Below are 72,089 nucleotides of genomic sequence, written 5' to 3' on the forward strand. Positions count from 1 at the left end.
CTCTGCATACTGTATCTGCTAATTTGGCCTATGGAAAAGTGCTTCTGAAAGTACTACATGATTTATATATGTGTATACGGTCAAACCGGTTTCGACCTTCATATGATTAGTCAAGATTAAAACATAGTGGACTGAGGAGCGTCTTTGTAATATCATGATGAGATCTGAAGCCAGGTCGTCACCGAGCTCATGTTTTAGGAACCAATCGAATTCCGAGCTCGAAGCCATTGTCGAGCTCGAGCCAATATCGAGCTACGATGTGAAGTGGAGTTATCGAGCTTAAGAGCCAGAGACTGACCAATACCGAGTCCAAGTCAATACCGGGCCCCGAGTCAATATCGAGCTCAAGACAATATCGAGTCCGATCAAGATCGAGTTGACAAGAGCCGTTACAGCCGCACTAAGGGAGAGAATCTCGGCGGGAATCAGGGAAAAGCTAATCTATCATGGGTTCCCCACTATGTATTTTTTGTTATATCCAAAGTAGGATCACTCCGCTATAAGAAGGATGCTATTATTTCTGTAAAGAGATTATCAAGGCATTCATACAACATAACTCAGATACTATTGAGACACTCTCATTTTGGGAAATTATCTTTTTGCGCTTTATACATTGATTCATCTAGCTTATCCATAAATCATTCTCCATTCAACTTGGTTTGTATTTCATTCTTTACAGTCAATATTCGATATTTCTACTTACTTTTATGATTCATGTCAATTTATACCACGTACCTTTAGAACTACGTACAAATTCAACTCTATCCGTTTTTCGGGTTAACAGTTTGGCGCCCACCGTGGGGCTAAGGATAACAGTGGTTGTTTGGTACGAATCTCTACAAAACACACAATTTTACGCTTGCTCTTGAAAGTATCTTTGATTTCAGATTGAAAACGACGAATTCTCAATTAATGGTCCTACCTATCGACAACGAAGCTGGCCTTCAAGATAAGAACAACAACTTAACCCCCGGGCGTGGAAGGCCACTCGTCGATCCCGTTGGAGCTCGGGTCGAAGAGCCAATAAACGTCAATTCACATGCGTCCATCGAGGCAAACCAACGTTCCGACCCTGAAAATAACATTCATGGTGGAACTCGGTCTGCAGCTCGAAATACCCAATATGCTGAGGAAAACGGTATCAGCTTGCGTATAATCTTCGAGATGTTGCAAGCTCAACAAGTAGCAATAGCCCAGTTACAGAGCCAAACTCAGGCACCGACCAGACTCGAGCCCAGTCCACCCTAAGAAGTCACCCACAAAACGGAGGCCAGCTATAGTAAGGTCAAATGAGCAAGAATCGGGGACTAATCCCGAGATATTCAAAGAATTGACAAAATGAATAGAGTCAGGAGAAAGGAGGATCGAGGAAAACGATAAAAAAGTGGAAGCATATAACTCCAGGGTTGATCAGATCCCCGGGGCACCACCGATATTGAAGGGCTTAGATTCTAAAACATTCATACAAAAGCCTTTCCCTATGAGCGCGGCTCCTAAACCGATCCCAAAAAAGTTTCGCATGCCCGAGATTCCTAAATATAACAGAACGACCAAGCCCAACGAACATGTCACCTCTTACACATGTGCCATCAAAGTGAATGATCTAGAGGACGATGAGATCGAATCTGTATTACTGAAAAAATTCGGCGAAACCCTGTCCAAGGGAGCAATGATATGGTATCATAATTTACCATCTAACTCTATCGATTCTTTTGCTATGCTTGCAGATTCTTTCGTAAAAGCACATGCTGGGGCTATAAAGGTCGAAACCAGGAAGTCGGACCTATTCAAGGTAAGACAAAAGGATAACGAGATGCTAGAGAATTCGTATCTCGTTTCCAAATGGAACGAATGGATCTACCACCAGTCACAGATGATTGGGCTGTTCAAGCTTTCACTCAAGGTCTAAACGAACGAAGCTCGATGGCTTCATGGCGGCTGAAGCATAACTTGATCGAGTACCCAGCTATTACTTGGGCCGATGTGCACAATCGGTATCAATCCAAAATAAGAGTCGAAGACGACTAGTTGGGTTCTGGATCCGATACTAAAAGGGATATCAACCGAGAACCAAGGGCAAACAAGGATCGATATCGGCCATATAACAGAGATTATAGGGGTAGCGAACCTTCATACAACCCCGTACAAGGTGAAAAGAGAAATGATCGAGGCCAAGGTTCTCGGGGGCTGATGAACAAGAATGGGCTCGACAGGCATACCGGACCCAGGGAAGCACCTCGATTATCGGAGTAGAACTTCAGCACCGATGCATCCGCTATCGTGTCAGATATCGGACGTATCAAAGATACTAAATGGCCTTGACCTATGCAGACTGATCCTGCCCAGAGGAATCCCAATCAAATGTGCGAATATCATGACACTCATAGCCACAGAACGGAAGATTGCAGGCAATTAAGAGAGGGGGTAGCTCGGTTATTCAATAAAGGGCATCTTCAAGAATATTTAAGTGACAAGGCCAAAAATCATTTCAAAAACAGGGATTTCAATAGACGGAACGAACAAGAAGAGCTACAACACATCATCCATATGATCATCGGTGGTATCGATACCCCTCAGGGGCCGGTGCTTAAACGCACTAAGATATCGGTAATAAGAGAAAAACGATATCGAGCTCAAGATTACGCACCCATAGGAACCCTGTCCTTTAATGATGAAGATGCAGAAGGAGTCATGCAACCTCACAACGATGCGCTGGTAATATCTGTACTTATGAATAAAACTAAAGTTAAACGTGTGTTAATTGATCTAGGTAGCTCGGCCAACATTATTAGATTGAAGGTCGTAGAGCAACTCGGCCTGCAGGACCAGGTCGTACCCGTAACCCTAGTTCTAAACGGATTCAATATGGCATGTGAAACTACTAAAGGCGAGATAATTCTGCCAATAAACGTGGCCGGAACCATCCAATAAATGAAGTTTCACGTAATTGAAGACGATATGAGGTACAACGCCCTTGTTGGAAGGCCGTGGATCCACAATATGAGAGTTGTACCTTCGACCCTCCACCAGGTTCTGAAATTCCCAACATCGGAGGGAGTCAAAATAGTTTACAGAGAACAACCGACCGCAAGAAAAATGTTTGCCATCGAAGAAGCAACTCTGATATCTTCACTATCATCGGCGAAAGGATCGGGTTCGAAGGAAGAACGAAATACCAAATAGCAATCACAAACATCAGCTCCGACCCAATTAGAGAATCGGAAGACTGACGAAGATGATGAACATAGGATCCCTCGATCCTTCGTGGTCCTCGATAATTCCGACGCTACTCAATCTATGGTCGAAGAACTGGAGCAAGTCATACTAATCGAATATCTGCCCTAACGAAAGGTATACCTGGGCACGAGGTTAGGTCCCGAGCTCAGGAAAAAGCTTATTCAATTTCTTATAACTAACATAGACTGTTTCGCTTGGTCCCATCTTGACATGATAGGGATCCCACCGGGAATCACCACTCATAAGCTAAGCTTGGACCCAAGGTTCCACCCGGTAAAACAAAAAAGAAGGCCCTAGTACGAGGTCAAACATGCCTTCATCAAAGATGAGGCAACCAAACTTCTTAAAATAGGGTCCATTCGGGAAGTAAAGTACCCCGAATGGCTGGCAAATGTGGTGGTAGTCCCTAAAAAGGGGAACAAGCTTAGAATGTGTATAGATTATAAAGACCTGAATAAAGCATGCCCTAAGAATTCTTTTCCTTTGCCTAATATCGATCGTATGATCGATGCCACAGCTAGCCACAAGAATCTCATCTTTCTCGATGCCTATTCCGGGTATAACCAAATACAGATGAACCCGAAGGATCAGGAAAAGACCTCGTTTATCACTAAGTATGGGACTTACTATTATAACGTAATGCTATTCGGCCTAAAACGCTAGTGTAACCTATCAACGCCTAGTAAACAGAATGTTCAAAAAACAAATAGGAAAAATAATGGAGGTTTATATTGATGATATATTAGTTAAATCACTGTGAGCGGAGGACCATTTAAAGCATTTGCAGGAAATTTTCGACATACTAAGGGAGTACAATATGACGCTCAATCCCGAAAAATGTGCTTTCGGGGTTGGCTCGGGCAAGTTTCTTGGCTTCATGGTATCCAATCGAGGAATCGAGATTAACCCCGATAAAATTAAAGCAATCGAGGACATCACAGTGGTAGATAATGTAAAGGTCGTGCAAAGGCTAACCGGGCGGATAGCCGCCCTGGGATGATTCATTTCGAGATCCTCGGATAGGAGCCACCGATTTTTCTCTCTTCTTAAAAAGAAAAGCAATTTTGCATGGACTCCGGAATGTCAGCAGGCTTTGGAAGAGCTAAAACGGTATTTATTGAGCCCTCCATTGCTTCATACCCCGAATGCAGACGAACAGCTCTACCTGTATCTAGCTGTTTCGGAGATAGCGGTAAGTGGAGTCCTAGTTCGAGAAGAACGAGGTACGCAATTCCCTATTTATTATATCAGTCGAACTTTAGGTGAGGCCGAAACTAGATATCCAAACTTAAAAAAATTAGCGCTTGCTTTAATAAGTGCCTCTAGGAAACTAAAACCATATTTCCAGTGCCATCCGATACATGTTGTGACAACTTATCCTCTACAAAATATTTTACACAAGCCTGAGCTTTTAGGTCGATTGGCCAAATGGGCCATAGAGATCGGCGGGTATGACATCGAGTATCGACCTCGAACCGCTATCAAATCTCAGATCTTAGCGGACTTCGTGGCTGACTTTACGCCGGCCTTGGTACCCAAAATTGAAAAGGAATTTTTGATAAAATCGGATATCTCTTCGGGAATCTGGACCCTCTTTACGGACGGAGCCTCGAACGCAAAGGGGTCCGGACTGGGCATCGTACTAAAATTGCCCATAGGTAATGTAGTTAGACAGTCTATTAAAACTACAAAATTGACTAATAATGAGGCCGAGTATGAGGCCGTGATTGCAGGTCTCGAACTAGCTAAAAGCTTGGGAGCCAAGGTCGTGGAGGCTAAATATGATTCCTTCCTCGTGGTAAATCAAGTCAACAGGACTTTCGAAGTCCGAGAAGATCGAATGCAGAGGTACTTGGATAAATTACAAGTGACTCTACATCGATTTAAGGAATAGACTTTGCAGCATGTGCTTCGAGAACAGAACAGTTAGGCCAACGCTCTTGCGAACTTAGGTTCTTTGGTCGACGATGACGAACTCAACTCGGGGACTGTCGTACAACTCATGAAATCGGTAATCGAAGAAGGTCATGCCGAGATAAACGCCACGAGTCTAACCTGGGATTGGAGAAACAAGTATATTGAATACTTCAAGAACGGGAAACTTCCATCGGATCCAAAGGAATCGAGAGCTCTACGCACAAAAGCTGCACGGTTCACCTTATCCAATAATGTAACGCTGTTCAGAAGGATGTTCGATGGTCCACTAGCAATATGTTTGGAACCGGGAGATACTGACTACATCTTACGTGAGATTCACAAGGGCACTTGTGGGAATCATTCCGGTGCCGATTCATTAGTCCACAAAATAATCAGAGCAGGATATTATTGGATCGATATGGACAAAGATGCCAGGGAGTTCGTTTAAAAATGCGACAAATGCCAAAGACATGCACCCATGATTCATCAACCTGGGGAACTTCTCCACTCGGTCCTATCTCCTTGGCCTTTCATGAAATGGGGAATGGACATCGTCGGCCTCCTCCCATCGGCCCCAGGTAAGGCTCAGTTCTTTTTGTTTATGACTGATTATTTGTCTAAATGGGTTGAAGCACATGCTTTTGAGAAAGTCAGAGAAAAGGAGGTGATAGACTTCATTTGGGACCACATCATATGTCGGTTCGGGATGCCATCCGAGATTGCATGTGATAATGGAAAACAATTCATCGGAAGCAAAGTAACAAAAGGATCCTATCGACACCTTATCATCCCAGCGGGAATGGACAAGCCGAATCGACCAACAAAACCATCATCCGAAATCTTAAGAAAAGATTAACCAACGCTAAAGGAAAATGGAGAGAAATAATACCCGATGTCCTATGGGCATACCACAAAATATCAAAATCAAGTACCGCAGCGACACCATTCTCGTTAGTTTATGGCGCCGAAGCTCTTATCCCGGTTGAGGTCAAAGAACCCAGCATCAGTCTTCGATATGCAACAAATGAATCAAATAGCGAGACGATGAAGACGAACCTAGAATTATTGGACAAAAAATGAGAAACATCTCTCGTCCGATTAGCCGCCCAAAAACAGCGGATTGAAAGGTATTATGATCGAAGAACCAATCTTCGATATTTTAAAATCGGGGATTTAGTGCTAAGGAAAGTCACCCTCAACACCCGAAATTCAATTGAAGGAAAACTGGGTCCGAACTGGTAAGGACCGTATCAGGTTCTCGAAATAATCAGAAAAGGAACCTACAAGCTCGGTGTAATAAACGGCAAACAACTACCAAGCAATTGGAACGTGTCGCACCTAAAATGATACTACTGTTAAGGTACGACCCTCCTATGTTCATTTATATTTTGAAATTAACTCTTGCAGGCGTTTGATCAGAAACAGGGATGGATCACTCAACTCGGAGCCTTTAGGCCTGAAAACACGTGTTGCACTCTTTTTCTCTTAGACCGGTTTTGTCCCAAATGGGTTTTTCGGCAAGGTTTTTAATGAGGCAACCATTGATCGTGCTAACTTAGAACAATTCAACAGTATCCGAGGCCTCTTTACAATCAACCTCGAATACTGGGGGACATTACCCTCAAATATATCAAGTTCGATTATTAAGTTCAAGGCAAGGAAATTACTTCACAATAACAGGGTTTCGATAGGAACAATTGTAAGAGCCAAATGGTCAAAACGAACCATGCTCGTATAGTTTGCTCGACCCCTGGTACAAAACATAAACACATGTATAATGACATAAAGAGAAATTTCTTCTTTGCCGATATCTTATATTTCAGAATCCATCCTCTATTTTGTGATCTATCGCAAACACACTTAAGGGCCGACCATCACCTCATAAATCGGGGATTGCCAACCAAAAAATCAACGAGATCAAGCCCCACATAAGCTTACGGGCTACATTACTTCGAGTTCGAGCAATCACTCACTCGACTACTAAGCCTACAGGCTACGATGCTTCGAGTTCGAGCAAGCACTCACTCGACCTTAAAGCCTACGGGCTACATTACTTCGAGTTCGAGCAATCACTCACTCGACTACTAAGCCTAAGAGCTACTCCTACTTTGAGTTCGAACAAGCACTCACTCGACCATAAAGCCTACGTGCAACATTATTTCGAGTTCGAGCAATCACTCACTCGACTACTAAGCCTACGGGCTACATTACTTCGAGTTCGAGAAAGCACTCACTCGACTATAAAGCCTACAGACTACATTACTTCGAGTTCGAACAATTACTTGCTCGACTACTAAGCATACATGCTACAATGCTTCGAGTTTGAGTAAGCACTCACTCGACCATAAAACCTACGGGCTACATTACTTCGAGTTTGAGCAATCACTCACTCGACTACTAAGCCTACGGGCTACAATTCTTTGAGTTCGAGCAAGCGCTCACTCGACCATAAAGCCTACGGGCTATATTACTTCGAGTTAGAGCAATCATTCACTCGACTATTAAGCCTAAGGGCTACTCCTACTTCGAGTTCGAGCAAGCACTCACTCGACCATAAAGCCTACGGGCTACATTACTTCGAGTCCGAGCAATCACTCGATTATTAAGCCTAAGGGCTCCTCCTACTTCGAGTTCAAGCAAGCACTCACTCAACCATAAAGTCTACGGGCTACATTACTTCAAGTTTGAGCAATCACTCACTCGACTACTAAGCCTACGGGCTACAATGCTTCGAGTTCGATCAAGCACTCACTCGACCATAAAGCCTACGGGCTACATTACTTTGAGTTCGAGCAATCACTCACTCGACTATTAAGCCTAAGGGCTACCCCTACTCCGAGTTCGAGCAAGCACTCACTCGACTATTAAGCCCAAGGGCTACTCCTAATTCGAGTTCGAGCAAGCACTCACTCGACTATTAAGCCTAAGGGCTACTCCTACTTCGAGTTCGAGCAAGCACTCACTTAATCATAAAGCCTACGGGCTACATTACTTCGAGTGCGAGCAATCACTCACTTGACTACTAAGCCTAAGGGCTACTCATTATTTCGAGTTCAAACAAACATTCATTCGACCATTTACGCCTGAAGGCTACCTCAATTTGTACCCAATAAACGAAAGGGACTACCCACAAAGCCCGAAGGTAACAATAATTCAAAGTTCAAATTATTTAGCTTAAAAGGCTATGTTGCTGCAAAGAAAGAAAGTTTTATATATATGCAAATCTTGTACAATGGAAACTCAGAAGTTCTTTGCAAAAAACCTAAAACAGCCTCGGAGGCAACAACTACCTAAGGTCCTAAATGACTTGATCCTCCTCAGAGGCCGTATCCTCGGCATCTTCCTCACCTTCAGACTCACTCGAGTTATCGGGGTCTTCTTTAGGAAAGTCCAGCCTTCGAGCCTTGTTTTCTTCCACCCTGGCAACTTCAATCTCGGCCCCAACATCGAAGCCCTAAGCACTGACCTCCTCGAGAGCTTCTCTCCGAGCTTGCCATTTAGCATGTTCGACCATACTCTTGGCTTTGTCTTGATTAACTTTAACATCGATCCTGAATTGAGCCACTTTAGCATCGACTCTTTTATTGGCCTCGATCACCTCAGATCTGGCCACTTCAAGTTCATTAGCCAAGCCTGCTTTATCAGAAATGGACAAATCCAACTGATGCTGAAGCTCATTCATCTTCTCGATCAGCCCCGAAGCATTTTCTTTCGCAGATCGAAGTTGGGTATCACATAACTCTAACTAAGCTTGAACGGCTTCCTTTTTCGAGGCAAGTATATCCATACTCTTTTTAAATTCTTCTGCCTCGGCCAGTAGCCCATCTACCTGTGAGTTAAGCCGTCCGATCTTCTCGATCCTCTGCCGAACCTGTAGAATCGAATCGTTAGTGGTTATCTCTTTTTCATCTTCACTATCATGGAAAATTCGGAATACCTGCTCAGCCATCTCCTCGTGCTCTTCCCGAGCTGCGGTCAAATCTGCTCAAAGTTTTAAACTAAGGAGCTTGTAAGAGTCACTCTTCTCAGTGAGGCTCCAAACCTCAGCATCGTGCTCCTCTCGAATTCGGAGGAAGGCCTCATGATGCAACACCGAAGCCTACAAATAGAAGGAAAAACGTTAGAATTACCTATAATTCTAAGTATAAAAGAAACAACAAAGATGCCATCATAGTTACCCGATTCAAAGCATGTTGGGCCTCGTTGAAAAGATAAACGAGCCCTACCGCATTCATCACTGATTGATCCTCTTCGGTCACCAAGGACCGAAGGTAATTGGCTATCCCCACAGGGGGGAGAAAGAATTCGGGTATCCTCAGGCACGGAGAGCACTATCTTCCGCCTACGGTCAGGATCGACACTCGAGGCTGGGAATCGATCCACTAGTTTGTGAACCGATAAAGGCTTGGGAGGACCCGACCATGATGCTTTCTTTGGTATCGGCATTCCACCAAAATCGGTAACCTCCTCCGAGGCAGCTGACTCGAGCCCATCCAGAAAACCGTAGATATCGGCTGATTCCTGAATACCCTCGTAGGACCGACCTTCCAATATGCTGGCCTCTTGGATCATGGCATCCGAAATCTGAGGGGATCCACTAATATCAACTATCCCGAGCTCATCCCTCAAAATATCTTCTACTGCCCGAGAAGTCCTACCCTCGGTCTCCCCTTCAATCATCTTAGCTCGAGAAGGGATAATCTCGGCTTCTTCTTGTTCTAGGATTATGGACAGGATTTCTTGATTTGCCTCCGCCAATTCGGAAGAATGTTGAATCACAACATTAGCCTGTACACAGGCTAAATCCTCTTCTCCTCCTTCGGACTCGTCCCTTAATCGGCGGACCACTTCCAAAGGCATGACACCGGAGCCCCCCTTTGGCTTGCGAGATCTCTTAGCCGGTTTTTTCTTTTCCAAGCTCGAGGAGCTCGGTACATCTTTTCTCTTCCTTTCTTTAATCTGCTTTGGGGCAGGAACCTCTTCATCACCAGATGGGGGCCTCATGGCTACATCCTCTCCATATCCTACAAAAAAGGGAATAAGCAAATAAAGAAGAACAAATAATAGACAAATCGAGAAAGAGACTTACCATGACTATGGGCCTCCCATTGACCATTTGATAATTCGACCCAAGCACGCTCGGAGTACGGTCTCTGTAGCACCAAACCTTCAACCCATTGTTTAAGATTTGGAATTGGTTCCGGCATCCGAGATATGGCTGTAACAAGAAAATAAAAATGGATCAACAAAATGAAAGGCAGTCACAAAATTAAAACGAACAAAGTGAAATGTTTACTCACGGTTCGAGTTCCATTTCTCAGGAAACGGCAAGTCATCGGCAGGGATCAAGTCCGAAGTTTTGATTCGGACAAAACGGCCCATCCAACACCGATCGCGAGTCTCATCAATACTCGAGAATGGCGCTTTGGATGCTCAACGAGCAAGCTTGATTAATCCTCCTCGATAAAGTCGGGGACTATAAAGGCACATAAGGTGATCGAGGGTGAAGATACGCCCCTCGATCTTACTAGAGAAAAATTAGAGAAGAATCACTATCCTCCAAAATGAAGGATGGATCTGGCCAAGGGTCACATCGTACCTCTTGCAAAAGGCATTGATGACGGGGTCTAGAGGACCCAACGTGAAAGGATAAGTATAAACACTTAAAAACCCTTTCACGTGAGTAGTAATGGATTCGTCAGGCGATGGGATTACTACGAGCTTATTATCCCAATTGCATTCTTGTATGAATTTCTCGAGAACTTTCTCGGTAGAACACTGGTACCTCGACATCGGCTCACATCGGCCCGGTACCGGAGAAGGCTTTTCAATTTTAAAATCACCTACATTTGAACACCCCACCGGAATAAATTCCTCAGGGCGAAGCTCCTCCACATCTTCGCCACCGACGGGTCGAGATGAAGAAGCGGCCTCTTTTTGCGGAACGGTTTTAGACGTTTTTGCCATCTATAATTCTGTGGATGAAGATCGGAAGTATTTGATGTTTAGAGAAGGAATTTGCGGTGAAAATCACAAATTTGCAGACGAAAAACTCAGAAGATGCGAAAAGGAACTTAGAAGATTTGAAGATCTAAAAGTGAAAAATAGTGAAGAGAGGAGCTACTTATAGATTGGGCAATGACGGTTCAATATCAGTAGTGGCTGACCGTCGTCTGATATGCATTTAATGCTTTGGTAACTGAATTGACGGGACATCTATCACGTATGTCATGGTCGGGCTCGATGCAAACGTTAGTGTATATCTAGTCAAGCCGTTGAAAAATCATGTCGTTTCTCGCCACATCCTTCCCGAGAAACGAAGGGACTATCTGTATATGGTCAAACCAGTTTTGACCTTCGTATGATTAGTCAAGATCGGAACATAGTGGACCGAGTAGCGTCTTCATAATATCATGATGAGATTTGAAGCCAGGTCACCGAACTCATGTTTTAGGAAACAATCGAATTCCAAGCTCGAAGCCATTGTCGAGCTCGAGCCAATATCGAGCTACGATGTGAAGAGGAGTTATCAAGCTTAAGAGCCAGAGACCAACCAATCCGAGCCCAAGTCAATACCGGGCCCTGAGTCAATATCGAGTCCGATCAAGATCGAGCCAAGGGACAAGAACCGTTACAGCCGCATTAATAGAGAGAATCTCGGCGGAAATCATGGAAAAGCTAATCTATCATGGGTTCCCCACTATGTATTTTTAATTATATTCAAAGTAGGATCCCTCCACTATAAAAAGGATGCTATTATTTCTGTAAAGAGAAATCATCAAGGCATTCATACAACATAACTCAGATACTATTGAGATACTCTCATTTTGGAAAATTATCTTTTTGAGCTTTATATATTGATTCATCTAGCTTATCCATAAATCATTCTCTATTCAAGTTGGTTTGTATTTCATTCTTTACCGTCAATATTAGATATTTCTACTTACTTTTACGATTTATATCAATTTATACCACGTACCCTTAGAACTATGTACAAATTCAACTCTATCCATTTTTCGGGTAAATAATATGGGTTTTGGATTGCTTGGCTGGTTGAAAAGTTATATTAACCATTCCTTTTTCGGGATGAAGTCATTAGAAAGGCTAGTTTAGAATGATGCTTTTTTTGTTTCGTGATTTATACTGTGTTTGTTGTTGATACTAACAGAAAAGAAAAATACATTACTGACGAGGAGTTGGATACAACAGAAATGGAGCAGTGTATGTGCATTTACACGTCTTGAACAGTTAGCAGCAATAAAACTTTATACTACAACTATCTCGTACTCTGGTTTGACATGACGTTAGGTGGTCCTCTTGAACAACATTGTCATTTAGATGTTTTCAACATCACCACTTAAGTTCCAACTGTGGGAGAGGTTGGGACTTTAAAATTAACTCTGTATATGTTGACAAAGTTTGAGTAGTTGGAATTGGGAGGTCATATGGTTGCATTAAATTGGCAGTTGGTTGGGGCTTTAAATTAACTAATGTAACTGTATGTCCAACAAGTTTGAGTACTGGAATTGGAGAAATCATGTGGTAGATGATGCTACATTAAATAGGCAGTTTGGTATGTTGCTTTACTTATGCCGGCCAAATATACGAGAACACCAACACTTGGGTCACTTAATTTCAGATTACGTGACAACTTAATAGATTCACCAAAAATATTTGGTCCGTATTTTAATTATGTAATAAAAAGATTTATCATGTGGAAATCGAATCGGGGTCTGTACTGTGACAGGATACTATTCTACCACTAGACCATTGGTATATTTTATTTTTAAGACTATCTTTTATTTGATTTATACTCTTTAATTGTATTTTCGCACGAAAATAACCGACCAAAGTTGGTCGGTTTTATTAAAAAGTAAAATTACTGACCAAAGTTGGTCGGTTTTTTTAAATGACCGGACGAATTAACCGGCCAATTTTGGTCGATTTTTTTAATATTAATTTTTATTTATTTTAATTGAAAAACCGACCAAAGTTTATCGGTTTCTTGAAAAATAAATTTCGCGGGACTCAAAAATAGTTTCCCGTATTTTTGCGCCAAAGAAAACCGACCAAAGTTGGTCGGTTTCGTAAAAAAAAAATTTAAAAATTAAATATTTTGAAAAACAGACCAAACTTTGGTCGGTTATTTGACCGACCAAAGTTGGTCGGTCGACCTTGGTCGGTTTTTACCGAATTTCTAGTAGTGATAGTAACCAAATATTCTTTAAACAAAAAAGAAAACATATATTATAGTTATACAATGGGTAGTAGTAATTTTTAATACAACAAACGAGATATTCAATAAAAATTAATCCCTCATGCATTACTATGCATAACTAGTCCAAACCAAATGATCTGTTTCTATAGGCAAATTTAAAATTTCTAGTACAATATGGGTGCACTACTAAAAAAAAAGGAGAAAAAAATATATTAAGTGAAAATTGATCCCTTTTCCTCTTCGTCAATAATTCAACCTTCAACCAAGTGTATCATTCAACCTTCTTGGAGTATGGACGCTAACAGTTAATATTATAGTACCAATGTTAGAAAAGATGTACATAAAACATCCAATTTTGCGGAAAAATCATGGCTTCACGTTTTCCATAATTTTTCCTATAAATCGCCCCCCTCTGTTTCATTACGGTTAATATTATATCAATTTTAGAAACTATGTACATAAAATATCTAATTTTACAAAAAGAATATGCTCACGTGCTCCATAATTTCTCCTATAAATCCACCCTGAGTTTCCATACCGGCGACTATACTTTCCAGAAAGAGAAAGAGTAGGGGGGAAAAGGGAGCTGTCTTCCTCATATTTATGGTACACATTACATACATCAACCTTGAGCTCATTATCTTACTACCTTCTAAAGAGCATCCTAAAATCTTTCGTTATTTTCTTCAAGAAAATTTCAATGGCAAGTTGGGTTGTAAGATCAAGAAGCTGCTTAAATCATTTTCTACCAAGCTCAAGGAGGACTAGCTGCAGTGGCATTATAAGAAAGCTGCCGGTGGCTTTTTCCGGCGAGTCTGCCGCCGTTCTTGTATCAAGACGTTTCGAGTCCATTGAAGCTGGACAGAAACTGGATCCATGCAGTTATGAAGAGGATTATCATAATGACACTGCTCACGAAAATCAGGCAACTTTTGAACTCTCTGTTTCTTCGTACTATCGTCATTTTTATTCTGGTCTAGTTGACTTTACTAACTTGGATCATTTAACATATACTATACGCCTAGCTATACAATGTAATTTTTTTGGGAAAGAATGTCATTGACACTTTGAAAGCCCTCAAACATAGGTGGCTCTGCCACTGAGAGTGTAATATTTCCGTTAAAAATGACAATATTGTTATTAAGTTCTATAAAGAGATATAATCTGAAATTACTCACTATCGGAAATAATGTTAAAATGAAACCTAGAACTTCATTAAATCAATATAGTTAGCATTATTATGTCAGAAAAAGAAAGTAAGATTAACTACTCCTATGTTTCTGGAGAGAATTAGAGTAGAACCCAGGTGGTGCGCATAGTTCAGTTCGAGACTGAGATCAGAGTCTATAACCGTGATCTGCTGTTAGAACTTACAAGAATACTTCCTTAGACCCAATTTGTTTGATGAAGTTGGAATATAGAAAGTCAAACTTCTTAAGTTTGACAACAAATTCAAACATAAATTTTTAAAATTTTTAGACATAATTTTCATATATTTGAAAATGTTGAGAGCATAGCACGTTGATGTGTAATGGTTAGTTAGTAAGCTAATGAGTCAGTTATTTATGTTAGGAGTCAGCTTAGTCGGTTAGAGATGTAGTTAGCTGGTATGTGTATATATATGAGGTACGCCTCATTACTGTAGTATGCAGAAAGTTTTCTTCAGCTCCTCTTCTCTCTATTACTCTATCGATTTCATTCTCGTTCATTGGTTAATTTGACATGGTATCAGATCCTGTCGCTCGAATCTAAATCTCTCAATTGTGTGTTTGATTAGTTCGAGTTCAATTGCTTAGCTCTGTATCTGCAGGTAAAGCTCAACAATGGCAGAAATCGATAATGAAGTTCCTGAGAAGCTAAGTCGTAATCATCCTCTGTTCCTGAATTCAAATGATAATTCTGGAGCAATTTTGATCTTACTACAACTACAAGGTCCGGAGAATTACTCGGTGTGGAGTCGTGCAATGAGAATCGCCATTTTAGGGCGAAATAAGCTAGGGTTTATAGACGGTACATGCAAGCGAGAAAACTATGGTCCAAATCTAGTGGATCTATGAGAGAGATGTAATGCAATAGTGCTATCGTGAATAATGAACTGTGTATCGCCAAAATTACTTAGTGGATTTGTTTACTCCTCAAATGCGAGTGTTGTGTGGAATGATATAAAAGAGAGGTTCGACAAAGTTGATCTCTCTAGAATTTTTCAGATTCATAAGGGCATTGCTACAATCAATCAAGGTACTAGCTCAATTTCTTCCTATTTCTCAAAACTACGTCTACTGTGGGCCGAGTTTGATAGTCTAGGTCCACTCCCTGGGTGTGACTGTGAGAAATCGCGTGAATTTGTTGTGTTCATGAAAAGATTGAAGCTTCTACAGTTCCTTATGAGACTAAATGAGTCGTATGAGTAAGCTAGAAGTCAACTGCTCATGATGATACCAACTCCCTCTGTTAACAAGGCTTACTCTATGCTAATGGAAAGGGAAAGCCAGAGAGCAATTGTACACACATGTGTGACTATAGAGAATCCTGATATTACTGCTCTTGTATCTGCTAGAGGTGGATTCCATTAGAAACCTAAGAAATGTTTTAACCTCATATGTGACTACAGCAACTACAAAGGGCACACTAGAGAGAATTGTTTAAATTGAATGGTTATCCTGCTGATTTCAAGCATTAGAAAAAGGGAGGCATATTTCCTACAGCTAACTTTGCAGGAAATAATGGTGGTTCTGGAACTTATACTGGACCACTCATGCATACTACTGGTAGTCAGGACCCTTTTTCAGCAGCTAATTTTGCAGGAGCAGTGGAGGATACCATGGTGATAGTGGCAAAACTCAGTTGATACCACCACCCCTTTCAGCACCCTACTTTACTCCAGAACAATACCAACAAATCTTATAGATGCTTGGTAAAGGGAATGAAGAAACATGCTCTGCTCAACCAGCAGCAACGGGTATATTTTCATTCCTATCCAGAATAATTGATGATAGGTGGATAATTGATACTAGAGCTACTAACCACATGGTAGCAAATTCTACTTTGTTGAACAAATTGGACAAAGAGTCTAGTCTAAAAGGTGAAAAAGTGCATCTACCAACTGGTAATGTGGTATCAATTTCAAACACAGGGACAGCTAGTATATTCAGGGATTAGGAAATACAAAATGTGCTACATATTCCTGACTTCAAGTTTAACCTTTTGTCTGTGTCACAGTTGACAAAGGAACTAAAATGTTGTGTGGTATTTTTTCCTGACTTCTGCCTCTTCCAGGACCTCTTCAATGGGCAGGTGAGGGGGATTGGTAAAGAAGACTGTGGCCTATACTACTTGAAACCAGCTCCTACATAAGTTCAACTACCAGTACAATTACAACTACAGAAGTCTAACAGAGAAGTTTGCTATTCAGTGTCTGCTAATGTTCCACTATCTGTATGGCATAATAGATTAGCTCATGCTCCTTTAGATGTACTCAGAAAAATAGAGTCCTTGAAACAGTTTAAATTAGATAAAAATCATCACTGCACTGTATGTCCACTTGTAAAACAGTCAAAACTCTCATTTTCTATCAGCACTACTAGTTCAAATAAACCTTTCTAGCTAGTACATGGTGATGTTTGGGGTCCTTATAGAGTACCTAAACATGATGGTAAGAGATACTTTCTAACACTAGTGTATGATTTCTCTAGGTATACCTGGATATTCTTATTGAATAATAGAGCTGAAACCTTTGTTATGGTGAAGCAGTTTCTGGCTTTAGTAATGAATATGTTCTATTCTAATGTTCAGACTTTGAGAACAGACAATGGCTGTGAATTTTTTAACTCTCAGTTTGATGAGTTGATTAAGGAAAATGGCATTGTACACCAGAGCTCTTATATTTATACACCTCAACAGAATGGTATAGTAGAGAGGAAGCATAGGTCAATTTTGAATGTAGCTAGGTCTCTGAGGTTTTAAGGAGTTGTACCTTTGAAGTTCTGGGGAGAATGTGTTGCTACAGCTGTCTATCTACTCAATAGGTTACCCTCTGCTATCTTACAGAATAAATCATCCTTTGAAATGTTGCATTCACATCCTTCTAACCTTGGCCATTTGAGAACCTTTGGTTGTCTTGCCTATGCATCAAATCCTAGTATTACTAATAAAATGTCACCAAGAGCTATTCCCGTTGCCTTAATGGGGTACTCTTCCACTCAAAAGGGGTATAAACTCTATGACCTATATGCTAGATCATTCTTTGTCAGTAGAAATATAGTTTTCAGAGAAGATTTGCTTCCTTTCAAACATTTTACACCCTCTACACTACCTCTGTTTTCAGTGTTAGAACTTTCACCCGATCTACCAAAACCTTTTCCAAACAGAACACCTAACAACATAACAACCACCTACTCAAGAAGACTTACTCACATAAAGTCCTCCATCTCCAATTCCTTTCACAACTGTGGATCACTCTATATGCCCAGCTGCACCTGATAGCACAGTAGCCGATGACTCTGTCATCAGTTCATTACCTATCCCTGAGCAACAACAACCTGAAACAGTTAGAAAATCCTCTAGAACTGTTAAACAACCTTTGTGGATCCAGGATTTTGTCATTACCAAAAAATCCAATTGTGCCTACCCTCTATCATCTTATATTTGTTATGAGTATTTGACTCCCTCCTATAAGGTTGCCTTAAATTCCTACTCCTCTATTGTGGAGCCCTCCAGTTACAAAGAAGCAGCTGTAGATCCAAAGTAGATTGAAGCCATGAAATTGGAGATTGCAGCACTAGAAGTAAATAACACCTGAAGCATTGTGAACTTGCCTAAGGAAAAAACTCGCATTGGTTGCAAATGGGTGTTCAAGGTTAAATATAAATCATCAGGAGAAGTGGAGAGGTATAAGGCACGATTGATAGCAAAGGGTTATAGTCAACAAGCAGGGTTGGACTACAAAGAAATATTTTCACCAGTAGCTAAAATGGTTACTGTTAGATTAGTAGTAGTTGTGGCAGCTTCTAGACATTGGTTCATCTATCAAATGGATGTTCACAATGTCTTCTTGCAAGGAGATCTGTTAGAAGAGGTCTATGTGACCATTCCAGATGGGTTTGCTAGACAGGGGAGACCAAACAAGTCTGCAAACTACAAAAATCACTATATGGTCTGAAACAAGCACCAAGACAGTGGAATCTCAAGTTGATTGAAGCTCTACAACAGTTGGGCTTTGTTCAAAGCCACTTTGACTACTCACTTTTCACACAGAAGCTAGGAGGTGACATAGTTGTGATCCTAATCTACGTGGATGACTCGATCATCACAGGAAGCAACAATGATCTGTTAGTCAAAACAAGGGAAGATCTTCAGAAGAAGTTCAAGATGAAAGACCTAGGGGAACTAAAATTCTTCTTAGGTATTAAATTTGCCAGGTCGAAAAGAGGAATACACATGTGTCAAAGGAAGTATTCCTTGGAGTTAATCTCTGAACTTGGCTTAGGAGGATCAAAGACAACTGATATTCCTTTGGAGTGCATTCAAAAACTTACTTCAATTGAGTATGACAGAACGTTTAACAAAGGTGCAGGCCATGAAGATCCTATACTAAATGATGCTGGAGAATATCAAAGGCTTGTTGGCAGACTTTTGTACTTGACCATGACTAGGTCAGATATCTCAATTGGAGTACAAGTGTTGAGCCAGTATATGCATGCCCCAAAACAATCACACATGGAAGCTACTCTAAGGATTGTTAGATATCTGAAAGCATCACCAAGTCTGGGACTCCTAATGCCATCAACCGAGACCAAACATCTATAAACCTTTTGTGACTCTGACTGGGGCTCTTGCCTGTAGACCAGGAGATCTGTCACAAGCTATCTTGTGAAATTTGGAGAAACCTTGGTGTCATGGAAGTCAAAGAAAGAAGAAACTATAGCTAGAAGTTTAGCTGAAGCTGAATTTAGATGCATGGCATCCTGTGTGGCTAAAGTTACTTGGCTAATAGGTTTGTTCAGGGAACTTGGAATTGAACTGCACCAGCCTGTTGATCTGTTTTGTGACAGCAAAGTTGCCATCCAAATAGCAACAAATCCTACATTTTATGAACGAACCAAGAACATAGACATCGATTGTTACTTTATGAGAAAAAAACTAAGACAAGGAGTAATCACAACTCATCATCTCTCAACAAAGGATAAACTAGCATATTTGCTGACTAAGAGCATCAGGAAAGCATAACATGAAGTCCTGTTGAATCAACTTGGAGTTGAAAATATATTCAAAGCATTAGTTAAGGGGGAGTGCTGAGAGCATAGCAAGCTGATGTGTAATGGTTAGTTAGTTAGCTAATGAGTCAGTTATTTATGTTAGGAGTCAGCTTAGTCGGTTAGGGATGTAGTTAGCTGGTATGCGTATATATATAAAGTACACCTCATTATTGTAGTATGCAAAAGAAATGAGAATCTCTTAGATTTCTCTCCAAGTTTTCTTCATCTCCTCTTCTTTCTATTACTCTATCGATTTCATTCTCGTTCATTGGTTAATTTGATAGGAAACTGCATAAATAGTATATAAGTCACCATAATTAAATATTTAAATTATTTAAAAGACATATGGCATACTTGTGCTTAAAGAAAAACTCGTTTGGCTCTATAAATTCAAATTGCATCAAACAAATTGGGATAAAGAGAGTGTATGAATAGTGATTTTAGATACTCAATTAGTTTCAATGATACTCTCTTTGAAAGTGTGTTATAATAAAATTGACATATTTAAAAACTTTTTAATTTTGACATTTCCCTTTACCCTTAAAAATACTTTTAGAAATAATTATTGGGAAGCGTGTCAGGCTAATATAAGGAAAACAATATATTTAATGAGAAAAGTAATAAATTGCACAAGACAAGACAAGATTTACATGGTTCAATAATTTTTTCCTACTCCACGGCCACACAAAGTATAACTCTTTATTAATTGAAGAGAGAAGAAGTTGAGGGATAATTTACAATTGAGGAAAGGGATTCATATTTATAGGCAAATATCAGAATATGAACACTGCTTCTTTTCTTGCACACATTTTCTTCTTTCCTCACACTGTGGATTTTGCTACTGCTGACTTTTTGTGCATCATACATTTCCTTCTTTGCCTTTTGCATATTGTTCTCTTTCTTCATTAAGTATTTCTTTGACCTTTTTCTCTTTCTTTCACTATTTATTTTACAGTTGGGTTTGTTTCTTTCAATCTCCCCTACAAACCTATATACATCAAAAGAAGTATTACATGTCTCTATGTGGTGCCTTTACATTATTAATTTTGAAGGCCAACTGAGGCAATACACAGCCTACTTTGGTTAACATATCTGTCAGGTTCTTCGATCCTGGTATCTTCTTCAGGGACATAGTTCCATCTTCTATCAACTTTCGAAAATGATGATACATCAACTGGATGTGTTTCGATCTTGCATGAAATACTGAATTCTTGGCAAGATGAATTTTACTTTGGCTGTCAGTGAAAAGTTCACAATTGTCCTACTTCTTGCCCAACTCTTCCAAAAAGTTCTTAAGCTATATCATCTCTTTCGCAGCTTCTGAGTTCGCCATGTACTCTGCTTCAATTGTAGATAGAGCAATACTTTTCTGAAGCCTGTACATCCAACTAACAGTTGTACCACCCAAAGTAAATACGTAGCCTGTGATACTTTTTCGACTATCCAGGTCACCATCGAGGTTTGCATCAGAAAACCCTTGTAAAATAATACTACTCTTTCTGAAGCAAAGTGCCATACCTGAGGTGCCTTTGAGTTATCGCAATATCCATTTTACACCTTTCCAATGCTCCTTTCCTGGATCTGACATGCATCTACTGACAACTCTAACTGCATGAGCTATGTCATGTCTCGTGCAAACTATAGCATATATCAAAATTCCTACTGCTGAAGCATATGGAACTTTGGACATGTACTTCCTTTCTTCATCTGTCTTAGGTGATTGGTCCTTTGACAGATTAAGATGACTTCCGAGTGGAGTGCTTCTGGTCTTCGTATCATGAAAACTGAACCTGCTTAGCACCTTTTGTATTTTCTTTTGTTGAGACAACTTTAAGGTTCCTTCAGACCTGTTTCTGCTAATCCTCATCCCCAGCATTTGCTTAGATGGTCCTAAGTCTTTCATTTCAAACTCCTCCATCAGTTGTTGCTTAACCCTGTTGATCTCATTTATGTTAGATCTTGCAATTAACATATCATCAACGTACACCAGTAAAATGATATATGATGTATCAAGATTTTTGATATAACAACAATGTCCATCTCACATCACGTGAAACCATTGTTATGCATGAATCCATCAAATTTCTTGTATCATTGTCGGAGAGCTTGTTTCAAACCATACAATCTCTTCTTCAACTTACACACAAGGTTTTCTTTACCAGAAACTTGAAAACCTTCAGGCTGCTTCATGTAGATGTCTTCTTCAAAGTCACTATGCAAGAAAGCAGTTTTAACATCTAGCTGCTCCAAATGTAAATTTTCTGCAGCTACGATACTTAACACTAACCTGATAAGTAGTTAATTTGACTACATGAGAGAAGATCTCGGTGTAGTCAATTCCTTCCTTCTGTTGAAAGTCTTTTACTACTAATCGTGCTTTCGGTCTCTTTACCATCATGCTCTTCCCTGACCTTGTACACCCACTTGTTTTGCAATGCCTTCTTTCCTTTTGGTAACTCTATAAGTATCCATATTTTATTCTTTTGAAGAGAATTCATCTCTTCTTTCAACTAGCTTCCACTTATCATAGTTTATCACCTGCATTGCTTCAACAAAATGTTATGGTCCTCCAACATCAGTCAGAAGTAAATAGCGAAGAGAGAGAGTTGACATATCTGGAGCATTCGTGACTCTTTTAGATCTCCTTAATGTAGGTTCAGGAGTAACTGATCCAGAATTTAATTCAAGTCATGACTCCATATTTGGTTCTACATCTGATTCTATCTCTGGTTCTGGTTCCGATTCTTATTCTGATCCAGATTCGGCTTCTGGTTCTTTATCTTCAATTTGTAGAATCAGTTGTAATCTCTCTAGCCACTTCATTATCTGAGATTTCTTCTAACTCAAATGTTTCAGATGTCTGTTTGCTGGTGCTGATTGGTTTTACTCCAAGCTTGTCCTTGTACATCACATTTTTATTGAATATGACATTCATGTGGCTTAAGATTTTTCTATCATGATCATCCCAAAATCGATAACCAAAATTATTATCACCATAACCAATAAAGAAATATTTTTTGGCTTTAGGATTAAGCTTATCTCTATCATTAGAGTTTATATGCACATAAGCAATACATCCAAAAAATTTCAGATGTGAGAGAGTTACCTCCTTTCCTATCCATACCTCCCCAGGAATATCAAAATTCAGCGGTACAGAGGGTCTTCTATTTATCAGGTAAGCTGTCGTATTAACAACATCGGCCCAGAAATACTTCGCCAACCCAAAATGTATTCTCATACTTCTGGCTCGTTCATTCAGGGTTCTGTTCATCCTCTTAGAAATGCCATTTTGTTCCGGTGTTCCAGGAACTGTCTTGATCATTCTAATTTTATTCTCGGAGTAAAATACTTTGAACTCTTGACTATCATACTTTCCTCCATTGTCAAACTTCAGACGTTTTGAATTTAGGCTTCTCTGATTTTCAACTTCAGCTTTCCATCTTTTAAAGGTAACAAAACATCAGATTTATTTTTAAGAAAATAAACCCATACTTTTCTCGTGGAATCATCAATAAAGGTGAGATAATAGCGTGAGCCTCCTAGAGAAGTTACAGGAGCTAGTCCCTACAATCCGTATGAACTAGTTCCAACATCTTTTTCTTTAGCGTCCTTCCCGCCTTTGAGAAACTAACTCTTTTTTGTTTCCCTTAAATGTAATCTTCGCACAAACCTAATTCAACATGATTGAGGTTTGACAATCTTTCTTTGGATGCCAATAGCTTCATTCCCTTCTCACTCATATGCCCGAGCCTATGGTGCTACAATGTTTTATCATGACCATGATCAACTGTTGCTATAGTATCTCTCTGTATTGCGGTTGAATACAATGTTCCTTTCTTGAAGCCTCATGCCACAACTAAATATCCTTTGGTTATCTTCCACGATCTGTTACCAAATACTGTTGTGTATCCTTCACTATCAATCTGACCCATGAATATCAGATTTTCTTGAGGCCAGGAACATGTCGGACATTTTGTAATTTTCATAGCATCCCTTGTGAAGTCTTTATATGAACTTTACCTTTTTCTACAATATCCAAAGGTTCGTCGTCTGCTAGATAAACCTTTCTGAATTTTTCAGCAATATAATTATGCAATAATTCTTTGCATGAGGTAGAGTGAAAGGATGCACTTGAGTCTAGAATCCAAGATTCGACTGTCTGCACAACTAATTGGTGCATCACCGACTTGTTCAATAATTACATTTGCCGAATTTTCACCATTCTTCTTCTTTGGTTCTCTACGCTGACTACTGTAGTGACCCTTTTTATCGCAATTCCAACAAGTAATGTCCTTGAGATTTTTGGATTGCCCTCTTCTCATTGACTTTGATCTGCCACGACTATGACTTTATCCTCTTTGGCTGCTTCTCCCCCTGCTTTTGTTATAAAAAGTATATCATGGGGAATTATTTGATTCTCTACGGCGAATATCTTCGCTTAGAACCAAGTCTCTGATATCATCCAATTTGAATTTGGTACTTCTCGATGAACTACTAACAACAGTTACTGTTGCAGACTAACTATCCGGTAGAGATGATAGTAGAATCAATGCCCTGACTTCGTCATCAAGTGTTATATTAACAGAACTCAACTAAGTTATATTACATTAAACTCATTGATAGGTTCCATAACAGATCCACCTTCTGTCATCTTCAAGTTGAACAATCGACGCATCAATTAGACTTTATTTGAAACAATAGCTTCCCGTACATATTTGATAACGCCTTCATCAGGCACACAATGGTCTTCTCGTTAATGATTGTGAATGCTATATTTCGTATTAGCGTGAAACGAATCACACCAAGAGCTTGACGATCTAATAGATCCCAATCTGCTTTGGCCATATTCTCTGATTTTACCTCGGTCAGAGGTAAGTGTAATTTTTTCTCGTACAATCCTCTATTTGCATTTTCCAGAATCCAAAATCTTTGCCATTGAACTTGTTAATCTTAACCTTCCCTTCTTCCGATGCCATTTTTTACAAATTATTTTTATGTGAATAGTGCCTGTGAATAGTAACTGCAAATACTACTATGTGTAAGAAAAATGTCCCAACCGTATAAGGTAGACAACAATCACTATTGGTGAACAATACTATCATTATTAATGAATAGTACTTTACTATTGTGAATAGTGTTAGTAACAATGATCAATAGTCTCACACTATTCTTGTGAACAGTACCTGCACCAGTACCGTACTTTTCTACCAGAATTACACTGTATGTGCTCTAATACCAGTTATTGGAAAACGTGTCAGGCTAATAGAAAGGAAAAATATATTTAAAGAGAAAAGCAATAAATTGCACAAGACAAGACAAGATTTACGTGGTTCGGTAATTTTTGCCTACTCCACGGCCACACAAAGAATAGTTCTTTATTAATTGAGGAAAGGGATGCCTATTTATATGCAAATATTAGAATATGAATACTGCTTCTTTTCTTACATGCGCCGATATTAACCACACATTTTCTTTTTTCCTCACTGTGGATTTTGCTGGTGCTGACTTTTGGTGCAGCATACATTTCCTTCTTTGTCTTTTGCATATTGTTTTCTTTCTTCATTAAGTATTTCTTTGACCTTTTTCTCTTTCTTTCGCTATTTATTTTATAGCTGGGTTTGCTCCTTTCAATAACATCAAACATATTAATTAAATGTTACAAGATTCTAAGAATATTTTTTGTCATATATGATTTACATTTATCTTAAGTGTCAAAAGTCTTTTTTTTTTTTAAATCTAAATTCAATCAAGTATAACGTGTGGAAAAGAGGAAGTAATACTTGTTTGAAATTTCTAAGGAACTGACGTTTAACGGGTGTCCAATCTTTTATTATGCGTTTATTAACGACATTTCAGTGTTATTGAAAATAAAATATAAGAAATTACTAATTAAGAAATGAAGGCTTTGAAGTACTAGATGTAAATTGAAAATGCCTAGAGATTGAAACTTGTTAAATACTTAAATCTTTAAATTTTTTATGTGTTTAGGCTCAATGAAGAGAGTTTATAACTTTCTGCATGATTTACTGAAGATAAGTATTGGTATACTTCTGTAAACTGATAATCATTAATTATTATTGATTCAACAGGCTTTGGATTTTCCAGGTGGGAAAATTCCATTAACATCACAAATGAAGTTTATTTCAGAGGCATCCGATATGAGGTTGCCATGTTATCGAGTTCTAAATGATGATGGCTCTCTAATTTCCGATAGCATATATGAGCAGGTACCACAAAAATCTTGAAACCTTACTACTAGAATATATATACTTAATTACTTACAACTGAAACAAGTAACCTTCTATAACAGGTTAAATCATACGATTATATAAAAATTTATTTACACTAATCATTCCGGACAGCCAATTTTATTAATTTGCGTATGTAATGGACAGTAATTATATGTCAGGTAGGGGAAGAACTAGCTGTGAACATGTACACTGCCATGGTTACTCTTAAGACTATGGACACATTCCTTTATGAAGCACAAAGGCAAGGCAGAATTTCCTTCTATATGACATCTTGTGGTGAAGAAGCCATCAACATTGCATCTGCTGCTGCTCTATCTCCACATGACTTTGCATTACCTCAAGTAATTTCCATCACCTTGATTGCACATATTTTGGGGGTCAAATGGACCTGTTGAGCCGATTTTGGACGGCTCAAAATAGGCTGAGTTAATAAATGGGCGGGTAAATGATCCGTCCAAGAGTTATTTGGGCTGAAATGGGCTGAGTCAAGATAGGTTAAAATTTGGGTCATAGCTCAAGTCACCCAACTCTTACATAGCTTTAATTAATGTGTTATTTTCTTATGAATTGTATAATTACTAAATAAGACTTTTTTTCTTTTCTTATGGGTATATATAACATATAAAATAAAAACGAATTATTTCTAAGATATTTTGGTAAAGTTACTCATAGATCAGTTTTGCCTAAAAATTAGCTCAACTTTAAATAAGTTGATATGAGTTGGGTCAAAACGGGGTGTGTTCAATAAATGAGCAGGTCAATAACCAGTCCAACCTTGGACGGGTCATTTGGGCTTGGGCTAAATTTGAAAGCCGTGCACATATTGAACTTCCATATGATTGTATCAGGTTATAATATGAAATTTTTAACTTCAGTTATGCAATCGTGAAACATGGAAATGTGAACCAAATGGATATATTGTTATTGCAGTATAGAGAAGCAGGGGTCTTGCTATGGCGTGGCTTTACCGTGCAAGAATGCACCAACCAATGTTTTGGGAATAAGGATGATAAAGGAAAAGGCAGACAAATGCCAGTACATTATGGTTCCAAGAAACACAATGTTATTACCATCTCTTCACCTTTGGCGTAAGATACATCTTAATTTAAATTCCTACTGTAGAAATCGCGATAATGTGCCTACTTATTCTATTACTCTTGCTCAGCACTCAGATATCTCAGGCTGCTGGTGTGGCTTATTCTCTAAAACTGGATAAAAGGGGCACATGTGCTGTTGTTTATACAGGGGATGGTGGAACCAGTGAGGTAAATATCGGAAATGAGCGCTTTGAAATTAAACTTACTTTCTCACTAGAGATGAATGTTTATTAACTACAGTTACAATTTATTGGTGAAAAAACATTAATGCAGGGAGATTTTCATGCTGGATTGAACTTTGCAGCAGTTATGGAAGCTCCTGTTATCTTCATATGCCGGAATAATGGATGGGCCATAAGCACCCCTGTAAATGAACAGTTCCGAAGTAAAACTCATTTCCTCTTCGGTCTGAATTGTGTTACCACCTTATCTAAAAGTTCAAGCTATTAGAAAGAATACACTTATGTTTACTTAATTATATTACTTAGTGAAAATAAAGCATAAAATTACCTGAATGATTTCTAAAGGGGAACTAAATCACATTTTTTGGGACATGGGAATGTGATTAATCTATATTATCTCCTTAGGTTCTCCCCTTTTTCTTCTTGTGGCAGGTGATGGCATTGTGACAAAGGGACTAGGTTATGGAATAAGAAGTATTCGAGTAGATGGAAATGATGCTATTGCTGTTTATAGTGCTATTCATGCAGCTCGGAATATGGCAATCAATGAGGATAGACCAATATTAGTTGAGGTGAAACTTATGTATACTGTCATTGGCTTTCGAATGCATCATAATTACCAACTAAATGAAGTGAAAAATTATATGTGCATTTGGTGAAAATGTTCAGGCAATGACTTATCGAGTGGGACACCATTCAACATCTGATGATTCTACAAGGTATCGGGCAACAAATGAAATAGAATACTGGAAAACAGTCAGAAGCCCCATTGCCAGATTCAGAAAATGGATTCAGAGAAATGGTTGGTGGAGTGATGACAAGGAATCTGAATTCTGCAGAAATACCAAGAAACAGGTACAACATGGGCATGCCATCTTGAAATATATGGAATAAAATGGAAATTGATTTATAGATCAATTTTTCATCTTGATGCAGGTACTGCAGGCAATTCAAACAGCAGAGAAAATGGAAAAACCTCCATTGACAGAATTGTTTACAGATGTATATGACCAGATGCTACCTAACCTCCAAGAGCAAGAGAGGTCTCTTAGAGACGCATTCAAGAAACACTCAACAGACTACCCAACTGATGTCCATGTATAGCTTAATTGAAAATATGTATATGCAAATTCATGAAAAATCCTGTAGCAATGAAATATTAGCTTAATTAATGTATACTTTACTCTAAAACTTAATTAATGCAACTTCCTAAAAGTTACCAAAATGGGACAAACTCAGAACCTTCTTTCAAACTCACAATGAATCCCAAGTTAATAAAAAAACTTGATCGCATACTTTATCCTGTTTTATGTGCATGAAGTGTATATTCACAAAATGCATGCACTATGCCATGCAAAGTCAGACTTGATAGTTGTCAACTAGAATGTCATTTTCAAGCATCATTTATGATTATCACGTACTAGTTATGATGCTCTACCTACTGAAGAAAAGAAAAAAAGAACATAATCCAATTAGGTTCTTGGTGCTTAAATGATGTCCAACTGGAATTTACTGTTTGGAAATAAGTACTCACTCCGTTTCAATTTATGTGGACATATTTCCTTTTTAGTCCGTGCCAAAAAGAATGACTCATTTCCCTATCTGGAAACAATTTACCTTTATGTAATGATGTATAGCCACACAAAATATAAGTGACTCATTTTATACCACAAGTTCAAAAATCTTCTCTATTTTCATAAACTCCGTGCCCAGTCAAATGAATTTACATAAATTGAAACGGAGAGTGTAAATAGTAGTATTTGAAAAGGAAGACTCTGATGGGACAAACTCATGTGGGTAAATGAAAAGAAACAAAGATAAGAAAGAAAGAGACATAAAGAAAGAAGGGCCAGAAAACTTGGGCTGACACAATATGAAAGAAAGAATTCGGCGCGCAGTTTGTTGTACCGTCTTGTCGCGTATTCACATTCGCTGAAACTTTTTTTCAGCAGACGTTCAGCCTATAAATAGGCATCCTCTTCTTCAGTTGTAATCATCCCCTCAACTTCTTCTTTCTCTTCAATTAATAAAGAGCTATTCTTTGTGTGGCCGTGGAGTAGGTAAATATTGACGAACCACGTAAATCTTGTCTTGTGCAATTTATTGTTTTTCTCTTTAAATATAGTTTTCCTTTCTATTAGCCTGATACGCTTTCCAACAACTGGTATCAGAGCACAGATAATATAATTTTGGTAGAAAAGTACGCTATTGGTGCAGGTAATATTCACAAGAATAGTGCGACACTATTGATCATCAATACTAACGTTATTCACAATAGTGAAGTACTATTCATTAATAGTGATAGACTGTTCACCAATAGTAATTGTTGTTTACCTTACACGGTCGGGATATTTTTTCCTACACAGAGTAGTATTTGCGGTCACTATTCATAGGTACTATTCACATAAATTTTTTTTTTTATTGAAGTAATAGCATAAGAAGAAGGGAAGACTAAGATTGACAAGTTCAATGACAATGATTTTGGATTCTGAAAAATATAAATAGAGGATTATTTGTGTCGCGCCCCTTTTCTCGCGAAATAGGGTTTCGATACGTGACAACTCTTTTAAGGAAGAGTGTTAAAAGATACAGTCGTCACCTAATGGATTTAAGGTGCGTTAGGGTACCTATTTGCAGATAACTTTGGTTTAACCAGTTTGCGTCACCAAAGATCGGGTAAGGGCTCAAATTACCTCGAGGAGAAGGTGTTAGAAACTCTTCGAGGTCCACAACGATGGGTCCCGGCCGAACTCGAATTATATGAATTGGTCTAAGCAAAAGAGAAGACAAAATTGGGCGAATAAATAAAATGATTGATTTTAAAACAAAAAGGGGGTCCTAAGTTTTTTAGCGTAAAAGATCGCCCCGTGCAACATAAATAATACTTCGTAACTCCCTCGAAATGGGGTGTTACTCGTATTATTCAGCGGGCACACACTATAATCTCCTGCTACCCGATTACTCTCTTTAAGTTGTTTACCTAAAGTGCACTAGTTAATTCTAAATCGTACCCTATGCGTGCACTACCCGTCCCGTGCCTATGGTGCAGGAGGCATTTGGACCTCTATCTCGGGTGGTTCTAGACTTAACTTAGGTTTGCTCAAAATTGAGAAAAATTAGGCGACATACAAAATAATTTGGACTTTCATGTATAAGCAAATAAGGGCTCAAGTTGGCCTCCGCATTTAGACAACAAATGCACGCAAACTAATTGCCACTGAAAGTTGCATATTTTAAATAAGTTAAGGTTGCAGAATTCTATAGGCAGGATCTCTATGTGATTCTGAATTTTAATAAGCAGGCAGTTCGTGTGTTAAAAGCTACTTCCCTTAATACGATTTCTAAAGCCTACATAGTTGCCTACTGATTACAAGTATAAGAGATTAAAATATATAGACATTATGTCTAGGTGATTCACGCAGTAACTAACAATGGTAATCACAAGAATATGTTCAGAATTGCTTAATCGAGTCCTATAGGCATGGTTCCTAATAATGATAATTAGCACAATGTTGAAAACTCTTAAAAAAAACGAGCAGGACAATAATTAAGACTGATTTTAGACCCTATAGGCAGAATTTCTATAGTCATAATTAAAACTGATTTTAGATCCTATAGGCATGATTTCTTTGTTACAATGCAAATCTCCTTTCCCAATTTTACTAATACCCCAATTGTTATTACAACCATTATTATAGACCCAAAATGAATGGAATAAATTACAGAAATAAATGACTCTAGGGAGCCTACAGCAGGCCCAAAGATACACCCGGCCAGGTCAGGCCTTCATTCCCATGGTTCACAATAGCCCAGAAATGACATCTTCAATGACATAAGAGATCCAAAAATCAATTGATTCACCCACTAGGTATAAAACATATAGAACCAAGACCCTAATGTGTCAGAGTTCACAAGAGCTTCAAGAACCCAGGGCAGTGCTCACACTAGGGAGGTTAATGGGAGAGATTAAGAGGATAACTAGGGACCAAGTCCTGGTGTGTCAGAGTTCACAAGGATCTTAATTAGACCCTGAGCAGTGCTCACACTAGGGAGGTCAAAGGGCAAAACCTAAGTAGCCTTGGCTTTCAGCTGGCTAAGGAATAAGAACTCAAAGAGACCAAGTAGTAAAAGGAATAGAATGAGGTTAAGGAACAAAACTGAAGGACATAATCAAATTGAGCACGTAAAAAATAGGTAACAGAACATGCTTAGATTTAAGATAAACTTAGCCATGTTTCAGAAAACGAGTTCAATCACATAATGCATATATTAACAAGACAAGTTGCAAGACATACTTATAGTAAGAAGAAAAAGAGATTTCAGATTATGCTAAGTGCAGAAGGCTAGTGTCACAAGAAGGAATCATATCAATTGGCAATAGAATGTAACATGCTGAGAACTAATTAGGGCAATTACTGGAGAAGTCAAGACATGATAAAAACAGGATCAAAACAGGCTATATTGTAGCAATTCAGAAACAGACTTGTTATTTACTTAATGAATACACTCATACTTAATCAACTAATCCATAGAAGGAGATAAGAGAGCATGTTCCAGTAGCAATTTTAAACAGTAGAGGGGTGGCTATCAATAACACATAGGCTAGGCAGAATTAAAAGAAATTAATCAACTCAGGTCTAAACATGTCTCAAACTACAAACGTAATGGCATTCAGATTAGCAAAGCCTAAAATTGAAGTAACACATGGAATAAAAATCTTAAGAAGTAAAAACTCATGTTAATCACAGGTAAATCAGAATAAAATGACAAAGGTTTGGTAACTCACCAGTTAAATAAAACAAGAAAGAAAGAAAACCCGCAGTGTTATGAATATCAACGAAAGAGCAAGAACCCAGAATTTCTGGCCTTGTCTTTTAGCCGGCCAGGAATGAAAATGCAGAACAAGATTGTTAAAGAGCAAAGAGCACACAACTTTAATTTTTAGTAATTTTCTTAATGATTCGAGAACTCTTTCAAAGGGGAGTGGGGAGGGATTTATATAGTGGAGAAATCGAACACATAAACATGGAAAAACATCAGCCAAACACTTAGAAATGAAAGCAATCGAAATCAGTAAGGAAAAGAGAAAATTTCAAAACCCTAATTTTAGGTAAAGTACACAAATCGGTAGAAATCTAAAATAAATAAAAGGTAAAAATCATATGCTGCATAGAATAAGATGAACATAGACAGAAATACCTTTTAAAATCAAATAATCGAACTAGATTTGGTTCGATTTAAAATAATATGAAACCCTAATTTTAGGGTGAGTAGGAATTACATAAATACACAGAGATTCATACCATAAAAGAACAAGAATGAACATAGACGGAAATAGCGCTTAAAATCAAAGAATCGAACCAGATTTGGTTCGATTTAAAAGAATCTGAAACCCTAATTTTAGAGTGAGTAGGAATCACAGAAATACACAGAGATTCATATCATAAAAGAATAAGCACGAACATAGACGGAAAAGGTCAAGGAACTGAACCAGCCTTGGTTCGAAGTTGATAAGATCTGCTTGCCATGTTTAGGCAAGCGGTATATAGAAGGTTCCAGTACCGGGGGAAGTAGAATATGACAAGAAACAGCTATGTAATCCCATGTCCGGAGGAATTATGAGACAAAATTGGGGGAGACGGCTAGGGTTTGGGCATAGAGATGGGAGAATCCAAAGGCGGCGGATGGTGGAGAATAGTTTAGGGTTTAGGGGAGTTTGGTTAATTAAAAGGGTAAAAGTAATATGGGCCGTTGATCTCAGAGATCAACGGCCACGATTAGTTTGGGGTTCTGGGTCGGGCTAGTTTAATTGGTTGGGCTGGGGATTATTTGGTTTGGGCTGGGGATTATTTGGTTTGGGCTCAGGGTATTGGGCTGGTGTAAGGGTGTTGGGTTAAATCCGAAAATAGGGGATTTTAGGGCTAGATTTTAAATACCCACTCTCTAACAAATAAATAATTTATAAAATATTTAATAAATAAAAAATATGATTTGTGCATAAAAATGATTAAAAATAATTACTTAACATTATAAAAGTATAAAAAGTCATTTTCTATATGAATAATGTAATTATATATACATATGGGTTATTATTATAAAATATGCAATTTGGCCCTAAAAAATACAAATGTAATTATGATAAATGCGCTGAAAATATTTAAAACCTCATATTGGTATAAATGATAAGTTTAAATGATTAAATCATCATAAAAATTTTTTTAGGGTAATTATTGGATATTTATATAATAAAAATACATAAATATATAATAAAAAATACAGAAATAAATTGATTTAAAGCCTTTAAAATTATAGAAAAAATTATAAAAATACTTGTGCATGTTTTGTAAATCTAATAATAATGCATGTGAACTATTTTGAAAATATATATGCATATTTACAATATATATGAGGGAAAAATTGGGTATCAACAGCTGCCCCTCTTTACCCGGAAAGGATGAAAGAGTTGTCGAGTAAAGAAATAATGACCGATTTTGAACGAATGGGCTGTTTTGAAAAATATAGGCTGCACCTTGGTCTCTAAACTGCCTACATATCCTTGGTTTTACAGGAATCAGGCCATGTGTAGTTATGAATCCAACGGTGGATTAAACCGATGGAGTTATTGTAAGAACGAATAAAATATTCTGGATAGGACGATATCGGGATTGTAAACAGATGTATATGGGAATGGTTATGGATATTTGAATTGTTTTCAGATGTAAATGGGTAACAGACGGTGGTTGGTTACGTTTGAAATAATTATTGGACATGAACGTTGAATGAAAACCGGAGCGAAGATTGCTCCAGTTAAGAGAACGATTACTTCTTGGATCACCTGCAAACTCAAAATACGATGCATACAAATACATATAGATTATTGCATAAATTAAAGCATGATGCAAATTCCCTCTGGACTATGGAGATCACCTTTGGACGGTGAGGATGATGTCCTTAGACCGTTATGTCCCGGGCCATGAATTGTGAGATAGGGGATTCGCATGCCATGAAATGATGTTCTCGGGCTATGATGATGGTGCCTCCGAACTATGATTCCTTTGAATAATGATGTGCAATATTGAGATATCCTCAGGCCATGGCATGGTGTCTTCCGGCTATGAGGATGATGCCTTCGGACTATGACGCCTTCGGAAAATTTGGCTATGCTTCAGCCCATGAGATGCAAAGACATGATGCTTGAGATGAAACAAGACAGAGCTTAGTCTTGTGTAGAACTGGGGGCAGAGCTTAGCCTCATACAAAATGGAGACAATGCTTAGTCTCGTGCAATGAATAGATAATAAGTGATAGCAGAGTATTTCTTAGCTGGAGATATGTTTGCGTTCGGTAGCTTTGTTGTTATGAAGATAGTGATTCTAAGGTGCGCACGTACTCGCGGCTATTCTTTGTTCCTGTATCCAAAGGAAAATTGTGATTTTTACGGGGAGATCGGTTTGTGCCTCTGCCTGCTTTCTTTGCTTTGCTCTGCATTGAAATCCTGCTCGAGTTACCATGGGTAGCATCTGGCTAAAAATAAAGCTTTCCGAAAAATATATGTGCATAGTTATTTAAAACATAGTAATATTAAGTAAATTAGATAAACCAGTAACTGTGACATTATCAGATACATTGCGACCTTTTTGCCATAGAATTTTGAGGGTCCTCCTCAAAATTCTGCCCCAGTTATTCAGACGATTTTCTGGATATTCCGCACACGGTGCCGTTGGCTGAGCTTACCCCAAAAATTTGAGGGTCCTCCTCAAAATTCTGCCCCAGTTTCTGATTGTGGGGAAAATGAGAATTTTATTGAATTGTGACCGAACTCACAGGGCTGCCTACGTATCTCCTCTTAAATGGGAATCGGGTCAAGTGTAGTTCAGTTACATCAGATGAAGAAATGCGAACATTCTAAACATAATATCTTTTGACTGCGTCTGAATTGATAGGCTTTGGCCAAACCTTTCCGTCCATTTCTGCGAGTATGAGTGCTCCTCCTGTTAGTACTCGGTGAACCATGTAGGGCCCTTGCCAATTGGGCAAAAATTTCCCTTTGGCTTCATCTTGATGCGGGAAGATCCGCTTTAGTACCAGCTGCCCCGGTGCGAACTGTCTAGGTTTGACCCTTTTGTTGAAAGCTCTGGACATCCTATTCTGATAGAGTTGACCATGACACACTATATTCATTCTTTTCCCGTCAATGAGAGCTAATTGTTCATAGCAGCTTATTATCCATTCTGCATCACTGAGTTCAGCTTCTTGTATAATTCTTAAAGAAGGAATTTCAGCCTCGGCAGGAATGACAGCTTCGGTACCATAGACCAGCAAATAGGGAGTTGCCCTAGTTGATGTGCGGACTGTGGTCCGGTACCTCAATAAGGCAAATGGTAACCTCTCGTGCCTCCACGGCTCCATTCATTTGAGGCCTGTATGCTGTGAAATTCTGGTGCTTGATTTTGAAGGTCTCGCACATAGCTTTCATTAGGTCACTGTTGAGATTGGCGGCATTGTCGGTGATGATGGACTCTAGAACCCCGAATCGGTAAACAATATGATCTCTGACAAAATATGCGATGACTTTCTTGGTTACAGCTTTGTAGGATGCATCTTTGACCCATTTTGTGAAGTAGTCTATGGCCACTAAAATGAACCTGTGCCCGTTTGAAGCTGCGAGCTCGATTGGTCCAACGACGTCCATTCCCCAAGTGGCAAAAGGCCAAGGTGCACTCGTTGCATTGAGTTCATTTGGCGGCACCCGTATCATATCTGCGTGTATTTGGCACTGATGACATTTCTGGACATACCTGATGCAGTCTGTTTCCATAGTCATCCAAAAATAACCTGCCCTCAGTATCTTCTTGGCTAAAACGAAACCATTCATGTGTGGTCTGTAAGTTCTAGAGTGTATCTCTTCGAGCAGTTTGGAAGCTTCCTTGGCGTCAACACACCGTAATAATCCTAAGTCTGAAGTCCTTCTGTACATGATTCCTCCACTTTGGAAGAAATGTTTGGACAATCTTCGAAGCGTGCGTTTTTTAGTATGATTTGCATGCTCCGGGTACTCTCCTATTGCCAAGTACTCCTTGATATCATGGAACCGTGGGTTCCTGTCTGCTTCTTCTTCAACATGAGTGCAGTAAGCTAGCTGATTATGAATCCTTACCGGAATGGGGTCGATGAAATTCTTGTTCGGATGCTGTATCATGGAGGACAAAGTGGCCAATGCGTCTGCGAACTCATTCTGGATTTTCGGGACATGTCTAAACTCTTTCTTCGTGAACCTCATTATCATCTCTTGCACATGATATAGATATGGTAATATCTTTGTATTCTTTGTAGCCCATTCTCCCTGCACCTGATGTACCAGAAGATCTGAATCACTGATTACTAGTAATTCCTGGATATTCATGTCAACGGCTAAATTGAGCCCCAATATGCAAGCCTCATATTCTGCCATATTATTGGTGTATGGAAATTTGAGTTTTGCTGATACCGGATAATGTTGACCTATTTTTGACACCAAAACGGCTCCAATACCCACTCCTTTGAAGTTTGCGGCTCCATCGAAAAACATTCTCCACCTGTCGTAGGCTTCGGCGATATCTTCTCCTACGAATGATACTTCTTCATCAGGAACATACGTTTTTAGTGGTTCGTATTCTCCTCCTACAGGATTTTCTACAAGATGATCCGCTAATGCTTCTCCCTTAACCGCCTTCTGAGTCACATAGACGATGTCGAATTCACTCAACAATATCTGCCATTTTGCCAGCTTCCCTGTAGGTATGGGTTTCTGGAAGATGTACTTCAGAGGATCCATCTTTGATATGAGATATGTGGTATAGGCACAGAAGTAGTGCCTCAATTTCTGGGCTATCCAGGTCAAAGCACAGCAGGTGCGTTCCAGCAAAGAATATCGTGCTTCGTAGGGTGTGAACTTCTTACTCATATAGTATATGGCCTGTTCTTTCCTTCCCGTCTTGTCGTGTTGTCCCAAGACACAACCGAAAGCCCCATCTAATACGGAGAGATAGAGTAGCAGTGGTCTACCAGGTTCTGGCGGGACCAGGACTGGCGGTGTGGACAAATATTCTTTGATTCTGTCAAAAGCGTTCTGGCAGTCTTTAGTCCAATTGGTTGCGGTATCCTTCCTTAACATTTTGAAAATCGGCTCACATATCATGGTTGATTGTTCTATGAAGCGGCTAATGTAATTAAGACGTCCCAAGAAGCTCATTACGTCTTTCTTGTTCTTTGGAGGTGGCAAATCCTGGATAGCCTTGACCTTTGATGGGTATAGCTCAATTCCTCGGCGGCTGACGATGAATCCTAATAATTTTCCTACGGGGACCCCGAAGGCACATTTTGCGGGATTCAATTTCAAATTGTAAATCCAAAGCTGATCAAAGAATTTTCTCAAGTCTGCTATGTGATCTGTACTTTTCTTGGATTTGATGATGACGCAATCCACATATACCTCTATCTCCTTGTGTATCATGTCGTGGAAAATAGTTGTCATGGCCCTCATATAAGTGGCCCCAGCATTCTTCAGACCAAACGACATCATTTTATAGCAGTACACCCCCCATGGTGTGATAAAAGTTGTCTTTTCGGCATCCTCTTCATCCATCCAGATCTGATGATATCCCGCGAAGCAATCCACAAAGGATTGGAGTTCATGCTTGGCACAATTGAATCAGTATGTGTATGTTGGGTAGCGGGAAATCATCTTTGGGACTTGCTTTGTTTAGGTCCTGATAATCGACGCATACTCTGACTTTCCCATCCTTCTTTGGAACTGGCACGATGTTAGCCAACCAAGTTGGATATTCAACCACTCTGAGAACCTTAGCTTTGATCCGCTTGATGACTTCTTCTTTGATTTTCAAACTCATATCCGGCTTAAACTTTTTGAGCTTCTGGGCGGACACATTGGGTTGGTAGGTAGTTTATGAGCCACTATGGACATGCTCAAACCGGTCTCATAGGACCATGCAAAGATATCCTCATATTCCTTCAGGAAACGAGTGTATTCTTCTTTCTCTGATGGTGACAGGCGAATGCTTACACGTGTTTCTTTGACTGTTTCAGAGTCTCCTAGATTAACTATTTCAGTCTCATCCAGATTGGACTTAGTCTTGTTTTCAAAGTATTCCACTTCTCTAACAATTTCCTCGGGTATTATATCCTCTTTCGGATCCTCTAAATCATTATCCTTATGTTGCGTTATCTCATTACATGTCACAGTCGTAAGTTCATCGGGATAGGTAATAATAATACTGTAGAGAAAAAACGTAAAGAATAATAATAAATACTAAAAATAATAATGCATTTAGGTAAATCTTGAAAACATCAAACAGGTACGGCTCGATGACCCGAGCAATTATTTCAAAACAAAACACGCTTAAAACAAAATACTAAAAATGTTTTAAATGCTCATAAAAATTGCTTTTAAAATAAATGATGCTAATTGTCAGGCTACCCAGGAACTCGATGGGCCCTTGATGATGCAACAATCCAGTTCTTAAGAAAAGCTCCCTTCTCCACGGTCTAAATAATGAGGCCTTTCTCCTCCTCCTCCTCCTCCTCAACTATCGCACTGCAATCCATGTCTTCATCATCCAGAAATAGATTCCTTATACCAGCTAGAACTTCATCTTCTTCGGACTCCCACATCATGTCAGCTTGATGAAATGACTGGCTCAAATGTGGTACTGGTTGCTCTAGAGGGTAATAAGGACCACGCCATGGTGGCGACCAATTCTGATACTCGTCGTGTCAGGTGTATTCATACCCAAGACCCAAAGTTATGCCATGATGCTTTAGCTGTATTGGTTTGGTGATCCCCTGGTGACTTAGTCCTTCTGGTGGTAGCTCGTCTTCATGAAAAGCGATCTTGTGGCTTTCCAACACTTGTCCTATCATATTGGCCATTTCTCCACTGGTAATGTTGTTGGGTACATAAGCCTCATTCACACACTTTCATCAATGCATTCCTGTGTGCCTCAGAATTCTACAGTAGTGATAGAATGGATATCTGAGCAGAGGTTTTGTTCAAATGATCAACCACAAAATACTCCCTTGCTTGCACCTTTATCCAAAGATCATCCGGGCCGGTTTCAATGATGGGCTGCCTGGAAGCAGCTTCTTTATTTATTCCCCCCAAATGCTCGGGCATGTAAACCCTACCAGTTCTGGTCATACCTTGTGCTGCACCAGTTTCTTCCATTTTCCCCTTTCCTTTCCTTCTCGCTTCTACAACATAATCCCATGGTATAACATTAGATTTATAAGATGGTGTAGGTGTTACCATCACAGTGAAGGGTGTTGTTATTTCAACCTCAAACGGAGTTGGTGCAGCTACCTCACCTTTAATTGGTGCCTGAGTTTGTACCATGATAGGTGTGAGAGTGACTAGGGATGTTTCAGGATTATCCCCTTCTCGAATGAGTCCAATTGACCCTTCTGAGTCCCATTCTTCATCGGTCTTTATGTTTACCCCTCCGCCCCTGTGATCCGGGACAGGATTGTTACGGACATTGGGTGCAGCCTCCTTTGACTGTATGATTTTCGTGTTAACTAGTGTCTGGATCTTATCCTTCAAAGTACGACACTCATCAATAGTATGACCTTTCATGCCTGAGTGATAGGCACATGTATTATTTGGATCGACCCATTGAAAGAAATTTTCCATGGTGACAGCGGGAATGGGAGTGATATAACTGGTAACCTTCAGTCTCTCGTACAATTGGTCTATAGGTTCAGCTAGGTGGTCTGCGGTCGAAATTTGGTCTAGGTTTTTGGTAGTTTTGGCGGGCTGGTGGTGAGTGGTAGTATGCGGGTTGGGTGTTATAGGTATGGTAAGTGGTGGCAGGTTGTTGGTATCTGGGAGGTGAAGGCTGATATGTGGGTGGAGGTGTTTGGTATGTGATAGGAGACTTCAGACCTTGGGCTACCATTACTGCACCTACTTCTTTCTTCTTGGAGATACCTTCTGACTGCAGGGCCTTATTTGTGGCTTGGAGTGCTTCAAATATTTTCACCATTCTGCTTTATATCCATTCTTCTATTCTCTCTCCCAACTTGATGATATCAGAAAATTTATGGTTTTCAATAACCATAAATCTTTCGTAGTATTGCGGATCCTGAGCTCTGACGAATAACTTATTCATCTGTTCTTCTTCCAGCGTTGGCCTTACTTTTGCAGCTTCAGACCTCCACCGAGTAGCATACTCGCAGAAAGTTTTCATTGGCTTCTTCTTGAGATTTTGAATGTAGAAAACGTCTGCTGCGTTTTCTGTGTTAAACCTGAACCGATCCATGAAATCTGATGCTATGCTTACCCAATTAACCCATTTCTTTGGGTTTTGACTGATGTACCAAGACAGGGCATCTCCAGTGAGGCTTCTCATGAACAGCTTCATGCGGATTCTTTCATCCCTGCCAACTCCTACAAGCTTGTCACAATATGTTCTCAAGTGCACCTTCGGATCACCAGTTCCGTCGAAAATTTTGAACTTAGGAGGTTTGTAACCCTCTGGAAGTTCTACATCTGGCTGAATACACAAATCTTCATAATTCAAACCCTCAACACCTTTGCCTCCTTCGACATTTTGAACCCTGCCGGTAAGTTTCTTGAGTTCCTCTACTATGTTCTTGATGAGCAGGTCCTTCTCGGCGGATTCGGGTATGTATAGGGTCTGTTGTGGGGTGTGGGGTAAGGTTTCCGCATATATGGGATTGCTTTGGTGGACTCCGGGAATATGGGCGTAATGGTGGTCATTGATTGAGTTTTGCGGGTCAGGAGTAGGCTGTGGTGCATTCTGAGGAGTGGTATGTGGTAGTTTGTGGGTACTGGGTCGGATGATGATGATGTTGTGGAGGAGTTGGTGCTGATGGAGGATTAGGATTTTGGGGAGGCGTGGCGTATTGATGAGGTACGGGAGGATTTTGCGGGTGCTGGTTTTGTGTGTTTTGAGGAGGTGTTGAGTTTTGGGCATTTTGTTGGTTAATATCGGGAACATCCGGGATAAGGTAACGGTTTGCCAAATTACGGACCTGCTCAAGTTCCCCTTGTAACTCCAGTATTTTTTGCTCTAATCGCAAAACTAAGTCGTTCTGTGCCGGAGTACTCCGACCATCCGAAGTCTCAACATTCTCTGCATGTGTAGCGTTGTCTTTCCTGATACCACTTAGATCATCCATCTTAACCTTTCCTTTGTTCTTAGGATCACTTGGAGGAGGAGGAGGTGGAGGACCTCTAGATCTGGTATGATATGCCGATGATGCCAGTATGCACAAACCAACCTTAGGGGATGCGAATAAACAAAGAAAAGAAGAAAAACAAAAGGTAAACAAGTCAGTAAAGAGTATTAAAAGGATATTTACGATATTTAAACACGTATTGCAGAATTCGCGTCCTAATTTGGGGACCTCATCGTGCCCGAGATATGCCTAGCGACATATAGCTTTGGAGAAAACTCAATGCCGATAACTGCATCATTTCATTAATATGATAAATAGACCAAATCTCTACTAAAATAACAATAATTATAAAGAGCCACTAGTAATATTTGCCTTACTACAATCAAATTCTAAAACGAATCTAGAAAACATCACCCCTAATCTACTTGGTCCCAGAGGGACCTTCTCCAAGCTTGGCCTTCTTAGCCCTGCCAATCAGATTCCCCAGGTCGCGCATGTCCAATAGAAGATACACCCTTGCCAGATGTCCTCCTTTATTGCCCTCTGCATTCTGACAATCCGAGACCCTTTTCCTCATCTTTCCCTCAAGTTCCATCAAACCCTGCTCCGAATACTCCAACCTTTATGTTGATTTAGTATCGATTCCCCTCCATTCATTGATTGCTTCCATGTCTACTTTATACTGTTCCAAATGCCTGGACTCAGATTCAAAGACCTTTTTTGCAACCTCCTGTATTTGACTTGTGCTTCAGCAGCGTCGTCTATGACCCTATTTCTCAAATCAACCCCTGGCTTGACCTCTCCTGCTATGTCATCGACCAACCATGATGGGTAGAAGTACACATGGCCGGCACGATACGTGTCCGGCTCGATGGTATCTTTTTCCACAATAATCTTTTGATGCCACATGTGTTGTGCCTCGAACTTGAATGGAATGACATTCCCTTGGAAATCTTCTTTGTAATGAACCATTTTGGAAACTCGTGGTATAACCTATTTTCTCCCAGCTTGCCTCATGACTCTGATAGGAGCATAAGGATAGATTCCCCTTAATCCGATTAGCACTAGATGAGGAACATCTCTCGACCTGATGATGAATTCACTGCTAGGGAACCACTCAAACATCCAATGTATCTTGTCATCAGTCAAATTGCTAAAGAAATGTACCCAGCTCACAGCGTTTCCCGGTTGTGCAAACCTACCTGGGATAAAAGTCATTCTTTTCGGATGGTGATAAGCTATGTGGTCATTCCATGGTCATCGCAGAAATTCTTGACTGTATTGTCCCCTCTGAAGGTGTTCCAACAACCACATTTGCAGCAACAGATTGCAACCCTCGAAATGCCTATATCCCTTTTTGCAACGGTCTAAGGCTCGGTACATCTCAGCAACGATCATTGGGATAATAGTGTAAGTTTGCCCCTCAATTCCTTCCATTAGGGTCTTAGTGACTATAGCTAGGCAAGTATGGATCCTTTCTCCTTGTATCGGGAATATCAGCATCCCTAGAAAATAGACAATGAATACAAAAAACCCGGCGGTGAGTCCGACCCAAAGAAGTGATGGAAAATTCATCATGGTAAAGGTGATATGACTTGTTGTGACCATAACGCTCGTAAAGGAATTCGAATGGTATGTAAGATTCCTTCAGACAGACTAACTCATCATTTTTCCTTAAACCCATCATTTTTAGGAAACCTCGAGAAGTACGGTTTTCCGGTATCAACACGCCAGGACTATCCCATGGGAGCCCAATGAAGCCTCCTATTTTCTCTAGAAGGGGAGTCATTTCTATATCACCAAAACAGAAGACGACCCTCTTCTCATCCCAGAACATGGTGGCAGCCTCAATTAACACATTGTTCGGCTGAATATCTAACAAAGAAGGTAAATTCCCGAGAACTCTTTTCACATGGTTTTTGTCGCTCGGCGAGATATTTTCCCACCAATCTAACAACAAAGGTGGGATACTTCGAACCATACCAAACCTGGGGACTTCGTGCCTCATTTCTGCAAAACAAATAAAGTTAGCCCTTTCCCCTCCGGATTCGACTATTTACACATTAATGGTTATCATATCGGCACGTTTTCTCCAAATAATGCACATATCATGATCGTACCCATTGAGATTTAAGAAAATCCCGGCGGGCTTTGGACAAGGCTTGCCTTAAAGAGTTATTATGCGGACAGCGTTCTAACCCATACTAGGTTTAGACATGATGCATGCACAGTTAATATAAGAGTGGGGGTTTCTAGAAGAGTCTAGACCGGTACTCTCAAGTAGACAACTTGAGAGGGGAAGGCACGAAACCGATTGCACCGCTGATCGACTAGTTTTACCGCAAATAAGCCTTTCTAAATTTAAAAGGGTGATTTAGGAAGAGCGCGGACACTCATCAAGCACCGCTATGGTATTAATTACGCACGAGTGGAATATGATGTGGAGCATGCTTTATGTAAAGATAAAACAACACGTTGTCAAGTATTTTGCATTATGAAGACAATAAACGCAGTATTAAATGGAACGTAAAGACATAAAAAGAAAGGAAAACAAGGAAGAAGTTAGTTCTCGCAATGTAAAAGAATTGCAATAAAGCAAACAAAAGGGTAGGGATGGGGAAAGACATGATATAGCAAAATTTAAAAAAAGATGATTCGGAGCAAGTAAACATAACTGGATTTGCATATTAATATGAATTCACATAAAGGAAAAATAGGGAAAAGGATGTGCATGTATCAATAAAAGGGAAACGAGAGCGGGATGTTCATGTAACGATAAAGAACAAGAAAACATATTCATCAAAGAAGATTAATTCAAATAGACCAAGTTTGCTATGGTAAGAGCCTAAAAATCTCCTAGTAGAGTCGCCATGCAGTCGCGCTCCTTTTCTCGTGAAATAGGGTTTCGACACGTGACAACTCTTTTAAGGAAGGGTGTTAAAAGAGAGAGTCGCCACCTAACGGATTTAAGGTGCGTTAGGTCACCTATTTGCAGATAACTCTGGTTTAACCAGTTTGTGTCATCAAAGATCGGGTAAAGGCTCAAATTACCTCGAGGAGAAGGTGTTAGGCACTTCTCGAGGTCCACAACGGTGGGTCCCGGTCAAACTCGAATTATATGAATTAGTCTAAGCAAAAGAGAAAAGACAAAATTGGGCAAATAAATAAAATGATTGATTTTAAAACAAAAAGGGGGTCCTAAGTTTTTTAGCCTAAAGGATCACCCCGTGCAACATAAATAATACTTCGTAACTCCGTCGAAATGGGGTGTTACTCGTATTATTCAGCGGGCACGCACTATCATCTCCTGCTACCCGATTACTATCTTTACGTTGTTTACCTAAAGCGCACTAGTTAATTCTAAATCGTATCCTATGTGTGCACTACCCGTCCCGTGCCTATGGTCTAGGAGGCATTTGGACCTCTATCTCGGGTAGTTCTAGACTTAACTTAGGTTGCTCAAAATTGAGAAAAACTAGGCGACATACAAAATAATTTGGACTTTCATGTATAAGCAAATAAGGGCTCAAGTTGGCCTCCGCATTTAGACAACAAATGCACGTAAACTGATTACCACTGACAGTTGCATATTTTAAATAAGTTAAGGTTGTAGAATCCTATAGGCAGGATCTCTATGTGATTCTGAATTTTAATAAGCAGGGAATTTGTGTGTTAAAAGCCACTTCCCTTAATACGATTTCTAAAGCCTTCATAGTTGCCTACTGATTACAAGTATAAGAGATTAAAACCTATAGGCATCATGTCTAGGTGATTCACACAGTAACTAACAATGGTAATCATAGGAATATGTTCAGAATTGCTTAATCGAGTCATATAGGCATGGTTCCCAATAATGATAATTAGCACAATGTTGAAAACTCTTAAAAGAAATGAGTAGGACAATAATTAAGTTTGATTTTAGACCCTATATACAGAATTTATATAGTCATAATTGAAACTGATTTTAGATCCTATAGGCATGATTTCTATAGTTACAATGTAAATCCATTTTCCCAATTTTACTAATACCCCAATTGTTATTACAACAATTATTACAGACCCAACATGAATGGAATAAATTACAGAAATAAATGACTATAGGGAGCTTACAGCAGGACCAAAGATACACCCGGCCAGGCCAGGCCTTCAATCCTATGTTTCAGAATAGCCCAGAAATGAAATCTTCATTGACATAAGGCAGCCAAAAATCAATTGATTCACCCACTAGGTATAAAACATATAGAACCAAGAGCCTAGTGTGTCAGAGTTCCCAAGAGCTTCAAGAACCCAGGGAAGTGCTCACACTAGGGAGGTTAATGGGAGAGATTCAGAGGGTAACTAGGGACCAAGTCCTGGTGTGTCAGAGTTCACAAGGATCTCAATTGAACCCTGAGCAATGCTCACACTAGGGAGGTCAAAGGGCCAAACCTACGTAGCTTTGGCTTTCAGCTGGCTAAGGAATAAGAACTCAAAGAGACCAAGTAGTAAAAGGAATAGAATGAGGTTAAGGGACAACACTGAAGGACAGAATCAAATTGAGCACGTAAAAAATAGGTAACAGAACATGCTTAGATTTAAGACAGACTTAACCAAGTTTCAGAAAACGATTTCAATTACATAATGCACATATTAACAAGACAAGTTGCAAAATAGACTTACAATAAGAAGAAAAAGAGATTTCAGATTATGCTAAGTGCAGAAGGCTGATGTCACAAGAAGGAATCATATCAATTGGCAATAGAACCTAACATGCTGAGAACTAATTAGGGAAATTACTGGAGAAGTCAAGACATGATGAAAATAGGATCAAAACAGGCTACATTGCAGCAATTCAGAAACGGCCTTGTTATTTACTTAATGAATACACTCATACATAATCAACTAATCCATAGAAGGAGATATGAGAGCATGTTCCAGTAGCAATTTTAAACAGTAGAGGGGTGGCTATCAATAACACATAGGCTAGGAAGAACTAAAAGAAATTAGTCAACTCAGGTCTAAACATGTCTTAAACTACAAATGTAATGGCATTCAGATTAGAAAAAAAGCCTAAAATTGAAGTAACACATGGAATAAAAATCTTCAGAAGTGAAAACTCATGTTAATGACAGGTAAATCAGAATGAAATGACAAAGGTTTGGTAACTCACCAGTTAAATGAAACAAGAAAGAAAGAAAACCTGCAGTATTATGAATATCAATGAAAGAGCAAGAACCTAGAATTTCTGGCCTTGTCTTTCAGCCGGCCAGTAATGAAAGTGCAGAACAAGATTGTTAAAGAGCAAAGAGCACACAACTTTAATTTTTAGTAATTTTCTTAATGATTCGAGAACTCTTTCAAAGGGGAGTGGGGAGGGGTTTATATAGTGGAGAAATCGAACACATAAACATGGAAAAATATCAGCCAAACACGTAGAAAGGAAAGCAATCGAAATCAGTAAGGAAAAGAGAAAATTTCAAAACCCTAATTTTAGGTAAAGTACACAAATCGGCAGAACTCTAAAATAAATAAAAGGTAAAAATCACATGCTGCATAGAATAAGATGAACATAGACAGAAATACCTTTTAAAATCAAAGAATCGAATTAGATTTGGTTCGATTTAAAAGAATCTAAAACCCTAATTTTAGGGTGAGTTGGAATCACAGAAATACACAGAGATTCATACCATAAAAGAACAAGAATGAACATAGACGGAAATAGCGCTTAAAATCAAAGAATCAAACCAGATTTGGTTTGAGTTAAAAGAATCTGAAACCCTAATTTTAGGGTGAGTATGGATCACAGAAATACACAAGATTCATACCATAAAAGAACAAGCACGAACATAGCCGAAAAAGGTCAAGGAACTGAATCAGATTTGGTTCGAAGTTGATGAAATCCGCTTGCTATGTTTAGGCAAGCGGTATATAGAAGGTTCTAGTACTAGGGGGAAGTGGAATATGGCAAGAAACAACTATGTAATCCCATGTCCAGTGGGATTAGGAGAGAAAATTGGGGGAGACAGCTAGGGTTTGGGTAGAGAGATGAGAGAATCCAAAGGCGGCGGATGGTGGAGAATAGTTTAGGGTTTAGGGGAGTTTGGTTAATTAAAAGGGTAGGAGTAATATGGGTCGTTAATCTCAGAGATCAACGATCACGATTAGTTGAGGTTCTGGGTCGGGTTAGTTTAATTAGTTGGGCTAGGGGTTAGTTGGTTTGGGCTCAGGGTATTGGGCTGGTGTAAGGGTATTGGGTTAAATTCGAAAATAGGGGATTTTAGGGCTAGATTTTAAATACCCACTCTCTAACAAATAAATAATTTATAAGATAATTAATAAATAACAAAAATATCATTTGTGCATGAAAATGATTAAAAATAATTACTTAACATTATAAAAATATAAAAAGTCATTTTCTGTATGAATAATGTAATTATATATGCATATGAGCTATTATTGCAAAATGTGCAATTTGGCCCTAAATATGCAAATGTTATTATGATAAATGCACTGAAAATATTTAAAACCTCATATTGGTATAAATGATAAGTTTAGATGATTAAATTATCATAAAAATAATTTGTAGGGTAATTATTGTATATTTATATAATAAAAATACAGAAATAAATTGATTTAAAGTCTTAAAAGATTATGGAAAATTATGAAAAAATACTTGTGTATGCTTGTAAATCAAATGATAATGCATATGCGCTATTTTGAATATATATATATATATATATATATATATATATATATATATATATATATATATATATATATATATATATATGAGGGAAATATTGGGTGAGGATTATTAGTACCAGAAAAAATTACACTTACCTCTGATCGGGGTAAAACCAGAGAATATGGCCAAAGAAGATTAGGGTCTATTAGATCGCTAAGCTCTTGGTGTGATTTGTTTGACGCTGATACAAAATGTTGCATTCAACAACATTAACGAGAATACTAGGCCCGATGAAGGCGTTATCAAATATGTACGATAGGCCATCTGCTTCAAATAAAGTTTATTTGATGTGTCGATTGTTCAACTTGAAGATGATAGAAGGTGGATCAGTTATGAAATATATCAATGAGTTTAATGTAATATTAACTCAGTTGAGTTCTGTTAACATAATATTTGATTACAAAGTCAGTGCATTGATTCTACTATCATCTCTACCGGAGAGTTGATCTGCAACAGTAACTGCAGTTAGCAGTTAATCGGGAAGTACCAAACTCAAATTGGATGATATCAGAGACTTGGTTCTAAGCGAAGATATTCGCCGGAGAGAATCAAGTGATTCTGTAGGATCTGCTTTTAATATCGAAAGAAAGGGGGAAGCAGCCAAAGAGGACAAAGTCATAGTCGTGGCAAATCAAAGTCCAGGAGAAGAGGGATTTCCATGAATCGCAAAAATATTACTTGTTGGAATTGTAATAAAAGGGATCACTACAGTAGTTAGTGTAGAGAACCAAAGAAGAAGAAGGATGAAAATTCAGCAAATGTAATTGCTGAACAAGTCGGTGATGCACTAATTTATTGTGCAGATAGTCCAGTCGAATCTTGGATTCTGGAATCAAGTGCATTCTTTCACTCTACCTCATGTAAAGAATTATTGCATAATTATATTGCTGAAAAATTCGGAAAGGTTTATCTAGCAGACGACGAACCTTTGGATATTATTGGGAAAGATGAAATCCATATAAAGACTTCACAAAGCACGCTATAAAAATTGCAAAATGTCCGACATGTTTCTAGCCTCAAGAAAAAACCCGATATCCATGAGTCAGATTGACAGTGAAGGATACATAACAATTTTCGGTAACAGATCGTGGAAGATAACCGAAGGAAATTTGTTTGTGGCACGAGGCTTCAAGAAGGAAATAATGTATGCAACCGCAATACTGAGAGATACTATAGCAACAGTTGACCATGGTCGTGACACAACATTGTGGCACCGGAGGCTCGGTTTATGAGTGAGAAGGGAATGATGTTGTTGGCATCCAAAGAAAAATTTCAAAACCTCACGCATGTTGAATTAGGTTTGTGCGAAGATTATATTTATGGAAAATAAAAGAGAGTTAGTTTCTCGAAGGCGGGAAAGACGTCAAAGAAAGAGAAGCTAGAACTAGTGCATATGGATGTGTGGGGACCAGATCCTGTAACTTCTCTAGGAGGCTCACGCTATTATGTCACCTTCATTGACGATTCCACGAGAAAGATATGGGTTTATTTTCTGAAAAATAATCTGATGTGTTTGTTACCTTTAAAAGTTGGAAAGCTGAAGTTGAAAATCAGACAAGCCTAAAGTTAAAATGTTTGAAGTCTGACAATGGAGGAAAGTATTATAGTCAAGAGTTCAAAGCATTTTGCTCCGAGAATGGAATCAAAATGATCAAGACAGTTCCTGGAACACCGGAACAAAATTACGTTGCTGAGAGGATGAACAAAAACCTGAATTAACGAGCCAGAAGTATGAGAATACATTCTGGGTTGGCGAAGTATTTTTGGGTCGAGACTGTTAACACGGCAGCTTACCTCATAAACAGAGGACCCTTTGTACCGTTTGTGATGACTCGATATGTCATTTTGAGTTTTAACCCTTATTTCCATATTTTGAGACTTCGATTAGCCCCGTTTAGTATTTCTTAATAAACGTGCGCAATCCGTATCTTTTTTCAGAAAGATTTTATGTGAAAATTGAAGAAAATATAAATTTTAGCTTTAAAAATTACTTTAGTTGACTACGATTAATATTTTATATAAACTACCACAAATCGGTATTTTGACGATCCTGGTGGGTCCGTATCATGATTTTAAAGTTGGGCGTATGCCCAAAATTAAATTCGAAAGTCCCTAACTTGATTTGTCATGATTTGTTGAAAACTAGTAACTTGAAGGTTTAAAGATTTTTTAGATTTGACAGTAGGTTGACTTTATTGCTACCGGGGTCAGATTTCAGTTTTGGAACTTGGTATAAGTTTATTTTACTATTTAAAACTTGTTTGTAAAATTTGATGAAAAATGAGTTGATTTGACAGGATTCAAACGCTCGGTTGTGAATTTGGAAATTTTTGAGTTTCTTTAAAAATTTCATGCATTTTGATGTTTGATTCATAGTTCTAGGTATTATTTTAGTGGTTTGATCGCGCGAGTGAGTTCGTATGATGTTACCACAATTGTGTGCATGTTTGGTTTGGAGTCCGAAGGGCTCGGATGCGTTTCGGATAAGCTACGCGTCATTTTTGGACTTAGAGTTGCAGGCATTAGTTATTTTTCTGGTGTCTAATGTTATGTGCTTCGCAATCGCGAAGCCTCTCTCGCGATCGCGAAGGAGAAACTAGGACAGGGGCGGATTCCTTCATCGTGAACGCGAGGAGCTGGTCGCGAACGCGAAGTAGTGGGGGGGAGGGTTTACCCTTCGCGAACGCTTAGGGTTAGAGGGACCTGGGGAGGGGGGGGGGCTTTTAGGCACTCTACACGAATGCAAAGGCTGGGGAAGTAAGCCTCCACGAACGCAAAGGCTTGTGGCTGTTGCTGCTTCGCGATCGTGTCAGGTCCTTCACAAACGCGAAAAAGACGTGACGTTTGTGATTTAAAACATCCCAAAGTCGGAATTCTTCCCATTTTTCACCATTTTCAAGTTTGAGCTCGGCCTAGAGGCAATTTTGAAGAGTTTTTTCATCCCAATCCTTAGTTTAGTAGATTTTAACTTTTTCTCCTTACATTTTCATAAACACCCATTGATGTTTAACCTTTAATCTATGTTTTTTCATAGTAAAAATTAGGGATTTAGGTATAAATTGAGAATTTTGAGAAATTGAGATTTAGACCTCAAATTGAGGTGGGGTTTCAAAACTGATCACATAACTAGGCTCTGGGGTGAATGGGTAATTGAGTTTTGGTCCGAATCTCGAGTTTGACTTTTTTCAATATCATTAAATATTTAAGCTTTTTCACTCGTTGGTATTTTATAAAGCTTATTTTAAATTATTTGAACTATATTTACTTAGATTTGATTGGTTTGGAGGCTAATTCTAGAGAAAAAGTCGCAGTTGAGCATTGATTTGGTTGCAGAGTGAGGTAATTGGCGTGGTTAACCTTGACTTGAGGGATTAGGACTTGTTGGTATATTTCTATATATTTTATGTGTGGGGACAACGTATATATGAGGTGGTGAGTACATTGTTATTGGGTTAAAGCATGAGGGTAAAAATTATTTCTTTGTATTATATTGTCTTGTTAATTATGTTATCCATGCTTAGGTTAGATTATTACTTATTTTAATTATTCATTTCGTATTTATTATTTATTTTAAAGACGTTCAATATTTGGGAAGTGAAGTTTGATATCATGGCACTATATTTGAAGTGAAATTTATTTCCCGCCTTATTTTTCATTATTCGGATTTATATTGTTGCTTGGTGAGGAAGATAGAAAAGCATGAAGGGTGTTGTCGTACCTTATTTTCATTCATTATCATATATTGAGAGATTTGAGAGTTAAAGCACGAAGGGTGATGTTATTTCGGTGAGTAAAAACATCAAGGGTGATGCCGTAACATTATATTCATGATATTACATGGTAAGGATGAGAGTATAAGCACGAAGGACCCTTCCATTTTATTTATGATATCACATGGTGAGGACGAGAGTATAAGCACGAAGGGTGATGCCGTGTCATTTCCCTATCATTGCCTAATTTGATTTCCGATTTTTGGTGATCTACTTGGTTATTCTGTTGCATATTTCGGAAGATAATAGTTATGATTTCGTACTTGCCATTTTTATGATATTTTCCCTTACGCATGTCCCTCCCCAGTTAATATTCTATCGTTCTTCTGGTTATTCTGCTGCTTGATGTATACTTGTACATGGCTTTATGTAGGTGTCTTGTCATAGCCTCGTCACTACCTCGTCGAGGTTAGGCTCGACACTTACAGAGTATATTGGGTTGGTTGTACTCATATTACACTTCTGCACTTCTTGTGCAGATACTGGTAATGGTCTCAGCGGTGCTTGAGGTGCGATGACTCAGATCACATTCACTTCGGAGACTTGAGGTAGATTTGCTGGCGTTCGTAGACCTTGAAATCCCTTTCCATTTCCTACTTTTACTGTTTATCATTTTCGAACAGTTGTACTTATTTTAGACTATGTTTGCAAACTTCTGGTTGCTCGTGTACTCGTGACTTCGGATTTCTGGGAGTAGTTAGTATCACATGATTTATATTTGCACTATGTTAGATTGGCATTTATTTCTCATTGAATATAATTATTTTATTTTTAACTGTTAAAATTGGTTAACTATTTATTTCACGTTGGCTTGCCTAGCAAGTGGATGTTAGGCGCCATCACGGCTCCGAAGTTCGGATTCCGGCTCGTGACACCACTGAATTTTAAAATTCCCAGGGAGGTATGGACAAGAAAGGACGTAACTCTATCACATCTAAAAATATTTGGTTTTATTGCTTATGTGCATGTAAACTCTAATGATAGAGATAAGCCAATAAATATTTTTTTATTGGCTATGGTGATGATAATTTTGGTTACCGATTTTGGGATGATCAAAATAGAAAGATCTTAAGACACAAAAATGTCACATTCAATAAAAATGTGATGTACAAGGACAAGCTTGGAGTAGAACCAACCAACACCAGCAGACAGACATCTAAAACAACAAGAAATCTCAGAAAATGAAATGGCTAGAGGGATTACAATTGATTCTAAAATTGAAGATGAAGAACCAGAAGCCTAATCTGGATCAGAATCAGAACCAGAACCAGAGATAGAATCAGATGCAGAACCAAATATGGAGTTAGGACTTGAATCAAATTCGGGATCAGTTACTCCTGAACCTACATTAAGGAGATCTAAAAGAGTCACGAATGCTCCAGATAGGTTAACTCTCTCTCTCTCTCTCTCCACCATCTACTTCTAATTGATGCTGGAGAACCAGAGCATTTTGTTGAAGCGACGCAGGTGATAAACTCTGATAAGTGGAAGCTAGCCATGAAATAAGAGATGAATTCTCTTCAAAAGAATAAAACATAGATACTTACAGAGTTACCAAAAAGAAAAAAGGTATTGCAAAACAAGTGGGTGTATAGGGTCAAAGAAGAGTATGATGGTAAGAAGAGATATAAAGAACGATTAGTGGTAAAAAGCTTTCAGCAGAATGAAGGAATAGACTACACCAAGATCTTCTCTCATGTAGTCAAATTAACTACGATCGGGTTAGTGCTAAGTATCGTAACTGCAGAAAATTTACATTTGGAGCAACTAGATGTTAAACTGCTTTCTTACATGGTAACCTTGAAGTATCGTAAGTTGAAGAAGATTTTGTACAGTTTGAAATAAGCTCTCCGACAATGGTACAAGATATTTGATGGATTCATGCATAACAATGGTTTCACGCGATGTGAGATGGACCATTGTTGTTATATCAAAAATCTTAATGAATCCTATATCATTTTACTATTATACGTTGATGATATGTTAATTGCAGGATCTAGCATAAATAAGACTAACAAGGTTAAGCAACAATTGGCAGAGGAGTTTGAAATGAAAGGCTTAGGACCAGCTAAGCAAATGCTTGGGATGAGGATTAGCAGAAACGGGTGTGAAGGAACCTTAAAGTTGTCTCAAGAAAAGTACATACAGAAGGTACTAAGCAGGTTCAGTCTTCATGATGCAAAGATCAGAAGCACTCCACTCGGTAGCCATTTTAATCTGCAGAAGGACCAATCACCTAAGACAGATGAAGAAAGGAAGTACATGTCCAAAGTTTCATATGCTTCAGCAGTAAGAAGTTTGATGTATGATATGGTTTGCACTAGACTTGAGATAGCCCATGCAGTTGGAATTGTCAGTAGATACATGTTAGATCTAGGAAAGGAGCATTTGGAAGATGTAAAATAGATATTTATCTCAAAAGCACCTAAGGTATGCACTTTATTTTAAAAGGAGCAATACTATCTTACAAGGTTTTGCTGATGCAAATTTAGGCGACGATCTGGATAGTCGAAAAAGTACCACAGGTTACATGTTCACCTTGGGTGGTACTGCTATTAGCTGGATATCCAGACTTTAGAAAAGTGTTGTTCTATCTGTCACTGAAGCAGAGTACATGGCAATCTCAGAAGCTGGAAAAGAGATGAATTGGCTCAAGAACTTTCTTAAAGAGCTAGGTAAGGAGTATGATAATTGTGAGCTTTTCGGCAATAGCCAGAGAGCAATTCATCTTGCCAAGAATCTAGTGTTTCATGCAAGATCGAAGCACATTCAACTAAGGTATCATCATATCTAAGAGTTGATAAATGATAGAACTCTTTCCCTGCAGAAGATACCAGCATCGAAGAACCCGTCAGACATGTTGACTAAAGTTGTCGGTGTTAACAAACTGAGGTTGTGCACTGCCTCAGTTAGCCTTCAAGATTGATAATGTAAAGGCGCCACCACAGAATAGCAATTTTTTTTTAAAATTTTCTTTCTTGATATATATGGGTTTGAGGGAGAGATTGATAGGGCAAACCCATGTGGATAAATGAAAAGTCAAAGAAAAATAAATAAAGATAAGAAAGAAAGAGACATAAAGAAAGAAGGGTCAGAAAACTTGGGCGGTCACAATATGAAAGAAAGAATTCGGCGCGCAGTTTGCAGTACCGTCCTGTCGCGTATTCACATTCGCTAAAACTTTATTTCAGCAAACGTTCAACCTATAAATAGGCATCCTCTTCTTCAGTTGTAATTATCCCCTCAACTTCTTCTTTCTGTTCAATTAATAAAGAGTTATTCTTTGTGTGGCCCTGGAGTAAGCAAAAATTATTGAACCACGTAAATCTTGTCTTGTCTTGTGCAATTTATTACTTTTCTCTTTAAATATATTTTTTTCTTTCTATTAGCATGACATACTTCCCAACTAGACTCACCCATTGGTTAAGAGAAATTATTATCTTCCACTTTATAGAAAAGTCATTTTAGTCTATAAGAACTAGTAAATGGCTAGATTCGCGCGCACTATAATTGGTCCAAAAGGATAGAAATGCATTGAGAAATTATTTTGATTTCTGTTGAATTAATGTTTAGCTTAATTACCTTGAAATGAACAAAATAATTTCACCTTGTTGTACTCCAGAATGGTCAAAATAGTTGTTACAATTTAACTTATAGATACAGACGCACTCTTTTGAGAAGACACTAAAACATTCCTGTTTCTTTCTCATCTATTGGGTTTTAACTATCCATTTCTGATGTTTTCGTTCCTAGTTTATACTGAAAACGCTTGAATAATCCTTGAGGGAATTTGTTTCCGCTGGCGAAATATCCTTAAAACATTGTCATTAACACCCCCAACAACCTTCACTCACTATCGGGAGACTGTCCGACAACATGCGTTGAGCGTCTAATTCAAAATAATAACTACGAGTGCTTTAAAAATATTATTTGACACATTACCTCACTGTTCACTGTTCACTGTTCACTGTTCAGGGTGCATAGTGTATGTGTTCGCACAACCCAATTCGGAAGAACAAGAATATTATCCAAATTTATAGGGCTAAAAATACACTTTACCCTTCTCATTTTTTCGGTTTTTATAGGGGTTGGAGCAGAGGATAACAGGTTATTGTGTAAAATTTAGTCATTTTCACAAGGACATTTGGAGCTTTACTTACTTTAGGGGAATAGAAAGAGACAAATCATGAGATAAGTGCAAAGTGGTGTCAGCGCATTTTATAGTTCCAACTTCCAAATAGTCACTCATGAAAATGTCAAAGGGGAATAGTGGACGCAACCCTATCAAATCTTGATTAGATCCAACCAACATGTCTTCTTTGAATCTTCCACAGTTCTCTACTTTAGCCATTTCATATTTCATTGCATAGCAAAATAGTTCAACAAGTTGGAGAGATTGTGGTTGCAGGGGATACTTTTTCAAAAAGAGTGATCTCTAATAAAGGATGAAAAATGCATGTTTTGAGTGTGTTTGTGTGTTATTTCGTGTGTGAGTTGCGGGAGTTCACATTGCTTTTGAAGTGAAAATATTTTCATTACGTGTTTCTTATGTGTAGGGATAAACTTGCGCAGAAAAGGATCAAATGGGAAAAAAAATAGTGAAAAAAGAGCTGAAGAGAAAAGTCTCGGACAACGAAGCGAGGTTCACTTCGCCAGACCGGGATCGGAGCAAAAGAAACCAGAAAAAATCCCGGACAGCGAAGCAAGGTTCACTTCGCTAGACCAGGACCGAAGCAGAAAAAAACTAGCTTCTCCAATCCAAAATAGGAGAAGGAAAATCTGCCCCATACAAACCCTAGTCACTATAAATACATCCTAAAACGTGATTTTAAGGGAGAGACACTACTTTGGAAGGAGAGAAGACTTGAGAGAGGCAAGAACACGCTTGGAGCAAGGAGAATGATTCAACTTCACGTTTTTTTCTTCTTTCTTCCTAATTTTTCATTGTTATGAATTATAATCTTGTATTTGTGCAAATAATTATGAGTAGCTAAATTCTCATCTAGCGTTTGATGGAACCTCTTGAAGGATTATTTTTTCACTGCGTTTAATATGAATTTTCCATTTACTTTTCTCTACTAGTTCAACTATATGATTATTGTGGTTGATTGAAGGGCCCTCAATTGACTGTATCTATTTAGTGTGTATGTAACGACCTGCCCGGTCGTTTTTGAGAATTTAAGTCTCGTTCGGAGGCATAACGTCCTGAGCAACTTCGTATTATGTGTATTGTCTTGCATGCGTGGTTGAATTCAGTTACCGGATGATTCAGAGTAAATTGGAACACTTACTCCCTAAAACGGAAGCTTAAGTCTTAGGATTTTGACCGTAGTTGGAACTGTGTGAAGATGACTCCGGAATAAAGTTTTATCGATTCCGTTAGCTCCGTTGGGTGATTTTGGACTTAGGGGTGTGTCCGGATTGTGCTTTGGAGGTCTGTAGCTCATTTAGGCTTGAAATGGCGAAAGTCAAATTTTTGGAGATTTTGACTGGTAGTGGACTTTTTGATATCGGGGTCAGAATCCGATTCTGGAAGTTGGAGTAGGTCCGTAATGTTGAATATGACTTGTGTGCAAACTTTTGGGTCAATCGGAAGTGGTTTGATAGGTTTCGACATCGGCTGTAGAAATTTTAAAGTTTCAAGTCCATTAAGTTTGAAACGGAGGGTGATTCGTATTTTTAGCATTGTTTGATGTGATTTGAGGGATCGACTAAGTTCGTATGGTATTTTAGGACTTGTTAGTATGTTTGGTTGAGGTCTCGGAGGCCTCGGGTAAGTTTCGGATGCTTAACAGATCAAAATTTGGACTTGTGTAATTGTTGAAGCTTTGAAGCTTCTAGTGTAATCGCACCTGCAGTGGGGTGGCCGCAGGTGCGGACACGCACGTACGAGAGGCCAAGCGAAGAAGTGGGATTGAGGAGATGGCCAGGGATCGCAAGTGCGAGGGAAGTTCTGTATCTGCGAGCCTGCAGATGCGCTTGAAGTTCCACAGATGCGGAGAGTGAGCTGGAGGGGCAGTCCGCAGAAGCGGACATTTGTTCGCAGGCGCGCACTCACAGGTGCAGCCATTTGATCGTAGAAGCGGACCCAGGTGTGTAAGTCAAGTCCGCATCTGCGATGGACTTTCCGCAGGTGCGACTATAGGTCCGCAGGTGTGAGATTGCTGGGCAGAAAAGAGGAAATTTCGAGGGATTGGTCTCATTTTCATTTAGGAACTTTGAGAGCTCGGATTGAGGCAAAATTTCTTCAGAGGAACCGTGTGGGTAACGATTCTTAACTCTTTTATGGTTATATCTCATTAATCTATAGTTGAATTCATCATTTAATTAAGGAATTTGGGAAGAAAGTTGGAAAGTTCTTCAAATAAATGTTTGAGTTTTGATTCGGATTTTGATATCGGATTTGAATAATTTTGGTACGAGTGAACTCATGATTGATTGGGTGTTCGTATTTTATGATTTTTACCCGATTCTGAGATGTGGGCCCGGGTTGACTTTTTGGGCCGAATTTTTGATTCTTTGTTAAAGGCGTAGATTTATTATTTAAATTAGTTTCTCGTAATTTTATTTATGATATGTAATTGTGTTTGGCTAGACTTGGGCCATTCAGAGTCGGATAATCGAGGAAAATGGCATTCTTACTGATTGATTGAGCTTGGTTCGAGGTAAGTATCTTACCTAGCTTCGTGTAGGGGAACTACCCCTTAGGATTTGGGTCTTCTATGCTAATTGTAGTCCGTGTATGCGAGGTGACGAGTACGCGCTCGGACTTATTTATGAAAAGTTGGCCTTTTAGGGTTCTTAGGTCCTTGTATTCACTGATTATGCAGTTGTTATGTTATGAATACGTCTCTTAATTACTAGTTTCACCTCTACCTGCTTTAATTAGAATTAATTTCTTCATAATCCGCCCTTGATGCTTATTTGAGTCATATGTGCTTTAACTGAAATTGTTATCTCTTCTATTGCCATGTTATCTTTCCCCTAACTGCTTATCTTTATTTGAAGTTATAATTATCCCTTTTGTAATTGTTCATCCTTAATTGAGGCTTTGATTATCTTTCTGCTGCTTATCCCTAATTGAATTTATTGTATCTCTTCCTTAATTGCCAACCTTAAAAGAAGTTAGATATCCTATATTTTAGTTGACTTGTATTTATTTGGAATTATTCGCCTTGTGTTAGCTCCCTCATTGTCGAACTGTACATTGTGGACCGTTGTTACACAATATTTCCTTTCTTATTGAGTTGTTCTTATTATGACTAGCATTCTCTATTGTAGCCACTCGTTGTGAATTAATTCCTCCGTTCTTTTGAGTTCTGGAATTTCTGAGTTAATTTATTTGTCGTACCCTTGTATTAGTGTTATTGTTGCTGTTGTACTTGTTATTCTTGCATGTTTACTTTGGGACTACGAGGCGGAACCTCGGGAGATCCCCCTGTCTTGCATATTTACTTTGGGACTATGAGGCGATACCTCTGGAGATTCTCCTGTCTTGCATATTTATTTTGGGACTACGAGGCGGTACCTAAGGAGATCCCCATGTCTTGCATATTTATTTTTGGGACTACGAGGTTGTACATCGGGAGATCCCCTGTTGAGTATTTACTTTTGGGACTACGAGACGGTATCTCGGGAGTGCCCTTTGTTGACATCTCTTTGTTATGGGGTTGCACGAGGTTTCTGTCGTGCTATTGTTACTATTGATATTTGCACATGCGGCGTGACAAGGCGGGATATATATATATATATATATATATATATATATATATATATATATATATATATATATATATATATATGTGTGTGTGTGTGTGTGTGTGTGTGTGTGTGTGTGTGTGTGTGTGTGTGTGTGTGTGTGTGGGAACATTATTATGCATGTGTGGCGAGACAAGGCGGGCATTTACTTTACTATTGCACACGTGGCGAGACAAGGTGGGCTATGTCAGGGATTGATTTGTGATGATTTGTGATGGCCTGGGGGCATTTTTGTTGTTGATATTTGTGTAGTGGTACGCTTATCTGTGTGAGCTTTATCTTGTGAAAGTTGTGAGAAAATATTCTGCGTGTTGTCTGTTCTTTTCCTTATGCTCACTAGCTCGTATGAACTATGTTAGGACACTTGCACAAGCATTCACGTAGTTAAGCACTCTTATCGGATAAGAGGTTTTCTTGATATTGTTGAGTATAGATGCACACCCTTGTTTACTTTCCTTCTATGTGAAAATGGCTCTATTTGGCACATGAGTCGTCAGTGCGGTTATGAAGTGTAATGAGGGCACAGGATGCCAAGTGCTAGGGTTCAGTTATTGAGACCCGTGAATTGTGATTAGCCCGAGGTTCGGTACCTCGTGGAGTTTGTTCACTAAAACCTTATGTGAAAGTGGTCGTTGTTGTTGAGTTATTATTTGTTCTTGTTGTATCTGTGATTTCGGATTTAGGTTGTGTTTACGTTCACCCTTATGTGTCATTATTATGGTATTCCACTGATACTTGTTGTTGTCCTTTCCTATTGCAATTACTGTATTGTTAGTCATATTGCGTAGTCTTTATGTAGATATTATATTCTGTTATTTCTATACTTATACTTTGTTCGGGTCATTTAGTCCAGTATGTGTCTTGACTGTTCCTCATCACTATTCCACTGAGGTTAGTTTTGATACTTGCTGGGTACCGTCGTGGTGTACTCATACTACACTTCTGCACATTTTTGTGCAGACCCAGGTATTTCGAAGTCAGTTGATCATTAGCTAGATGTGTGGATTGTTGGTGTGGAGACTAAAGGTAAACCTGTTGCTGCGTTCGCAGGCTTTAGAGTCACCTTCTGATTTATATTCATACTGTTACTGTATTTCAAACAGTTGTATTTAGAAGAATTGTAGCAAACTCTGTAGAACTTATGACTTGTACTACCGAGTTTTGGGAATTGTAAATTTTATAGAGGAATCCATTTCAAAAGTAGTTAGAAGTTATTATTTATTGTTATTATTCAGTAAATGTTAGGCTTACCTAGTCCTTAAGACTAGGTGCCATCACGGTACCCAACGGAGGGAAAATTGGGTCGTGACAGCTCTAAAGCTTGGAAAAGGGTACACATTTAGATAGTTGTTGACCAACATCACTCCTAACGTATATGAGGAATCAATACGAAGGGTATAAAGGTGGGATTAGGAATAGCTAAATCTTGGTGTGATCTTAGTGAGCAGTAAACTAGTGCCAGCTAGCGTAGTTCGGAAGAATACGTCTAGTAAATTGTTGTATCTGCTCGAAAGAAAGTTACGACACCTAAAGTACTCACAATCGGTAGAGAACATCCAGGTGAATTTATATGAGACGTGGCGGGGAGGATTCCGACGAGAGGGGAAATCGTAACCCTAGACCTTTCCAATCTTGTCTACAATATTTGCTTTGTTAGTATTAAAATTATAGCTTTTTAAATACTTTGTTTTTAGTTAGTAACAATCAACTCATTATTCAATATTTTTAAAGGTTGATTACTTGAATTCTTGCGAAATTAGTGGTTGTGATTAGTAGGTTAATTTTCTGTGGGATTCGACTCCAGACTTGTAAACCAGGTTATATTTGCAACGACCGCTAGACCTATTAGGAGGCATAGTTGGGCGTAATCAAATTTAGCTACCGTTGCCGGGGAACTAATGGTGTAGTTGAAGGTGTACATATTGCTAGGTTTCAAGTTTGAGCTTCTTTTTTTTTGTATTTGATTTTTATTTTGTTTTACTTATTGATTTGAGAGATATGGCATCATGGAATTATGAGAGTTTTGATGTTAGCAATGTTTCTCTTGATCCTCCTTATGCATATTATGGAGAAAATCACCCATTGCAAAATTGTCAAAATATTTCTGAGAGCGAGTTATGTGCACCAAATTCAATCTTATGTGTGGAAAGTGTGTGATATGTGTGGTGGTCAAGATGGTTATTTTTCTGGTTGTGCTTGTATGTCTTATCCTCCCCCAACCCCTTATTATGATGGTTCTACTTTTTCTTGTGAGGTTAACAGGACCAAAGAACCCAGGAAAGCTGACCTGAAGGAGATCAAAGATATGTTAAAGTGTTTCATGGAATAAAGTAATGAGAAACAACTGCAAATACAAAGGCTATGTGATACTATCCAAAGGCAAGATGCAACTATTCATAACCTAAAAGCACAAGTGAGTCAATTAGTTGAAGCATTTAATGCTCAAAAAACTAATATTGTGGATAGTATCCAAAAAGAGCATACATTAGATGCAGAAATTGAGGTGCTAATGGAGGAGGTCAGAGTAGAACACCAACAATTTATCAAACTAGAATTTAAGGATGCCGATGTTGTAGAAGAGATACTAGAGTCAACCAAAGACATTGAAGATACATATTTAGTTGACTCTAGTGTCATTGGTTTTAAGGATGTTAATAGTCCCAAAGTTCATGTAGTTGAGCGCATTGACCCACACTCCAAGCATTTTTTTCACATTGTGTTTGGATGCTGATATATAAATAGAGTCATCCAAGCCAATTGAGGAGTCAAGAAATGAGGAACAAAGTACCTACACTTTAGAATTCTTCTTGCCGAAAAATTAGGATTACACGCCCCATCTAAAGTCCAAGAAGTGCAAAATACTACATTGTTTTCTTGGGCCAACTAGATTCGTTCCACCACCCCAAGAGCATAATTGTAAGCTTAAAGCAAAACTTGGAGTTCAATTCATAAGCTCGAAGTGGAGGCAAAAAGTGATTCACGTCGTGCCGCGACGTTTTGTTAGGAGGCAACTTAACTTTGCTGCTTTATTTTATTTTCTTATTTTTTATTTTTTATTATTGTATTATTCTTTTAGTGTCATTTTTTTATTTCTCTAGAAGCATGGGAAGCAAGACTATTAGAATAAAGCAAAAGCAAGTGAGATGGTTAGAGCTAAGTGTGGGGTATCCGCATAAAGAACGAAGTATGGGAGAAGTTTGAGTACCCCATGAGCTGCTAATGCTTCGGCCTTTGGCCTACTAGGGAGTTTCTTTTACCCTCTTGTATTTATGGGTGTGCATTTGGAACAATTCACAATTTTAAGTGTGGGATGAAGAGACTGTTTGGGTGTTCCTATGCTATTTTAATTGTGTTATTTTATGTTTGTTAAAAAAAATCAAAAAAACATTTAGGAAGAAATAATCCTTCTTAGTTTTTCTTATGACCACGGTTCTTTTCCAAGGGATGACTTTTTTAACCGGATTTTTTTTGTAGGTAGAATTTTTCAAAAACTTTTGGACTTTACCCGACGATGGACTTCCTAGACAGTTTTCTTGAGAGTTTAAAGTCCAACAAAAAAAAGATTTTTATTTTTTTTCTTTTTGAACTGATAATGGAATTGGGAGAACTTGAGTATCTATGCATTTTAACATGTTTTATTTTGGGGCTTAGTTCTGGAGCATTTGAACTGAGTACTTTCTTCATGATGCTTATAGTTACATGTCATGAAAATATGTGGCTTTATTTTGACACTGAGGCTCATCTTTTGTCTCTTGTGATTAATTCTCATGTGCTTTAATTTTATGATGACTGTGCCAGTTGCTTTAACTTGAGAGTCGGGTCCGAGCCGTCCTAAGTGAGTCATGTGCATTGTGTGAGATGAGATTTTAGTGTACTCTGTGCCATCCTTGTGAGTCTAGAACTTACCCCGTGTGTGAGTCAAAGCGAAATGATTAAGTTTTGTAAGTTTGGGAAGTGATATAGGCTTTGTTTGATTGACCATTTAGTCTATTTGCCTATCAGTGCTAATATTATTCGTATTCACCCCTTTTGAGCCTGTAGACATTTTTTTTGGAAACCACATTACAAGCCGAATCCCCTTTGTTATTAATTAAATCTTGTTGAGCCTTTACCTCCGAAAGTACTTAAGTAGCTAGAAGAGTAAAGAAAGAGATTGGGTAACTTTTGAGTGGAACCATAGAAAGGCCGACAAGGTGCACTTGTGCATAAAAATAATAAGTACTAGTCAGAAATACCAAATTAAGGAGAGTGAAAAAAAAGAAAGAATAACACCTCTCATATCTTTGTCTGGGCTAGTGAGTATCTATATGTTGATGTGCGTAATGAAGAAGGGCCTAAATGTGTATGGTTTCATGGCAAGACATCGAATTGGTCATGACAAGAAGGTTCTTAAGAGTGAAATGTAGTGTATTAAAAGTGCTTAGAAGGGCTAGTCACGATTTTCTCAAATATATTTTACCCGTCCCTTAGAATATATCCTATCCAACGCAAATTTGAATTAATTGAGTTAGTGAATTTCGAATAAACAATGATTTTACGCCTAAGAGCAACTGGATTTTAAATTCCTGTCGCGCTGGGGACAAGAACGGTTTTACGCCTAGTGACACCACATATATCTAAGAGCAACTGGATGTGTCACAAAGGGGGTTCAGTAGGGGATAATGCTGAATTCTTACACTAAAAAGGGTAAGTATTGCATTTATACAACTTCACAAGGTACAAGTAAAATCTTTAACACCGCTGACTCCCAGCCACACCCTTCTTTTTCCTATACTTTTTTAGTAAAAGAATTATGAAGAATTAACTCAAACAATGCCCAGCTAATCTCTTAAATTAAAAATAGCCAGCAGATTTATAATATATATATGATTCATGTATAATTGTATACGGTCAAAATAGATTTCGGCCTTCCTGCGTTCGATCGAGTTGGAGTGTTAAAAAGTCGGAATGAGATTTTGGGAGTGAGCTCCGAAGTCGGTACTAACGAGCCTCGAGCCCGAAGGTCACTCGAGAAGTCGGCTCGATAACCCTATCGAGCCCGTGACCGAATCGATCCGCAAGGCACTGCTTCGAGGTCGGAAATGCATGATGCCCATCTCGAATGTCGAATTCGAGCCAAGACCGAAGGGCCCGACCCAGTAACGATAAAAGGTAGAGACAAAAAATCACTTCTCAGATTGAAAGATATCCCTTTGTATTTGCTTTACTTTATCTCGTTCATTCTTATTGCCCACTATTTGCATTCTCATAGTCAAGAATATACTTATCTCTATTTCTCTACACGATTTATATCGAATTGTATTGCATATCATTAGAACCATACACAAAATCTAACGTTATCCGATTTTTTCCGGTAAACAGTTTGGTGCCCACAGTGGGGCTAAGATTAACAGTGATCGTTTGGTACAAATCTAAAGTACACGCCAGCTTGCAACTTCAAATCAGCAATGGCTTTACCTATTGACCACGAAGTCGGCCTTCAAGATGAAACCAACAACTTGGCACCCGGGACCGGAAGGCCAATTAACGATGGCACCGAGGCTCGAATCGAAGTACCCGAAATTCGAGTCGAAATACCATTGGATGTCAATTCACAAATAGCTTTGGAGGTGAATCAGCGTTCCGAACTGGAAAGAAGCATTCAGGGCGGTACTCGATCCGTAGCCTGAGACACCCAAAACGCGGAGAAAATCGGGGTCAACTTACGTATGATCTACAAGATGCTACAAGCCCAACAAGTAGTGATAGCTCGGTTACAGAGCCAAACTCGCGCATAAAGCAGGCCAGATTCCAATCCACTTCGAGAAATCACCCCCAGAACAGAGCCCGCCATAGTGAAATCAAACGAGCAAGAATCGGGGACTACTCCCGGAATTACTAAATTGCTCGAGGAACTCACAAAACGAGTCGAAACCAACGACAAGAGAATGGAAACATACAATGCCAGGGTCGATCAAATCGCGGGGGCTCCACCAATGATAAAAGGGCTTGATTCGAAAAAATTCATACAAAAGCCTTTTTCCTCGAGTGCGGCACCGAAACCAATCCCCAAAAAATTCTGTATGCCCGAAATTCCCAAATATAACGGTACGACCGATCCTAACGAACATGTCACCTCTTACACATGTGCCATCAAAGGTAACGATTTGGAGGATGATGAGATCGAATCCGTGTTGTTGAAAAAGTTCGGGGAGACCCTCTCGAAGGGAGCGATGATCTGGTATCACAATTTACCACCAAATTCCATCGATTCTTTTGCCATGTTAGCAGATTCGTTTGTAAAGGCACATGCTGGTGCCATAAAGGTTGCAACAAGGAAATCAGACCTCTTCAAAGTAAAGCAAAGGGATAATGAAATGCTGAGGGAATTCGTATCCCGATTTCAAATAAAACGCATGGAATTACCACCGGTCACAGACGATTGGGTCGTACAAGCTTTCACCCAAGGGTTGAACGAGCTTAGTTCGACAGCATCACATCGGCTGAAAAAAAAATTGATCGAGTATCCAGCGATAACTTGGGCAGATGTACACAACCGATACCAATCGAAAACTAGGGTCGAGGATGATCAGTTGGGAGCTCCGTATGGACCCGTGCATCAGAACAGGACAGCTACTAAAAACCAAAAGGAGATCGACAGAGAACAAAGGTCGAACAAAGACCGATATCGACCGTACGTCGCAGATCGGGTGAACAACGGTTTGGCACACAATATAGTTCTGAACAATCGAAGGATTGATCGAGGGAAACATTCTCGGGCACTTATGAGTAAGAGCGGCTTCAATAAATATGTCAATCCTATAGAAGCACCTCGATTATCAGAATATAACTTCAACGTTGGTGCACCCGCTATCGTGTCGGCCATCGGACACATCAAAGACACTAAATGGCCTCGACTCATGCAGACCGATCCTGCCCAAAGAAATCCCAATCAAACGTGCGAATATCATGGTACCCATGGCCACAGAACGGAAGATTGCAGGCAACTAAGAGAGGAAATAGCCCGTTTATTTAACAAAGGGCACCTTCGGGAATTTCTGAGTGATAGGGGGAAGAACCATTTTAAAAACAGGGATTTCAGCAAGCAAAACGAGCAAGAAGAACCGCATCACGTCATTCACATGATCATCGACGGCATCGATACCCCTCAGGGACCAGTGATTAAATGCACTAAAACATCGATTGTGAGGGAAAAGTGATCTTGGACTCAAGATTACGCACCCATGGGGACTTTGTCCTTCGATGATGAAGATGCAGAAGGGTTCATCCAACCTCATAACGACGCATTGGTACTATCCGTACTCATGAATAAAACTAAAATTAAGCATGTGTTAATCGATCCAGGTAGCTCGGCCAACATTATCTGATTGAAGGTAGTAGAGCAGCTCGGCCTACAGGATCAGATCATACCCGCAACTCTGATTCTAAACGGGTTCAATATGGCATGTGAAACCACCAAAGGCGAGATAATCCTACCAATAAACATGGTCGGAACCATCTAGGAAATAAAGTTTCACGTGATCGAAGGCGATATGAGATACAACGCCCTTTTCAGAAGGCCATGGATCCACAACATGAGAGTTGTACCTTCGACCCTACATCAGGCGCAAAGGAAATGTTCGTCGTCGAGGAACCTCACCTTCGCTGATAAAAGGATTGGGCTCAGAAGGAGAACGGGACACCAAATAGCAATCACAGACATCGGCTTCGACCCAGCCAGATAACCAAAAGATCGAAGAGGATGATGATCGAAGGGTCCCTCGATCTTTCATGATTCCCGATGACTCCGATGCCACCAAATCAACAATCGAGGAACTAGACCAAGTCACATTAATAGAGAACTGGCTCGAGCGAAAGGTATACTTGGGAACGGGGTTGAGCCCCAAACTCAGGAAGAAACTCATTCAATTTCTTATCGATAATATCGATTGTTTTTCCTGGTCCCATTTAGATATAACAGGGATCCCGTCGGACATAATGACGCATCGGCTAGGTTTGGACCCCCAGGTTCAGACCGGTGAAGCAAAAGAGAAGACCCCAGTCCGAGGGAAAGCACGCATTCATAAAGTATGAGGTAACCAAGCTTCTCAAAGTAGGGTCCATTCGGGAGGTAAAATATCCCGAATGGTTAGCCAACGTAGTTGTAGTGCCTAAAAAAGGGAACAAACTTAGAATATGTGTGGACTATAAGGAATTGAACAAAGCATGCCCCAAAGATTCCTTTCCGCTGCCCAACATCGATCGCATGATCGATTCCACAGCCGGCCACGAGATCCTCACTTTTCTCGATGCCTATTTCGGGTATAATCAAATCCAGATGAACCCGAAGGACTAGAAAAAGACTTCATTTGTCACCAAATATGGAACGTATTGTTATAATGTGATGCCCTTCGGGCTAAAGAATGCAAGGGCTACTTACCAACTCCTAGTAAATAAAATGTTCTAAGAACAAATAGGAAAATTAATGAAAGTTTATATTGATGACATGCTAGTTAAATCCCTGCGCATAGAGGACCATTTGACCCATTTGCAGGAAACGTTCGAAATTTTGAGGAAATACAACATGAAGCTCAACCTCGAAAAATGCACTTTCGGGGTCGGTTCGGGCAAGTTCCTCGACTTCATGGAGTCACATCGGGGAATAGATATTAACCCCGATAAAATCAAGTCCATCGAAGACATCGTCGTTGTGGACAGCATGAAAGCCGTACAAAGGCTAACGGGGCGGATTGCAGCCTTAGGCCGATTTATTTCAAGATCGTCTGATCGAAGTCACATATTTTTCTCTCTACTCAAAAAGAAGAACGATTTTGCTTGGACCCCGGAGTGCCAACAAGAATTAGAGGAACTAAAGCGATATCTATCAAGCTCACCACTACTTCACACTCCAAAAACAGACGAAAAACTTTGTTTGTACTTGGCAGTATCGAAAGTCGTCGTAAGCGGTGTCTTGGTTCGAGAAGAGTAAAGTACGCAATTCCCCGTTTATTATATGAGTCGAATCTTAGAAGAAGCGGAAACTAGATATCCGCTCCTAGAAAAATTGGCACTTACACTGATAAGCGCCTCTAGAAAGTTAAGGCCGTACTTTCAATGCCATCCCATATGCGCATTAACCACTTACCCACTTCGTAATATTTTGCACAAGCCCGAGTTATCAGGCCGACTGTCCAAATGGGTCGTCAAACTCAGTGGGTACGATATCGAATATCAACCTCGTACGGCCATCAAGTCTCAAATTTTAGCAAACTTCGTGGCCGATTTCAAACCAACCCTCGTACCCGAAGTCAAAAAAGAACTCCTGTTGAAATCAGGTACATCATCGGGGGTATGGATCCTTTTTATGGATGGGGCTTCGAATGTGAAAGGGTCCGGGTTGGGCATAGTTTTGAAACCACCCACGGGTAACACTATTAGGCAATCTATTAAGCCATGATTGCATGTCTCGAGCTAGCTAGAAACTTGGGAGCAGAAGTCATTGAAGCCAATTGTGACTCTTTGCTGGTGGTGAGTCAAGCAAACAAAACCTTCGAAGTTCGAGAAGGTAGAATGCAAAGCTATTTAGATAAACTGCTTGTCACTCTGCACCATTTCAAACAATGGAGTTTACGGCATGTTCCACGAGAACAAAATAATGAGGCCGATGCATTTGCGAATTTGGGATCGTCGGTCGAGGTAGATGACTTGGGCTCGGGGAATGTTGTTCAACTTTCGAGATCGGTAATCGAAGAAGGTCACGCCGAGATAAATTCTACAAGCTTAACTTGGGATTGGAGAAACAAGTATATTGAATACTTAAAGAGCGGAAAACTCCCATCGGACCCTAAAGATTCTAGGACCCTGCGGACTAAAGCTGCTCGATTTACGTTGGATTCGGACGGAACAATGTACCGAAGAACATTTGATGGACCGTTGGAAGTATGCTTGGGTCCGAGAGATACCGATTACATCCTACGGGAAGTGCACGAGGGCACTTGCGGGAGTCACTCCGGGGCCGATATATTAGTTTTAAAAATAATCAGAGCAGGGTATTATTGGATCGATATGGGCAAAGATGCGAAGGAATTTGTTCGTCTATGTGACAAATGTCAAAGATTTGCACCAATGATTCATTAACCCGGAGAGCAACTCTACTCAGTCCTATCTCCATGGTCATTCATAAAATGGGGAATGGATATCGTCGGCCCTCTGCCATCGACCCCAGGTAAAGCCAAATACATTTTATTTATGACTGACTATTTTTCTAAATGGGTTGAAGTGCAGGCGTTCGAGAAAATAAGAGAAAAAGAAGTTATAGACTTTATTTAGGATCATATCATATGACGATTCGGGATACCCGCCGAAATAGTATGTGACAATGGAAAAATATTTGTTGGCAGCAAAGTAACAAGATTCCTCGAAGACCACAAAATAAGAAGGATACTATCGACGCCATACCACCCCAGTGGGAATGGACAGGCCGAATCAACGAACAAAACTGTCATTCAAAACCTAAAGAAGAGGTTGAACGACGCTAAAGGAAAATGGAGAGAAATCCTGCTCGAAGTCCTTTGGGCATATCGGACGACGTCAAAATCCAATACGGGGGCGACCCCATTCTCCTTAGTATATGGGTCCGAAGCATTGATACCAGTCGAAGTTGGTGAACCCAGTGCCAGATTTCGATTCGCGATGGAAGAATCAAATAACGAGGCTATGAATACCAGCCTCGAACTATTGGATGAAAGACGAGAAGCTGCTCTCGTCCAATTGGCCGCCCAAAAGCAGCGAATACAAAGATATTATAATCGAAGAACCAAGCTCCGCCATTTCAAGACCGGGGACTTAGTGTTAAGAAAAGTTACCATCAATACCCGAAATCCGAACGAAGGAAAACTAGGACCGAATTGGGAAGGACCATATCAGGTGCTCGAGAACATCGGAAAGGGATCGTACAGGCTCGGCATTATAAACGGCAAACAACTATCAAGCAGCTGGAATGTATCACATCTAAAACGGTACTACTGCTAAGGTACGACCTTTCCATATTCATTTACATTTCAAAACTGACCCCTGCAGAAGTCTGAACAAGGGCTAAGATGGATCTTTCGCTTGAAAGCACGCGTTGCACTCTTTTTTCCTTAGACCGGTTTTATCCCAAATGGGTTTTACGGTAAGGTTTTTAATGAGGCAACCATTGATCGTACTGCACTTACAACAATATTTGAGGCCTCTTTACAATCGACATCGAATACTAAGCGGGCATTAGGCCCTCAAATACATCGAGTTCAGATGCAAGAAAGTTATTTCATAACAACAGGGTTCCAATAGGAAAAATTATAAGAGCCAAATGGTCGAAACGAACCATGCTCATGTAGATTGGACCAAACCCAGGCGCGAAACATGAACACATGTGTAATAACGTGCGAACAAAGTTCTCTTCTTTATCGGCATCTTATATCCAAGGAAAATTCCTCTAATTGGAGATTTATTATGCAAACAGAATCAAGTTAAATTCGACCATTACGCCTACGGGCTACATTGCATCGAGTTCGAATCATTCACTCGACTACTAAAGCCTACGGGCTACTTCGACCATTACGCCTACGGGCTACATTGCATCGAGTTCGAATCATTCACTTGATTGCTAAGCCTATGGGCTACTTCGATCGTTATGCCTATGGGCTACATTGCATCGAGTTCGAATCATTCACTCGACTGATAAGTCTACGGGCTACTTTTTATTTCGAGTTCGAGCAAATCACTCACTCGATCATTAAGCCTATGGGCTACTTTGACTATTATGCCTACGTGCTACATTGCATCGAGTTCGAATCATTCACTCGACTGCTAAGCCTACGGGCTACTTCGATCGTTATGCCTACGGGCTACATTGCATCGAGTTCGAATCATTCACTCGACTGATAAGCCTACGGGCTACTTTTTATTTCGAGTTCAAGCAAGCATTCACCCGACTGTTAAGCCTACAGGCTACTTCGACCATTACGCCTACGGGCTACATTGCATCGAGTTCGAATCATTCACTCGACTGCTAAACCTACAGGCTACTTCGACCTTTATGCCTGCGGGCTACATTGCATCGAGTTTGAATCATTCACTCGACTGATAAGCCTACAGGCTACTTTTTATTTCGAGTTCGAGCAAGCATTCACTCGACTGCTAAGACTACGGGCTACTTCAACCATTACGCCTATGGACTACATTGCATCGAGTTCGAATCATTCACTCGACTGCTAAGCCTACGAGCTACTTCGACCGTTATGCCTACGGGCTACATTGCATCGAGTTCGAATCATTCACTTGACTGGTAAGCCTACGGGCTACTTTTTATTTCGAGCTCGAGCAAGCATTCACTCGACTGATAAGCCTACGGGCTACTTCGACCATTACGCCTACGGGCTACATTGCATCAAGTTCGAATCATTCACTCGACTGCTAAGCCTACGGGCTACTTCGACCGTTATGCCTATGGGCTACATTGC

General features: G+C 39.3%; 1 protein-coding gene and 1 long non-coding RNA gene across 2 annotated transcripts; both read left to right on the forward strand.

The window, feature by feature from the left end:
• The first annotated feature begins 13,913 nt into the window (after positions 1–13,913).
• LOC107819511 (2-oxoisovalerate dehydrogenase subunit alpha 1, mitochondrial) lies at positions 13,914–28,347 on the forward strand. Its single transcript, XM_016645622.2, has 9 exons — positions 13,914–14,297; positions 25,716–25,853; positions 26,036–26,218; positions 26,808–26,965; positions 27,043–27,142; positions 27,248–27,359; positions 27,589–27,728; positions 27,826–28,011; positions 28,093–28,347. Exons 1-9 carry the CDS (start codon positions 14,073–14,075, stop codon positions 28,258–28,260), a joined length of 1,410 nt encoding a protein of 469 aa, XP_016501108.1. The 5' UTR covers positions 13,914–14,072; the 3' UTR covers positions 28,261–28,347.
• LOC142176498 (uncharacterized) lies at positions 15,183–17,154 on the forward strand. Its single transcript, XR_012705147.1, has 2 exons — positions 15,183–16,331; positions 16,649–17,154. It is a non-coding gene; the product is annotated as an uncharacterized LOC142176498 (long non-coding RNA).
• Positions 28,348–72,089: the final 43,742 nt, after the last annotated feature.

The sequence above is a fragment of the Nicotiana tabacum genome, chromosome 22, assembly GCF_000715075.1.
Source record: "Nicotiana tabacum cultivar K326 chromosome 22, ASM71507v2, whole genome shotgun sequence".
In the NCBI taxonomy this organism is placed as follows: domain Eukaryota; kingdom Viridiplantae; phylum Streptophyta; class Magnoliopsida; order Solanales; family Solanaceae; genus Nicotiana; species Nicotiana tabacum.

Coding starts and splice junctions, on each gene's coding strand:
- LOC107819511 (XM_016645622.2), top strand. CDS start 14,073: ATGGCAAGTTGGGTTGTAAGATCAAGAAGCTGCTTAAATCATTTTCTA. Junction 27,143..27,247: donor GGGATGGTGGAACCAGTGAG/GTAAATATCGGA, acceptor ACATTAATGCAG/GGAGATTTTCATGCTGGATT. Junction 27,729..27,825: donor ATAGACCAATATTAGTTGAG/GTGAAACTTATG, acceptor GAAAATGTTCAG/GCAATGACTTATCGAGTGGG.